General features: G+C 45.4%; 4 protein-coding genes and 1 non-coding gene across 15 annotated transcripts; 2 read left to right on the top strand and 3 right to left on the bottom strand.

Annotated features, from left to right (window-relative positions):
• The first annotated feature begins 13,641 nt into the window (after positions 1-13,641).
• On the top strand, positions 13,642-17,727 carry LOC103647653 (organic cation/carnitine transporter 7). Of its 2 annotated transcripts, none has more exons than XM_008672154.3 (6): positions 13,642-13,775; positions 14,838-15,106; positions 15,387-15,624; positions 16,367-16,907; positions 16,997-17,199; positions 17,299-17,727. In XM_008672154.3, exons 1-6 carry the CDS (start codon positions 13,668-13,670, stop codon positions 17,524-17,526), a joined length of 1,587 nt encoding a protein of 528 aa, XP_008670376.2. In that variant the 5' UTR covers positions 13,642-13,667; the 3' UTR covers positions 17,527-17,727. The 2 variants fall into 2 exon arrangements, with proteins under 2 accessions (XP_008670376.2, XP_008670377.1); XM_008672155.4 differs by having other exon boundaries at positions 13,724-14,007; positions 17,299-17,726.
• Positions 17,728-17,834: 107 nt separating this feature from the next.
• On the bottom strand, positions 17,835-17,907 carry TRNAE-CUC (transfer RNA glutamic acid (anticodon CUC)). Its single transcript has one exon. It is a non-coding gene; the product is annotated as a tRNA-Glu (tRNA).
• Positions 17,908-17,951: 44 nt separating this feature from the next.
• On the top strand, positions 17,952-22,517 carry LOC100381414 (uncharacterized). 9 transcript variants are annotated; one of them, XM_008670017.4, is made up of 16 exons: positions 17,952-18,348; positions 18,439-18,577; positions 18,716-18,787; positions 18,869-18,934; positions 19,028-19,099; positions 19,218-19,289; positions 19,456-19,527; positions 19,619-19,684; positions 19,967-20,032; positions 20,116-20,375; positions 20,444-20,697; positions 20,978-21,243; positions 21,369-21,489; positions 21,567-21,703; positions 21,835-21,991; positions 22,095-22,517. In XM_008670017.4, the coding sequence occupies exons 1-16, from the start codon at positions 18,246-18,248 to the stop codon at positions 22,227-22,229; spliced, it is 2,058 nt and encodes a 685-aa protein (XP_008668239.1). In that variant the 5' UTR covers positions 17,952-18,245; the 3' UTR covers positions 22,230-22,517. The 9 variants fall into 9 exon arrangements, with proteins under 9 accessions (XP_008668239.1, XP_020403415.1, XP_035820768.1 ...); XM_020547826.2 differs by having other exon boundaries at positions 17,990-18,348; positions 18,864-18,934; XM_035964875.1 differs by having other exon boundaries at positions 17,998-18,348; positions 18,864-18,934; positions 20,116-20,333; positions 22,095-22,484.
• A 3,420-nt stretch (positions 22,518-25,937) lies between these two features.
• Positions 25,938-36,653, bottom strand: LOC100275447 (uncharacterized). The gene is made up of 2 exons (NM_001405983.1): positions 36,379-36,653; positions 25,938-26,297 (listed from the first exon to the last, which is right to left on the bottom strand). The coding sequence occupies exons 1-2, from the start codon at positions 36,550-36,552 to the stop codon at positions 26,226-26,228; spliced, it is 246 nt and encodes an 81-aa protein (NP_001392912.1). The 5' UTR covers positions 36,553-36,653; the 3' UTR covers positions 25,938-26,225.
• A 1,211-nt stretch (positions 36,654-37,864) lies between these two features.
• On the bottom strand, positions 37,865-48,003 carry LOC100276279 (uncharacterized). Of its 2 annotated transcripts, XM_020547589.3 has the most exons (4): positions 41,496-41,629; positions 39,391-39,950; positions 38,932-39,162; positions 37,865-38,291 (listed from the first exon to the last, which is right to left on the bottom strand). In XM_020547589.3, exons 2-4 carry the CDS (start codon positions 39,403-39,405, stop codon positions 38,178-38,180), a joined length of 360 nt encoding a protein of 119 aa, XP_020403178.1. In that variant the 5' UTR covers positions 39,406-39,950; positions 41,496-41,629; the 3' UTR covers positions 37,865-38,177.
• Positions 48,004-70,708: the final 22,705 nt, after the last annotated feature.

A 70,708-nucleotide genomic window follows, 5' to 3' on the forward strand; every position in this document is an offset into this window, starting at 1 on the left:
TCGAGGGCCGAACCTCGGTAAAACAAATCACCCGTGTCCATTGTGTTTATTGCTTGTGATTTGTTTGTTTTCCCTTGCTCTAAGTTTTCTTGCACCATTATTTGCTAATATCATCTGGTGTTGCTTCAAGTTAAATTCCCATTTAGTGAAGCAACACGTTGCAAGAAAGAATTTGTCCTAGTGCTCTTCTCACCTAAGGGTTCTTGCTTTGTTATTCTATAACTTATTAGTTGCATTGATTTATCTCTCCCGCATTATTTAGCAATACCATTTTCAAGCAAGAACTTAGTTTCGATTCTCCGATATTTGTATATCTTGTTCTAACCACTAATCAAGGGATCTAGTTGGGGGATAAAGTTTTAATTTTCAGGTTCCGCCTATTCACCCCCCCCCCCTCTAGGCGACTTTCAGCGACGAATTCGTATTACTGGCCCAATCCGTTTGCTTATTTGGGCTGGGGGCACCACAAGTTTTTGCCTCTTGACAGGCTGATCAGACAGACATGGCCAAAGAGGATGCAATTTGAAACGGTCTCTGTGAATTAAAGTTCTATCAAGTGTTTATATTATCTGATCGCAAGAGCCTATGACTTGCATCGAGCTGAGTCCTTACTTCGGGAACAAAATAACCTATGAGGTCAATTGTTTCTGAAGTTTTCACTGGTGCTTTTGGTTCGCCAAGCTCCACCAAAAGACAGGGGGCATATGTTGAGCACCAAAAGTGGCGGACAGTGCGGCCCTTGGGCCCAGACAGTCCGCGTGCCCCGCGATTAGATTAACTCGGGTGATTATCCTTATCTCGTGCGTGGTTATTCATCTAATCACGTGAGAGTTGTTGGCTATCTCCTAGGATTAGGTCCAGACCTCCTCCCCTATAAATATAAAGGGGTACGACCGATTGAGAACCCCGAACACATTCCAATCGAACCAATTTCTTTATTTACCTTTCCTACCCTAAGAGTAGATGTAGCGTAGCTCTAGTTGTAGCCTTTCGCATATCCACCTCCACCCCTATTCGACTCTACGTCGTCTAGATCCGTCCTGGGGTGGCCTGCTGACGATAGGACGACCCTATGATGTCACACCCGGTTTTGAAGGTAAACCGAATGCGAACCATGTACGTGCCAGGATCAGAAATTCACGTACACAGCGATTACATAAATGACTCATCATAGCACAATGCTTCGAATAACAATAAAAAGAATGTAATAATATTACAGACTAGAGCCATTTACATAATATAAATCAAAGTACACAGAATCGAAACGTAGCCAACGTAAACAAACCCACCACAGGCAGCTGACTGGGGGAGGTCGCTAGCCTAAACCACGAACTCGCCGAAGTCCTGGCATTCCTGGGGATCCGCCTCGACGCCTTCTTCTTTACCTGAGCATAGATTGCACCAAAGGCAACCTGGTGTTTTGTGAAAGCAAGGGTGAGTACACATCAACGTACTCAGCAAATGTCCTGTTTGGCTGAAGTGGACTAGCTTTATGTGGGGTTAAGGTCAAAGCAGATTGCTTTTAGTTGATCAGGTATTTATTATTAGTGGAAGCCAAGTTTTATCATATAACCTACCCGTGAACCATTTCCTCATTGAGGAAACCCCATTATCATCATCGAACCGAAATAATAAAAAGAACCATTGTATCTCGAACCATCTGTATCTCTAATCAAAGAGGATCCCAAGGCCGCTCATAACCGTGAGCACGGCTGATATATCAGTTTCTAACCCTCTGCAGAGGTCGCACACTTTACCCATGAGCCGTGATTCCCGTTTTGCCCGGGGATCATGACTCCCCATTGATCACTTCCTAGGTGGTCCGGCAGGGTATCACTACGTAGCTTTTACAAAGATTCCCTAGAGGTCATAGCCGCCCGTTAGGTTTCTCCAGTTTGATAAACACAGTACCTCTCCCCGAAGGGGGGGTGACTAACAAAAGCAAAACGAAAGAACCTCGGCACCCAGCCTCGGCAGAGCAAGCACTGTGCCTGGACCCCATTGACGGCACGACGGCGAAGCAACTACACCTCTAGTTCCTCTAATTAATTAGCTAAGGGCACCCCATTCCACCCTCATGGTTGCACTGTTATCCCGGGTGGTCTCTCAACGAACAGGTCCTTACGGAGAGGCACTCGAGAAACCGCTCGAGTCCCCTTAAATGCCATAAGTATATCATCATATCCAGAATAAAACCATAGTATCATCATTGTATCTCATCATGTTCATTGATTAAAGTAAAGCGCTAGCATGTGGCTAACCATAGTAACCCAAAAGGTAAATCAAGGACAAGGTAAATAGAAAGCTAGTAAATCCTTAGGTTTCAATTAAGTAATGCGGGACAGTGAATTATAAGGTAAATGGGACATAATGGGACTGAGGACACTTGCCTTCACCAAACAGATGCTCAGGGTCTTCAACTTTGTAGAACTCGAAGAGCTTGATCACTTGGTCGCTGAAGCTTGACACTCGATTCCTCGAAGCTCGGAAATGGATCGCAATCTATTCGCAACGCACAGCGAATACAAACAGACACAAACAAACACATATACATATACATGAGAACATTACACCATTCAGATAAAAACATAATAAAACATGCAAAATGAAATAGAGGACGTTACTACGGTCACGCGAGGAAAATGAAACATCGAACTCGAAGCTACGGTCGAGAAGATATCGCGTTTACGCTAAACAAATATTAACTATAACGTTTTAATTCGACCTGATTATATTAATCGATATTTATTTAAAATGAAATTAGAGCTATCTAACCATTTTAATTAGCTGACCACACTAATAATTCTTAGTTAAATAAGTAATTTAAATAACATCAGCGACTCTAAGTGGGACGAATTAGCGGAGCGAGACGAAACTCGTAACGCATGAAACAGCACGACCGCACGCGACCTAGCGCGCACCACGCGCGGCAAGCGCAGACAACGTGACGACGGCGAACTCATCATGACAGCGTGCAAACGACGCGCGATACTGTACGAAGCAGCGCGCGGCCGGCACGCGATACAATGCGCACGACAACGCGCGAGTCAACGTGACTACGTGCGTGAACAACGCGATGTCGCGCAAACGGCGCTGCGCGAGAACAACAAATGGATAATTATTTAAAAGTATTTAAGCCAGTATTAATCAAGTTAATTAACATTTATATTCATAACAGTACGAGTTAAAACTATAGACTGTTCTAGTTGCACTGTTATCTTAAGTAGCAAACGACTAAACAATAATTGACTAATTAGCGCGAGCGACAATAGCGGAGATAATTAAATAACGCGCTGACAGCGCACGAGACCAACGCGATCGACAAGAGACGACATCCGTTGCGACATGTTTATACTAACAAGTATTAATTCGAAAACATTCGAGCAGGCGTAATTATATTAACAAGTATCTATAAAGTGAATCAAAATATACGTCAGTTTTGATTAGATTGCTATTTTTAGTAACTGTCGGATAAATAAATAATCGATTAATTAGCTAAGACGCGTATCACGATGAAATAATGCTACCAACACGATGGCGACGAGGTTATGAAGTTAACGCGACTAAAGCGAGTTGAAACAGATTTATAACGCAAAAGGTATTAAGTAAATAATGATTCACAGATTACAAGAGACATGACACACGAGAACTGTTAAACATATTTTTAAACTAGACGAGTACTGAATCAAAATATTTGAGTTGATATTAATCATATTAACACATTTTTATAAAAGCGTGGCTTAAAACTATAAATTAGTTTTAATTAAAATACTATTTTAGTAACCAACGGACAAACAAATGATTAATTAATTAAAACATGCTAAACGACGTGTATACAATGTTATTATAAAGCTAATACCACGTGAATAGGTTGAAATAGAATTATAATGTGGAAGCTCATGCTTAATTAATAATTTCAGATCTCATACGACGTGGCACAACGCGATTGATCGGGGCTATAATACACGAAAAGCCACTATAGAAGCCGTTCTGTCCTCTCCACTCACGTACTTAAGATTCCTTTGTTATTTTTTAATGCACGCAAGTATCACGGACGGATCGAATGCTTGCGTCTTCCTCGGCAACAACCGCACGGGTCGTTCACCACACGGTGGCGCACTGCATACGCACGGTTGGGAAGGGAGCAGGACGCTAGTCAGGTGGGACTCGTCGGCCAGGAGGCAGCTCCGGCGGCTCGCATACACAGAATGCATCAAGGGGCTAGAGAACGGTTGGGCGCAGAGCTTACCAGAGCTTTGGTGTTGGCGTGCTGCAGTTGGTGTTTCGGTGCAGAGCGGATGTGACGACGCTACGGTGAGGTGGTGGTGATGCTGTGAGCTCCGTGGCGGCGTGGAGTACTCCGGTGGCCTAGCAGCGATGGGACATGGAGGGCAGCGGGGTTAGACGAGACAAGAGGAGGAAGGCGGGGTGGAGAGAGGCAAGATAGGGAGTTCCCGTGCAAAGGGGGGGTTAAGTGACATACTGCCAGCCCATGATCATGGCGGCGGTTGCCGAGTTATGGGTGCATGAGCGTCACGAGCGAGAGCGGTAGTTTTCCATGGGGGTGATGACAGGCGGGGTCCACAAGGTATGGTGGAAACGAGCGTGCGGGGCTGGCCGGTGGTGCATTGCGCTTGGAGCTGAGGGCGAGCCCACGACCAGGGGCATGGTCGAGCGGTTGCGTCCCATGCGCACGCGTGCGGCAGAGTGGGAGGCGTGGCTTGGGAGCTGAGCGGAGGGAGAACGGCGCGCCGGCGGCTGGGTGAGGCTGCGGCGTGCGCGCGACGCGGTAGGAAGAGCGCGCGCTAGGGCAACGCTAGGGAGCTGGGCCGCGGGAGAGGTCGAGTGGGCCGCGGGGTGCGGGCCACGAAGCCGAGCTGGGCTAAGGGGAGGATTTTCCCTTTTGTTTTTCTTCCTTTTATTCTTCTATTCGAATTTAAATATAGTTTTTAAATCAAATATTCAAATATATTTAATGAGTTTGAATGGGTGCACAAACACAATAATTCAACATAAAAATGTCTCGGCATGTTATGCAGCAATCAAAGACTTCTTTTTTGTTTCATTTTACTAGGCTTATTGATATAAAAAACAAATACGTCTCCATTTTTAGAAAAAAGGGAAGGAAAGCAGAAAAATGAGAGAGAGTAACACCTGAATTTGGTGGATATTAGAAAAGAAATTTTATACCCCCAAATTCCGGGTGTTACAAATCTAACCCCCTTAACAGAATCTCGCCCTCGAGATTCAAGAAGAGGCTAGCAAGAAAATGAGATTGGTTCATCGGTTGACCACGACTTCCTTGAGTTGACTTTGACTCTGCAAGCTTAACTTGGGGACTGGTTTGCTTTGACTTTCAGATGCTTGAGACCGATCGATGCAATTCTTGAGGATCTCTTGGACCTGTGGATTAGGACCCACACACGCTTCCGCTACGCCACTTTGACCTTGCTGGCTGATGTTGATCGCATTGTCTTCATTGGGGTTAGCGGCTAACCCCCTTAATAGGAGCGTTGCTATGCACTTGGTGAAGATGCTGCCGACTCTGATCTTGACTGATTTGGAGGAGTTGGAGGTTGCCAAATGGACAGGTGCAAGAGGAAAGAATAGCGAGAAAAGGTAGGTATAAACGGATTAGAGAGAGTAGGATGAGAACCCAACTACTTAACTCTATGGCACTCATCTAGTAAACAAATTCCATTGTGGCCCAAGGGCCACAACACACCAACACTCATCACGAAGGAGCAAATCAGTCATGACACAAAGACAAATAGCACAAGCATACAACAACAAACATCTCGTTGTTATATGTAACTTTTAATTAAATGGTGGTCTTTCTTTACCAAGGGGAAACTATTATAAGGTCATAGAAAGGCAAGGGGAATAATAAGACGTGTAGGATAGGGGCATGAGCATAATAAAGGATGGAGCTAAAGCAAGGATTGGAACCGACAGGGAGAGAATGCAACCAAAGTCAGGGTAGGTAAAACACAATTCTCAAATCGAGATGGGAAAGATGATAAGTCAAAAGGTAGGCATAATATAAGCATCATGGAAAGATCTAGATATTACAAAGGTAAGGGTGATATCGAGCAAAAGCTAAGACTTGCAACGCGACAGAGGAAAAGGGAACAGACAAGAGCGAGATGGGTAAGACATCACTCTTGGAATGAAATGGGAGAGGCGGCTTTAAAATGCATGTGAGCATCAAGGTAAAGATCGAGGGATGACAAGGGTTAAGATGATAATCGTGAAAAGCATGACCAAGGATAGAGTTAAGGCAAGACTCGCGAAGTGGTGAAGTGGAGAGAATAATCAAGGGTAAGATAGATATGGTTCCAACAGAAGGGTTGAAGTAAAAATTCATTACCTAAGGAAGTTACAAGGAAACAACGAGATCACCAAGGATATGAAAAATAAAATGACTGCTCATGGATCATTAAGAAACAAGGGTGGTCAAGGGCATGTTAACTGAAATGTCTTAAACAGACATTAGGGTATAAAGACAAGCGAATATAAAAAGGATAAGAGTATGCAATATTCCAAAGATACGGGCATACCAAGACAAAGAGAATATAAATTGCCGAAGGATAACGACTTAACAATAGAATAGGGAAGGGTCTCAAAAGACACGAAGGTCATGGATATATAAACTGAAATGTTTAAATAGGCAGCAGAGTTTTTATTAGAGGTAGGTATTGAAACAAGAGTGTTAAAGAATCCAGGGATACGAGCATGTCAATACCAAGGGAATAGAGATTGCCAAATGGTAGCAATTTAGTAATGGAAGAGAAAAGAATCCCAAAAGACAAGAAGTTTAGGGTCAGTGGGCATCTACAAAGATGTCGCAAGCACAAGAGTGAGATCAGATCTAATAGAATGAATAGGTGAAGCATAGACAATATTAGAATAAAATACATTTGGCAAGGTGATATATAGAAGCATAACATAGAATTAATCGAAGTGATATTTTGAAGCAGAATCAAGGATGGGGTGAAGTAATAATCAATGAGTCCTTAAAACGACCAATTCTACTCTAGGCTAGTGGTCCTACAGTCAGCACGGCTTTGATACCACTTATGTCACACCCGGTTTTGAAGGTAAACCGAATGCGAACCATGTACGTGCCAGGATCAGAAATTCACGTACACAGCGATTACATAAATGACTCATCATAGCACAATGCTTCGAATAACAATAAAAAGTATGTAATAATATTACAGACTAGAGCCATTTATATAATATAAATCAAAGTACACAGAATTGAAACGTAGCCAACGTAAACAAACCCACCACAGGCAGCTGACTGGGGGAGGTCGCTAGCCTAAACCACGAACTCGCCGAAGTCCTGGCATTCCTGGGGATCCGCCTCGACGCCTTCTTCTTTACCTGAGCATAGATTGCACCAAAGGCAACCTGGTGTTTTGTGAAAGCAAGGGTGAGTACACATCAACGTACTCAGCAAATGTCCTGTTTGGCTGAAGTGGACTAGCTTTATGTGGGGTTAAGGTCAAAGCAGATTGCTTTTAGTTGATCAGGTATTTATTATTAGTGGAAGCCAAGTTTTATCATATAACCTACCCGTGAACCATTTCCTCATTGAGGAAACCCCATTATCATCATCGAACCGAAATAATAAAAAGAACCATTGTATCTCGAACCATCTGTATCTCTAATCAAAGAGGATCCCAAGGCCGCTCATAACCGTGAGCACGGCTGATATATCAGTTTCTAACCCTCTGCAGAGGTCGCACACTTTACCCATGAGCCGTGATTCCCGTTTTGCCCGGGGATCATGACTCCCCATTGATCACTTCCTAGGTGGTCCGGCAGGGTATCACTACGTAGCTTTTACAAAGATTCCCTAGAGGTCATAGCCGCCCGTTAGGTTTCTCCAGTTTGATAAACACAGTACCTCTCCCCGAAGGGGGGGTGACTAACAAAAGCAAAACGAAAGAACCTCGGCACCCAGCCTCGGCAGAGCAAGCACTGTGCCTGGACCCCATTGACGGCACGACGGCGAAGCAACTACACCTCTAGTTCCTCTAATTAATTAGCTAAGGGCACCCCATTCCACCCTCATGGTTGCACTGTTATCCCGGGTGGTCTCTCAACGAACAGGTCCTTACGGAGAGGCACTCGAGAAACCGCTCGAGTCCCCTTAAATGCCATAAGTATATCATCATATCCAGAATAAAACCATAGTATCATCATTGTATCTCATCATGTTCATTGATTAAAGTAAAGCGCTAGCATGTGGCTAACCATAGTAACCCAAAAGGTAAATCAAGGACAAGGTAAATAGAAAGCTAGTAAATCCTTAGGTTTCAATTAAGTAATGCGGGACAGTGAATTATAAGGTAAATGGGACATAATGGGACTGAGGACACTTGCCTTCACCAAACAGATGCTCAGGGTCTTCAACTTTGTAGAACTCGAAGAGCTTGATCACTTGGTCGCTGAAGCTTGACACTCGATTCCTCGAAGCTCGGAAATGGATCGCAATCTATTCGCAACGCACAGCGAATACAAACAGACACAAACAAACACATATACATATACATGAGAACATTACACCATTCAGATAAAAACATAATAAAACATGCAAAATGAAATAGAGGACGTTACTACGGTCACGCGAGGAAAATGAAACATCGAACTCGAAGCTACGGTCGAGAAGATATCGCGTTTACGCTAAACAAATATTAACTATAACGTTTTAATTCGACCTGATTATATTAATCGATATTTATTTAAAATGAAATTAGAGCTATCTAACCATTTTAATTAGCTGACCACACTAATAATTCTTAGTTAAATAAGTAATTTAAATAACATCAGCGACTCTAAGTGGGACGAATTAGCGGAGCGAGACGAAACTCGTAACGCATGAAACAGCACGACCGCACGCGACCTAGCGCGCACCACGCGCGGCAAGCGCAGACAACGTGACGACGGCGAACTCATCACGACAGCGTGCAAACGACGCGCGATACTGTACGAAGCAGCGCGCGGCCGGCACGCGATACAATGCGCACGACAACGCGCGAGTCAACGTGACTACGTGCGTGAACAACGCGATGTCGCGCAAACGGCGCTGCGCGAGAACAACAAATGGATAATTATTTAAAAGTATTTAAGCCAGTATTAATCAAGTTAATTAACATTTATATTCATAACAGTACGAGTTAAAACTATAGACTGTTCTAGTTGCACTGTTATCTTAAGTAGCAAACGACTAAACAATAATTGACTAATTAGCGCGAGCGACAATAGCGGAGATAATTAAATAACGCGCTGACAGCGCACGAGACCAACGCGATCGACAAGAGACGACATCCGTTGCGACATGTTTATACTAACAAGTATTAATTCGAAAACATTCGAGCAGGCGTAATTATATTAACAAGTATCTATAAAGTGAATCAAAATATACGTCAGTTTTGATTAGATTGCTATTTTTAGTAACTGTCGGATAAATAAATAATCGATTAATTAGCTAAGACGCGTATCACGATGAAATAATGCTACCAACACGATGGCGACGAGGTTATGAAGTTAACGCGACTAAAGCGAGTTGAAACAGATTTATAACGCAAAAGGTATTAAGTAAATAATGATTCACAGATTACAAGAGACATGACACACGAGAACTGTTAAACATATTTTTAAACTAGACGAGTACTGAATCAAAATATTTGAGTTGATATTAATCATATTAACACATTTTTATAAAAGCGTGGCTTAAAACTATAAATTAGTTTTAATTAAAATACTATTTTAGTAACCAACGGACAAACAAATGATTAATTAATTAAAACATGCTAAACGACGTGTATACAATGTTATTATAAAGCTAATACCACGTGAATAGGTTGAAATAGAATTATAATGTGGAAGCTCATGCTTAATTAATAATTTCAGATCTCATACGACGTGGCACAACGCGATTGATCGGGGCTATAATACACGAAAAGCCACTATAGAAGCCGTTCTGTCCTCTCCACTCACGTACTTAAGATTCCTTTGTTATTTTTTAATGCACGCAAGTATCACGGACGGATCGAATGCTTGCGTCTTCCTCGGCAACAACCGCACGGGCCGTTCACCACACGGTGGCGCACTGCATACGCACGGTTGGGAAGGGAGCAGGACGCTAGTCAGGTGGGACTCGTCGGCCAGGAGGCAGCTCCGGCGGCTCGCATACACAGAATGCATCAAGGGGCTAGAGAACGGTTGGGCGCAGAGCTTACCAGAGCTTTGGTGTTGGCGTGCTGCAGTTGGTGTTTCGGTGCAGAGCGGATGTGACGACGCTACGGTGAGGTGGTGGTGATGCTGTGAGCTCCGTGGCGGCGTGGAGTACTCCGGTGGCCTAGCAGCGATGGGACATGGAGGGCAGCGGGGTTAGACGAGACAAGAGGAGGAAGGCGGGGTGGAGAGAGGCAAGATAGGGAGTTCCCGTGCAGAGGGGGGGTTAAGTGACATACTGCCAGCCCATGATCATGGCGGCGGTTGCCGAGTTATGGGTGCATGAGCGTCACGAGCGAGAGCGGTAGTTTTCCATGGGGGTGATGACAGGCGGGGTCCACAAGGTATGGTGGAAACGGGCGTGCGGGGCTGGCCGGTGGTGCATTGCGCTTGGAGCTGAGGGCGAGCCCACGACCAGGGGCATGGTCGAGCGGTTGCGTCCCATGCGCACGCGTGCGGCAGAGTGGGAGGCGTGGCTTGGGAGCTGAGCGGAGGGAGAACGGCGCGCCGGCGGCTGGGTGAGGCTGCGGCGTGCACGCGACGCGGTAGGAAGAGCGCGCGCGGGGGCGGCGCGCAGGGAGCGCGCGCTAGGGCAACGCTAGGGAGCTGGGCCGCGGGAGAGGTCGAGTGGGCCGCGGGGTGCGGGCCACGAAGCCGAGCTGGGCTAAGGGGAGGATTTTCCCTTTTGTTTTTCTTCCTTTTATTCTCCTATTCGAATTTAAATATAGTTTTTAAATCAAATATTCAAATATATTTAATGAGTTTGAATGGGTGCACAAACACAATAATTCAACATAAAAATGTCTCGGCATGTTATGCAGCAATCAAAGACTTCTTTTTTGTTTCATTTTACTAGGCTTATTGATATAAAAAACAAATACGTCTCCATTTTTAGAAAAAAGGGAAGGAAAGCAGAAAAATGAGAGAGAGTAACACCTGAATTTGGTGGATATTAGAAAAGAAATTTTATACCCCCAAATTCCGGGTGTTACATATGATCTTTACCCCTCCCGAGAGGCAAGATGTACTTCAATTAAGATCTCTTCCTCGAATTGATCTCTTAATTTCTAGGCGACTCTACGTCGTCTGGAGACGCCCCGGGTGATCTGCTGACCCGGAGCACTCTAAGGTCTCTCTCCCCAGAGGACGAGATCTAGGTCATACAAGGAGAAGAAGACGACCTTGCGCCATCTCGGACCGTCCGGACTACCGCAGGGAAGGCGCTGCTTCTGCCGTCGGGTTGCGGACCGTCCGACCCAGAGCTTGGACCGTCCGGACTGCGCGCAGGGAAGACGCTGCTTCTGCCGCTAGGTTGCGGACCGTCCGCGCCCCCGCAGCGAGCACTGCCAAGCGACTCGTCACAGACCGCCGCCACTGTTCACCTCGCGAAGCCAAACCTAAGGTGTTGTTCATCACGAGAAGGCCCTAGAGTTCGTTAATGTTTGGTCACAAATAGGTGGTGACCATCATAGATGTGTTACCCTACATTTAGGATAATCACTTTATTTGACTCTATATTCTTATCATTTAAAGGTGTGAAATACTGCCAGACGGTCAATTATAGTGTTTGGTGACAAAAAGACGCACACCAGTCATGAACACGAACACGCACACGCATAAGCATATCTGCATATGCTATCTTGTAGCTACATACACGCATGCAACTTGCCAGTGATACGCCTCGATGGAGAGAGAGACGAGGCCGGTGGCGACTTAGGTTCAGTTGGCGCCACGGAAATGGCGTAGCCGCATGGCACATCTAATTATAATCGAACCGGATACCTGACCGGCGTGCGGCGGCGAGATGCCGCCGTTACCTGAGCCACCCACCCAGGCAACTACGGCCGGGGTTCCAGCGATTTGGTTTGCTTTGCAGCGGCCTTTTGCCCTTGGCCCCTGGTAAGCGTGACGCTCTCCGATCGCGCTCAGCAGTAGTGCTGGGAATATGAGCCGGGTTTTTCGGGTCAGCACGAGCACGACCCAAAAATAAGAGCCCAAAGCACGGTCCGGCACAAAATAATATGGGCCGGACTAGCACGGCCCTAAGGCGGGCTTGGGCCGGGCCTCAATTTCCGTCCCGTCGGGTCCCCGGCACGGCACGCATAGATGGGCCGGGCTTGGGCCGGCACGGCTCAATTAAGCCCAATTTGCTTAATTTCTTGAATTTAGTAAGATATCGACCTTATATTGTTGTTATATTTGAAGTTTACGTGGTCAAATGATGCTAGAATTGTTTAATATCTTTAATTTAGTAAGCTATGAACTTTATATGGTTGTAATATTTTGATTTTATGTGGTCAAATATACGGGCCGGGCTTGGGCCGGCACGGCCCAAAGAAGGCACGACGTGGTTTAGGGTCGGACTGGACCACTGTTTTTACACTTCGGACTGACACGAAACGGTCCAAAAATCTTTTGGGCTTTACTGGACCGAACCCGTTTGACACAAAACATGATGGGTTTAGACCGGGCTGGCCAGTCCGGCCCAATTCCGAGCACTAAGCAGCACTATGATTTTCGTGGCCACCAAGGCCCAGACGGCCAGACGTCACCGTACGTACGTGTCCACTACATCGCGCTGACCTGGCCATCCAATCAGGGATGCGTACGACCCACGTATACATGGCTAGCTACCAATTTTTTTTTTCCGTGGGTGGTTATATTAATTTAAATATATAAGTTTTTGCGAGACAAGTCAATAATGACCAGTACATAGTACCGCTGACGATCTTTCGCTTCCTTGATTACTGATCTCCGGGCGGAAGAAAAAAAAACACAGAACGCACAAGCAGGAGGACTGGAGGACCGACCGGCATGGAACGAATCTATACCATTTAAACTTTATAAAAAACACATCCAAACAAATCAGCTCCATACACATAACCTACATTAAATATATCAAATAAATTATACTCAAACTTAACACATCATTAAAATCATCTTTTATCCCTCATCTCCCCTGTCCCGTGCTGCCGCTGTCACCGTCACATCAACCCCTCTCGCGCCACTGTCGTCACCGTCAATCTCTCTCCTCGCGTCATCGACCTCTTCTATCCGCTCTATGGGATCACAACGTTAACATGTGATATATGATAATGTATTGTAGGAAAAATTATTACAAAGCAGTTATTTTGAACACGTACAAAATCTTAGAAAAAATGAGAGAATATTTGCTAATTCCACGGGTGCAGATCGGTGGAAACTGCATAAAGGTTTTGAGGTTGAGTAAGCCTTTCGCTTGTGTGAGAACGAAGATCTGTTGATGTTGTACCCAACTCAGATCTCACCAAAAAAAAAGATCATAGAGTTTTTTATAAGAAACTCATCCAAAAAAGTCTAATTTAAAAAGTGTCACTTTCCAGATTGGGATAAAAATATAGCCATCCTCAGGTACTACGATGTAAAACGACCAATGTAAAATGAGTGGGCCGCCCCAGTCAGTCAGTCGCTGCCGTCGTCGCGCCGGCCTCGATACGTTCCCGGGAAGTCGGAGGCGCCGCGCTCGTCACGCCGCCGGCTCCGACGAGGTAGACCTCACCTACCAATCCCGCCTCTCTCTCTCTCTCTCTCTCTCTCTCTCTCTCTCTCTCTCTCTCTCTCCCAACATCTCTCTACCCTCTCCTCCACCCCATTCATGCCTCCCGGTCCCTGCTCCCGACCTGCTTCCTAGATTGGCGGGTCCGCTGATCCCATCCACCCCTCCTCGTCCGCTGCGCGGGCTGCAGTTCTCGATTCTGTTCCTCTCTCTCTCTCTCTCTGGTATGTGATTGACTGATTGCTGTAGTTGGTGGGTTATTTTTTTTTCGAGTATATGGTCAACTTAGGCGAGATTGGTTCTAGATTTGGTAATGGGAGTCCACGGTGCAATTCATTCCCCGATTCGGTGATGCGGGTTTCCCTTTTGTCATTTTCTCTTCACTTGTGACTTGTGAGGGGACGTATGTTGTTCGGTTGACTAGTGCTTTGTTCAAGTTGGCACTACGTTTTTTTTATGTTCCGAATGTTTAGGATACCCGGAGGTTGATTTCGTCCACATTGTTACCCTGTTTAGGAGATGAATCTGAACTTTGCGAATCAATCTTCTCCTACGTTGGACTGTTCAAAGGATGCCGGCGCGTTTGCACCACTGATTGGAAATTCTTTGTTAAGCAGTAATCTAACTATCTAAGTACATGGCTGTTACAATCTGGTTGTTTCCCTAATGTGGTTTGCCAACTTCAGTTATTTTATCCAAACTGAGTAGTTATATATGAATGTATACAAAAAGGTAGTTGTTGGTGTGTATAATTTTTTTTACTGTCAGTATATATACTATCCAGATTGCTAGGTTGATATGCAATCAGGATCCTTGTCGCTATGAATATCAGATGCTATTCGTGAGTGAAAGATTGTCATTCGTTCTGTTTACACTATGATGTTTAGCTATTTACCATTGGGCAGGAAATCTGTGGTCTTAGACTCTTAGTTATTTCAGCAAAGCTTAGTCCATATCCCCCATCCCCACATCTGACTTGATGTATTGTCCTGGTGCATGACAGTGATAATGAGATAAATTAATTGTTTTGTTCATTTATGTTTGCTTATTTCAGATGGAGGATGGCGTATCTACTTATACTGTGGATGAGGCACTTGTGTCCATGGGGTTTGGGAAATTCCATGCATTCGTGCTTGCATACTCTGGGATGGCTAAAATCTCTGAAGCAATGGAGATGATGCTTTTGTCATTTGTTGGGCAATCAGTTCAAGCTGAGTGGGGGCTTTCTGCACATGAAGAAAGCCTCATAACAAGTGTTGTCTTTGTGGGGATGCTTGTAGGAGCATATGCTTGGGGCATAGTTTCAGATAACTATGGAAGAAGGCAGGGTCTTCCTCACTTTTTCCATTGGCTATTGGAATTTGATTATGAATGTTCTAACCCTTCAATCTTTTTCGAAACTTTATGGAGTGTTGCACACTGTTCCATGTCTGTAGGAAGCTTAAGCTAGGCATTTACTGTTCCATGGTTAGGTGTTTGGATTCAGTTAATAATGCTTGAAAGTCCTGTTTATTTCCAATTTCTGCATGCTATGCAGTAGTAGCTTACCATTTTCCAAGTAGCCATTTTTTGCTCATTCTAGACCCTTCATATTTATCTACAGGGTTGGGTTCAACTTCACAGCTATTGTTACTGGAGGAGCTGGCCTTCTTAGCGCTTTTGCTCCAAATTACTTATCTTTGATTGTACTGAGATTTATGGTCGGTGTTGGACTGGGTGGTGGGCCAGTTTTAGGTTCTTGGTTCCTAGAGTTCATCCCTGCTCCTAACCGAGGAACATGGATGGTTATGTTCTCAGCATTTTGGACTGTTGGCACAATAATGGAAGCTTCTCTTGCTTGGGTAAGTCTATTTCTTTAGGAAAAGTAATGTCAATGTTTGCCTTACATACAGTACTGGCTGTTTGAGATATTTTTTTACGTGTATGATGCTACAGTACATCCTACAATGGATGTTATATTCTAGTTACCAATAGTGGATGTTACGGTGGATATTTGTCTGCTGAGTGCAGATGTTCCCCTTTTTCTCTAGCACACAGGAGAACTGCATGGGATTATAGTGTAGGTCGGGAGGGGAAAGGGTTAGAGTGCAGAGGGCCCCCCTGATTCAAATAAACAGATGCACCAAAAACAACATTAATTAGGGTTGCCGAGCTACCAGCTAAGGCTTGCAGGTATGTTAGTTCATGTGTGTCAGCTGCACATCACAGCTCTGCATGCTGATGTTCTTCTGCTGTCCTTATTACCGTACTTGTAATTCTAAGACTAGGATATACCATTGAATCCTAAGGACCAGCAAAGCTTCTTCTGTGTTTTTGTAATTTGAGCAAGTTTTGCCAGCACATGCATGGGTCTTCCTGTGCAATCAATTTGGGTCTATTTGCCATGGTATTTTGCTTGTACATAGTTTTGATGAAGTGATTATTGACGTCCATGGTAGTATATGTTGTATATAATATATAATGGGTTAATGGCACCATTTTGGTGTAAGTGGCCAAATGGCATGCATGGTCATTCTAATCCGTGATTATTGCTATTTCCAAAATCTCCATGCAAATTCCTGTACTCATCTGCTCAATTTGCAGGCCGTTATGCCAGCTTTTGGCTGGAGGTGGCTGCTGGCACTCTCATCATTGCCATCGTTTGCCCTGCTACTCTTCTACCCAGTGACACTTGAGTCACCAAGATACCTATGCATGAAGGGTAGAATAGCTGAAGCAGTTCATGTTCTGGAAACAATGTCACGCGTGAACTGTGTTTCTCTCCCCTCTGGCCGACTTGTCTCTGGCCATCGGGTGGAACTTCATGATATCGGGGATTCTTCAGAAACGGCACAGTTGGTGACATCTAATAAGAATAACACTGCTGATCGTGGTAGCAAATCCGAGATTGGAGGCCTCAGTGCCATCTTAAAGCTTCTATCTCCAAACTTAATCAGATCGACTCTTCTACTCTGGACTGTCTTTCTTGGTCATGCCTTTCTGTACTATGGTCTTGTTCTACTCACATCAGAACTAAATCATGGAAATAGGATCTGTGGATCAGAAGAGGGGGCAGAAGTGACAACAACAGCCCACATACATGATGAGAATCTCTACAGAAATGTATTTATAACAAGCTTTGGAGGTATGTGTGTTTCTGCTATCTGGTCAACCAGTCATTTTTCAGAAACAGTGTCCTGGGAATTCTTGATATTTAGGGCAACAATGATGCAGAGGTCCCTGGTCTTCTCCTGTCGGCTGCCATTGTTGACATGATCGGGCGCAAGCTCTCGATGTCTTCCATGCTTTACATCAGTTGCCTGTGCATATCTCCGCTTATGTTCGCCCAGACGGAATCGCTGACGACCATCTTTTTGTTCTGTGCCCGGGTTTGCATCTCTGCAAGCTTCACTGTTCTGCACATCTACGCCCCTGAGGTTTGGTCCCTCCAGTAGCAATGTGTGTCCTTACATACATAAACCTTGCATGAAAACCTCTGAAATTATCGTTGCCTCTTTGTGCCGTGTTCCTTGCAGATATACCCAACTGCTGTTAGGGCCACGGGTGTCGGGTTTGCAAGCTCGATTGCTCGCTTTGGTGGAATCCTGTGCCCTCTCGTGGCCGTCGGCCTGGTGCACGCGTGCCACCAGATGGCAGCTATCCTGATATTCATCACGGTGATGCTGGCTTCAGGCATCGCCGTGTCATACTTCCCCCTGGAAACAAGCGGCCGAAAGCTGAGCGACCACGTCGCCGCCGCGTAAGAGCTGATTAATTGAAGAACTGACTTTTTGAGAGGGATACACCAATACAGAATCAAGGCCCAAGGGGCCATTATTTTTTTTGTTCAGTTGTTGACAAAGGATACAGTGGGAAAGAAAGTGCAAAGGAGGCACTAGATTGTTACGTTATTATACTGTTGCTTCTCAATAGAAATCTACAGATCACTATATGATTTTTGTTCTCTTGTCAATATGGTATTAGTATGAATTCTAAACGCCCTCAAAATTCATTTTTTGTTTCAAAAGTGAAACGTCTTTTTATATATGAATTGGGAAACTAAAAAATGAAATTCCGTTGCCGGGACTCGAACCCGGGTCTTTCGGGTGAGAGCCGAATATCCTGACCAGCTAGACTACAACGGATTCTGTTTATGTTGTGCATAGTAATTTATAAGATTACGTAGAGCTATTCACAGTAATGGCTTAGCGACATTCTCGCTGCTGCAATGGCGACGGTCTCGTTCCATCACTGTCCCCCGTCATTCTCGCTGCTCCAATGGCGACGGTCTCGTTCCATCCCCCGTCTCTTCCTCCTCCGTCTCCTAATTTTGGAAAGGCCATAGTTTCCCATCGCGAGACCTGTATCCCCATGGATCCATGAGAGAAAGGCGGAGGAGATCAGGCGACGTACGCGCGTGGGGGTCTCCTCCTGCACGCTCTCAGCTGAACCGCCCCGTGCTCCCCTGGGCGCGCCGCGCGCAATGGCCCGACGACGGCGCCCCCTACCGCCGCCGCTGCTCGTCTGGTTGGCCGTCCTCTTCTCTGCGGTGGCGCCCGCTGTCGCCAAGACCGACAAGTCTGACGGTGAGGGTTTGCCGGATTCTTTGTGCCCTCTCTGTGTATGTATGCATCGGTCATGGTTCTGACTGAACATCGTGTGTCCTGCAATATCAGTTGCTGCGCTCAATGTGATGTTCAATAGCATGAACAAGCCATCGCAATTGTCCGGTTGGAAATCGAGCGGCGGTGATCCCTGCGATGACGATGACGAGTGGAAAGGGATAGAGTGCAGCGGCTCATCTGTCACAGAAATGTACGCAAATGAAAATGCCTTCAGGATTTCCCTGCTTGTTCAGCATTTAACAGCGCTGTGAAAGCACTTTTTTTTCTTTTAGCTTTCCGTGACATTTTTACCCCAGTTTGTCTCTAACCATCATGTTGCATAGAGCAGTAACTTGTCAGGGCTTGAACTCAGTGGCTCGCTAGGATATCAGCTATCAAGCTTGAAATCAGTAACCAAATTGTGAGTTGCCCCAGAGATTTCCTGCATTGACCATCGTAGTAATGCAACTTAGTTGAATTTTCCTTGTTTTACGTAGTACAGTGATCTCAGCAATAACAATCTCAACGGCGATCTTCCATATCAGCTTCCACCAAACGTGGTTGAATTGTGAGTTTACGGTTCTCATCCACATTCAACTTTTTTGCGTGGGTTCGTGCCTATACGAACACATTCTCTTATATTTTTTTCTTATTGATGCAGAAATCTTTACGGAAACTCTTTAACTGGAGGAGTTCCTTATTCGATATCTCAGATGGGTGATCTGGAAACACTGTAGGAATTCCAATTCGCATTGCACTCTATTTAATTGTTTGCTTTATGTTCCCTTCACATGGCCGTGATTTTTGTTTGCATCAATCCTTATATAATTCGTCATCTGATTAAACTGCAGAAATTTGGGCAAGAACCACCTAAGCGGGCAGTTGACGGATATGTTTTCAGAACTTCCAAAGCTCTCAACATTGTAAGTCAAGCAGCGAATTCCCCAGTTTTTTTTGACTGTCAAGGGGGGGACCCCACCTGAATTCCCCAGTTTTTGGTATCTAACAGGAATTTGTTTTCTATAGTAGTTGCTAGAATGTTATTTCAGTGAGTCTGTCCTGTACGACTAACCTCGATTGTTTCATCAGGGATCTCTCCTTCAACCGCTTCTCAGGCAGCCTGCCCAAGAGTTTTCAGCACCTAAAAGACCTCAAGACGCTGTGAGGGAACTGAAATTTGCACATGGTAGTAATTCATCCATACTTTCTTTCAGATCTACAATCAGTGCCATTCTTTTCAAAATGTATGTAGGAATGTGGAGAGCAACCAATTCAGTGGTCATATAGATGTTCTAGCGAAACTTCCTCTCGAGGATCTGTAAGTATATCTCAAATTAAATACTCACTGCATAAAACTACTCTTTTTCTCAAGTACATTAAAAAGCAAGATTATCCTGACGACTCCATATATGCATTGCGGTGCCTCGGCACAGCAGTACAACATAAATAATTCTGTGAAAAAATGCGAGCTAAAAAATGTGTTGCCAGTTTTAGCCATGTAATGGGTACACTATAGCCTGTTTACTGCACTCAGATAGTGGAAACTACGCTTCGTCTTTCTGAGAACTAAAGCTATAATGGCTTCCCCTTTGTGCTCAAGGAATCTGCAGAACAACAAGTTTACTGGGTGGATCCCTAGTAAACTAAAAGACATCAGCAATCTACAGTAAGTAGTAATTGTAATTCCATCCGCTATGATCCTATTTGTTGCACTTGATGAATTGTAAAAGTCCTTGACGCATTCTGAAGGATTGGAGGGAACCAGTGGTCGTCCGGATCAGCTCCTCCTGGTATGGAGAAGGGCTCTGCACTGGAGGGCTCTTCAGGCGGAGGTGGTCGAAGTGGAGTAAACGGTATCGCCATCGCAGCTGTGGTGATAGCGGTGCTTGTTGCAGCTCTGATTCTCTTGTCTGTGTTGAAGAGGAACCGTTCTTCTTCCTCGTCTCATTACCTCATGGATGAGTCAGGTCACAACCGGTCATTTGCCCCGCTAGTTGATGATGGCAGAAGTAAATTGCTCATAGTGCCTTCTTTTAACATTCATGGTAAAGCGCTCATGCTGCTTTCTTTGCTTCAGCGATCAACATGAAGCCACTGGAGCATTCATCGTCAATTAGCAGTACGACACCGTCTGCAATGCCTATCAAGCCGATTAGTGACAACGAGTTCGAGAACAAACTAAACTATTCGAGGCGGAGCACAGATCCAGTCAACCTTGTTGCTTATTCATCATCAGACCTCCAAGCAGCCACTGGAAGCTTCCATAGTAGCAGGTTACTAGGTCAGGGGACAATCGGTGGTGTTTACAAGGCAAAATATGCTGATGGAACGGTGAGACCTTACCTTGCCTTTTTAAACCCATGCCAAATGAACTTATTTGCTGATAAAGCTTCAGTATTGTTCCTTCTGAATCTATAAAATTTATCATCAATTATTTTTCAGTAGTATAGTACCATATAGTTGAATTGAAGATTATAACTAGTATCAATATGCATCAAATATGTTCTGTAGTAAGATCTTGAGTTGGCGCTTCATACCTTGCATTCCCGTTGTCCTTATTCTCTCTCTCTCTCTCTCACACACACACACACACACACACACACAAACTCAGGTGCTGGCCGTTAAGAAGTTTGATCCATTGAGCTTCTCGGGAAGCAGCGACTTCATGGATCTTGTGAACAGCATTTCCAAGCTGCATCATCCAAACATCTCCGTGCTTGTTGGTTACTGCTCAGAGCCTGGGCACTACATGTTGGTCTATGACTACAACATGAATGGATCCCTCTATGACTTTCTGCACTTGTCCGACGACTACAGCAAGCCGCTGACCTGGGACACCCGCGTAAGGATTGCTGTTGGTACAGCTTGTGCTCTGGAGTAAGTTGACAACTAGTAATATTTATTTAGGCCTAGATAAAAAAAACAATGCATCTTCAAGCACAGAGGAGATAATATGTTTGTAGTTCAAAAGAAAGGGGCATTGACATGTCTGGTTGATTCAGGTACCTACATGACGCGTGTTCACCTCCAGTGATCCACAAGAACATCAAGGCATCCAACGTCTTGCTCGATGCTGACCTCAACCCTCACCTCACTGACTGCGGCCTTGCATACTTCTATGAGGTTTGCAGAATGTCTCTTGAAGAACTTGTTGAGCAAAGCATGAGTGTAAAAAAACTGTAATAACCAACTCTCTGCAGGATCCGAGTCAGAGCCTGGGACCAGGGTACGATCCTCCAGAGTGCACAAGGCCATCAGGTTACGTTATGAAGAGCGATGTCTACTGCTTTGGTGTCGTCATGCTTCAGCTGTTGACCGGCCGGAAGCCCTACGACAGGTAATTAGTTGAAGAAAAAAAAGGAGATAGCGTGCTCCCTTCCACTTTGGACTGCACCTTTGTGAAGCTTGCCTGTGGAATATCGTGTTTGTCAGCCATGCTCAGGAACATGGCTCCTTTTGTGATTTCAGCTCGAAGCCTAGAGCGGAGCAGTCCTTGGTCAAGTTTGTCGGTCCACAGCTTCATGACACCAACGCCTTGGAAGCTCTGGCGGATCCAGGCCTTCGTGGCCTATATCCACCGAAAGCATTGTCCCGTTTCGCCGATGTCCTCTCCCGCTGCGTCCAGGTGAATCGATCGAAATGCCTTTCAGTGATGAATTGTTTCAGGCCCCTGAAACAAACATCAACTCTGAACTGAATTGCTCTGAACTTTCTGGGTGGTGTTGCAGTCGGATCCAGAACTCCGGCCATCCATGTCAGAGGTGGTGCAGTTGCTTCTCCAGTGCGTCCAGCGCACAACCAGCAACAGGAGGCTGGGTGGCCACCGCACCGTCTCGCAGCGAAGCGACGATTCTGATTGGTGATGCTCTGTTTCTGCCTCCATCCTGCTGCTGCGGCCCAGTTGCTGAAACTGTCTCAGAACAGAACCGTAGGTGTGCGGCCCTTGGCATGCCGCTGTACAAAAGAAAATGCTTTATTAGACAATCTGGTTGCTCGAACAGTGTGGCAACAAATAAGTCGGTTGATTTAGGTAAAGGTAAAAGCAGATTGGGTGTTCTAGTGAGTAGTGACATTGTATTTGTACTCATAAACTTAAAAACATATGACCAGCTAATTTTTAAAAATATATAAACCATCTTAGAACAACTCCAGCAGGGCCTCTCAGATCCCTATTCTACTTTTGAGAATGCAAGAGCCAAAAAAAAAAAAAAACCCGACCCTGAATAGTTGGAGGCACTCAAATCTCCTTCTCGAGCCTTTATTTGGTCCGCTCTCTCTTTGCGTGATTGGTCCGCCCGTCCGTGTATGGAGCTGCACTTGCAGAGAATTAAAAGTGGGCTTGTTTGGTTTTCTGGGAACAGGCACGTTTGGTTCCCTTCCGCTGGCAGCCACGACCGCATGAGCCAGGCAGGTGCTAGCAGCCATGTTGTGCGTGTGCGAGGAGGGGAGGTTCTGTTTGGTTCCTCGTTTATTATCAGTTTGGTCTAACAGAGTTGTTGTTTGGTTCCCATGATACATAGGTGTTAGACAGTGTTTGGTTACTAGAGACTAATATTTAGTTCATAGATTTTATTTCATTTTAGTATCTAAATTGTCAAATACGAAAACTACTATATTTAATAATCTAAGAACTAAAATTGAATAAAACGAAGAGGTAAAAGATTAGTTTTTATAAACCAAACATCTCTTTAAAGTGGTGTTAGCCTCTCAAACATATACGGTATGTGTGCATGCTCACGCCATTCCAGTGAGACTACGTAGAAACGGAATAAAATCTTGTATGGGAAGAGATACACTCGACAGCTTCTTTTACACCTGCTAACACCCTGTCCAATCCTAAACCGACGGTACTTATTCCTAACAGCTCTCTAAAATCATGTATTGTCCCCCACAGATCAACATAAGTCTTTTGTGCGCACTTTGTCCTCACTCGCACCTGAGAAAACTCCCCGGTCGATCATCTATCTCAAATTGGTCCAAGCCAAGCACACTTAAATTGGAGGTTCTTTCGAGATAGGCTTCCGAAAAAGAAAATACACCTTATCGGTATAGATACTCAATTAATTTTATTAAGCATTGAGCCAAGATATCACCATCCTAGAGGCCAGGATATCACATCAGCCTGGCTAGAATGCGAGCACATCCAACCAATCATGTGTTGCTTGCATCATATGGGCCTGGTTGTCTCCCATACAACTAACCAAATATGCCCATATAGATTCAGTTCATACAAAAAGGACCTAGAGCTAGACCCACGAGAGACGTCTGCCTTGTGTGTACGCGTGCGAGACACATTCACGACAGAAAGCTGACTCCTCTGTCGTAGAGCGCACCAGTGCCTACCACCGGACTGTCCAGTGTACCGTAGAGAGCAGTAGCTTTTCTCCAACGGTTATATTTGAGTTGAGGACTATATATACTTCACCCAACCGGGCATTTGAAGGTGTGGGAGCCCAAACAACATACCAACACATATTATAGACTATCCCAAGTGCTCAAACACCCAAATGCTTAATAGAATCACTCGCTGATTAGTGTAGGTGCTTTGCGAAGTGTTTAGGTTAGTTAGACTGCTTATGCGCTTGCTCTAGGTGAATTCTAGTTAGTTGAGTGAGTATAGAAAAAACCCACAAAATCCCTCGACTCTTGTGTGAGCCATTGTAATTGTATCAAGTGGGGCGAGAGTCTTGCGAGACCGTGACAACCGAGTTTGTGTCACGACCACCACCGTGTACTGGAGGGAACGAGGCTCGTGACGTTTCGACTAGAAGTTCGATAGTAGAGACGGCGGGGAGCGTCCGAGAGAAGCCAAAACTGGAGCACCACTTGTGCGTGGAGAAGGCCCACGACTCTGTACGGAGTTACTCGTCCGTGGTGCTTGGCCCTCGCGTGGGCTAACCCTTTGCGTAGGAGCACTAACGAGGATTAGTCGGGACCTTGCGTGGTTCCGGATACCCGGTTAAAATACTAGCCTCATCCACGAGAGTTTGCTTTCTCTACTAGCTCTTTACCTTCCGCATTTATATTAAGTACTTAAGTTTTCAATCTATCTTTTCTAGTTAGAATATTTAGGATTGGAACTTAGATTTTGCAGTAGAGATAGCAGCATATAGTCTAAACCTAGTTTGCACATTTTAGATTGTTTACCTGGATAGGTTTTTGTCTAGGGATTTATTTGTGGCCTAATTTAGAAAGAAGTTTTAGAAGTCCTAATTCACCACCCTCTCAGGCGTCATCGTTTCCTACATGACCAACTGCCCCCAACAGGGAAGCACGCACATTAAATGTCACCTGCTCTCCCATGAACCTCGCTGAAGACCATGTCGAGCACTTTTTCTACCGCTCTGACTCGACACACTTGGAAAACGTCTCATTCGCAGTATAGCCTAGGGCTCGAACGCATGCCCATGCTCCCGAGCCCAACCTCGACTCTCTACCCAATCAAAGGAACATGCTACAGGGATCGGGCATACTTCTCCTGACCAAAGATGCCAACAAGGACGAGGGCCATCCCGCCGGCCATGCCGCTACAGGGCTTGGACACACCTCTGACCACAACAATAGCATAACAACCCTTGCACACCTGGGCCTCCTCCGTGCGACTATAAATGGAGGAGGTTGGGGCCTTCTACGAAGGAGACTTCACGGCTCACGACTCACCTCACTCATGATATTGACACTCGCCTCATCATACTCAAAGACTTGGGACTCACTCCCTCTCTCGACTTGTTTGTATGTTCTACTACGAGTACTTAGGTGCAAGATAATATAAGTTTCCCTCCCCGCTGGATGTAGGGTCTTCTCTTGTCCGAACCAGGATAAACCTTATGTGTCTTCTTGTATTAACCATCCAGAACAAGAACACGCAACATAAATTTATTAGTTGGTTAGGACCATCGAGTCAAAAACCCCGACATATACAAACTATATTTATAGGTTAATTAATGAATGTATCTTTTGTCTCAAGCGAAATATATTTTGGGACGGAGGAAGTAACAAACTTATCACTTTGAACTCTTTTTATCGTTTTTAAAATGACTTCAGCTCAGCTACTCTAAGAAAAATTCTGAGCCTCCTTGGATGCTCTTCCATCATATTTGGTTTGATGCCTAACTTATCACAGTTTGTCTAACTTCTTTAGATAAGATTAATTCTTTTGTGTCGCAGTTAGCAGACAACTAAACAGACTCCAAACCTGTCAATTGATCGCCACATCTTAGGCATGCTTCAGGTGTTGTAATGTTTGGCCGTGAACCAAATTAAGTGTCATTGACATCGATGCGTAAGAGAACCTCTGAGATTTTTTTTATATTCTTCCTAACTTACAAAAATAAAGATTTTAGTAAAAAAAAAACTCTCTAATACTCTCTTTAGCTAGATCTTCAAATATAGATATCCTTTATTCTAGATTTATAGAGCGGGAATGGCTTTATAGAATATGCACAAGATATACAAAAGTTGTTGCAGGATATGAAGATAGAGGAATCGTTTTTACCTAAATGACTCTATATATGATAATAAACTTTTGAACGACTGTCTAGGTGTTGCTTAGATCCATATCACCATAGCACTTTTGAAACATAATTTACTAGAAATATAACCAAAACTTATAACATTGTCATTGGTTGTTTCAAATAAGAGAGAAAATAGCAGAGAATCAAATAAGAAAGAAAATAGCAGAGAAATATAACCAAAATTCGTGGACAAGTAAATTCATCAGAGGCTTTTGAATCACCGGTTTCTTATTTGAGTCCAATATTTATTTTATTTCTCATATAACATGATTGAGCCAAAAGAGAAAGAGAATCAAAAGAAGGCAAAAGCAAGGTGTCCGCGCTTCATGCTACTTGGAAGGTCCTTCAGTATTCCTTGCCAAAGTTTTTGCACCACAGTTGAGATGGGATTGGCCGGACTGGGTGATGCGGGCGTTGCTGCATAGAAGTATTATAGTACATTTGTTATGCACTGTGATTTCCACAATCTATTTCAGAAACAAAATGACGAACACATTAAGACTGAACCATATAACACAAACGGCAGTTCCTTATCGTATATACATCCGTAGATGATCTCAGTCAAGCAGGTCTACGTAGATGATCTCAGTCAAGCAGGTCTTCAGTTTAGTATGCATTCATGTCACTAGCCCGCTTTCAATAAAATTATAATGTGAAATTTTCAGATTGTTCTAACGGAGGGAGAACAATCCGGGGATAACAATTGACAGGAAGATAGCCGGCAAAGTCACCGTGGAGGGAGACTAGAGTATTTGGGGGAGTTGGATAGTTCTTCCTTCATTGCTTTTTTCCTCCTTGGTACATCACTTTCCTTTATATAGAGAGATATCCTGGCCACCTAAGGAAGGCCTAATCAAATCATAACAAATAATATCCAAACCTATCCCTAACTGACCCAATCTAATCCTATCTCTAATTGATCAAATTCCTCTAATTGAGCTAATCTAATTAATTTCTTAATCCTTTACTCCTCTAGCAAAGGACCAAGAGTGAGGCGGTTGTGATCAGTCAGGATAACTCAAAGGTCTGGAGTTTTCTAATATGTTCTACTGCTCTATTGAGAAATGGCCAATTAAGTACTTCAGGGTTCCAGTTTCAGGTTCTAAACTTCATGTAGCCACCTGGTTACCTATTGTGGAAAATATGTTCTAGAGGTTGGATGATTATGCCATGTATTTGTTGCCTTTGTCAACAATTAATAAGATGGGACACTGCTAGAAAGAGATTTTTTTTGGCAGGGGGGCAGCTTGAATAAAAAGTACCATTTAATCAAGTGGATCAAGATTACTAAACCCAAATAGAAAGGGGGTCAAAGATTTGAGAAGAATGAATATTAGTCTCCTTTGCAAGTGGTGATGGAAAATGGGAAGGGAATTTGGCAGGAAACTGTACACAATTAAAGAAGCGAGTTGTTTCTCATCTTAAGCAGAATAATAAAAAGGGTTTTTTACATAGGTACCCTTAGTTGTGCACCACTGCTCATTGCTAACCTTAGTTTTTATTCCTCCTCAGTTTTGCCCACGAATCCTTCCCTCCGCTCAGAAACGCACCCGCACTTCGTTTCCGTCTGCGTTGGCGTCCCTGACAGCACGGTCCCACGGCTTTCAACACCTGACGCGTGGGTCCTCATCGAGCCCCATCCCTCAGCGCCCGCCGCCGCCAGCCAGCTCCAATCCGCTCTGCTCTGCCGCCGCCATGTCCAAACCACCCCGCCGCCCACTACTAGTTGGTCTGCTGCCCTGTCTCTAGCCCATCTCGGCACTAGGAAGCCCCAGCCCCGCCATCAGTTCCTCACCGGCACCGGTAGGCCGCTCCACCGCGCTGCGTCGCCGCTAGGGCACACTCGTCGTCGTCAACTCCTCCTCACCGCCTCCATGCGCCCCCGCCGCAGATCGGAGAGTAGCCTACGCATATCGTCTCCCTGTCCAATCCACTGCTGCCTCTCGTCCAGCCCGCCCGAGCTCCCATCGCCGACTCTCGTCCAGCCCGCGCTCCGGCAACCCACTGTCAACCCTGGTCCAGCCCGTGCTCCCTTCGCCGCCCTATCCAAGCCCCTGCTCTACAGAGCGAGCTCCGGCCTGAGAGGGAGCATCGACCGCCAGGCTTCCTCTACAGCGCGAGCTCCCACCGCCGGGCTTCCATTAGCAGCACAAACGCTGCCATTACAGAGGAGGAGCAACTCTCCATGGCGGCAACCGCACTCCTTCAGGCAAGTAGTAGAACTTTTTCCTCTTGTCTGTGTGTGTGTTGGCTACTAATTGTGGTGGATTGTATATGTTGAATAATATGTTGTGGATTGTGTATCAAATTGTATCAATCAAATTTGGTGGACGCTTTGTGTTGGCTACTAATATGTGGTGCATCATATGTTGAATTGGTATGAGTTCTTACCGCCTCATTGTTTTATGAAATAGGATGGATCCCATTATCCCCGATGATGAGGCAAGACACATTGAACCAATAGAAGAAGTTGCTGCACTTGATGATGATGAGAGGCAGTATCCTGAGTTTGTTGACAAGTGGGATATGCTAGAATTTGAGGACTATGATGGAGATATTGTCACAGGGGCTCAATTTGAAGAGACTGATGAAGAGGAGGAGGAGAACATAGCTATGGGGGTGGATGAGCAAGGAGAGGGTGATGATGTACCAAGAATTGATTATGACAGAGATAATCCATCCTTAAAAGAAGGAGTCACATTTGCATCGATGACCTAGTTTAGGAATGCACTTGCTACCTATTGCATCAAAGGTGAGTATGATTATGTAATTGACAAGAGTGAGCCAACTAGAATGAATGTTCATTGCGCATTTGAGGTGTCAGTGGAGGATACATGCTTCCTGTATGCGTAATAATACACTTATCCAGGTCAAAGTGAATCCATCTCCTCACACTTGTCTAAGTGAAAGATAAGAGTCACATAAGGCAGCTAAAAGTAGATGGTGTGCAGATGCAATATTAGAATGGGTGACAGATAAACCATGCATTGGTACAACTGAACTGGTAAAGAAGATTAAAGAGAAGTACAACATTTTGGTGCCTTACATGAGAGTGTATTATGACAAGGAAATGGCTCTTGACAAGATTTATGGCCCATGGAAGTAAAGCTTTAACTTATTATTCACTTTCAAAGCTGAAGTGGAGAAGACGTGCCCAGTTAGTGTTGTTGAGATTGACCATCATACGGTGGATTATAAAGTGAGAGGCAAGATTTTGAACAAAGAATGTTTTAGAAGGGTGTTCGTTTCATTCAAAGCATGTTGGAGTGGGTTCTTAGCTGGTTGCAGGCCTTATCTAGCAGTGGATGCAACAGCTCTTTATGGGAGGTTCAAAGGCCAGTTAGTAGCGGCTTGTGCCATTGATGCACATAATTGGCTCTTTCCAGTGGCTTATGGTGTCCTCGAGGCTGAGTCAACTGAAAGTTGGACATGGTTCCTACAAAATTTGTGTCAGATCATAGGGTTTCCACATGGATTGAGTATACCCACAGACGCTTGCAAGGGTTTAGAAACTGCAGTGGATTATGTGTTTCCTGGAGTAGAGCATAGGGAATGCATGAGGCATTTTGCTTCAAACTTGGGTAAATCATTCAAGGGAAAGTTGATTGATGACAACTTATGGCCAACATCATTGACATATAGCCTTAGAAAACATAACTATCATGTGAATCAACTGTACACAAACTCTAGGTTAAAGATATACATGGAAAGTCATCACAAATATCTATGGGCCAGAAACAAATTTGGTGAAGGGTGCAAGGTTGACTATGTGAACAATAACTTGGCAGAGTCATTCAATGCATGGATAAGAAAAACAAAGGAGTTTCATGTGGTGGAGTTGCTAGATAAGATTCGACAGATGCTTATGGTAAAGTTTGAGTTACGTCAAAGAATTGCACTTGAGAGGTTTGGTGGCCACATGATAATTCCAGCTGTGATGAAGACATTGCATGAAAAGACCCGAGGTTTGAAAATGTCTTTCATCAAGCGCAGACCGCTTGAGGCAGAGGTGACAATTGTGGACAAACAAAAGAGGGAATGGAGATATCCAGTGGACTTATCGAACAGGAAATGCACTTGTAGGCAGTAGCAGATCACCGGGTTGCCATGCACTCATGCCTTGTTTTTCATTACTTCCCTTCGTGGTGTAGCCGGCGAAATTGATCAATATGTACATGAGTACTACTCTATTGCCAAGTTCAAAGCAACATATGCTAATAATGTGCCTTCCATAGAGGCAAAGCATCAGTGGGAGGTTGTGAATCCTAACGCTCCAATCCAGACTAGAGCACCAGGAAGACCAAGAAAAACTAGAATAAGATCAAGTGCCGAGGGCAGTGGACTTGGACCAAGGAAGAGAAAATGCAAAAGGTGTGGAGGATTAGGACATATTGCAAGAATGCAGTAGATCCAGCTTTTGGAGAGGATCAATCACTAGAGCCACAAGTGCCACTAGATACAGCTTTCGGAGAGGATCAGTCACTATTGCCACAAGTGCCACTAGATATAGCTTTTAGAGAGGATCACTAACTAGAGCCACAAGTGTCCTCATCTGCGGCCTCTATGGTGTCATCCTCTGTGGTACACTCCTCTGTTGCCATCCTCTGTTGCAGATTCAAGCAAACCTGACTGACCACAAGTCTGCACATTCAAGTAAAACTGCAGAAGTGAACAAGTATTACAAGCAAATTCATGACTCTGTTGCATTCAAGTGAACAAGTATTACAAGCAAATTCATGACTTTGTTGCATTCAAGCAACAGTAGCAAATTACAAGTCCGGTATTGCATATTGCAGATACATGACTCTGCTGCTTCATGACAGTAGCAAATTCAGGTATTGCAGCTACAAGTCCGCAATGAGCCTTTTCTTGATTTTTGCCTTCTTCGTTGGACTATCTTCAATTCTACCCTCTTTTCCTCTCTTCCTTTTCGAGGGCAGCACCTGAGCAAGGTTGAAGGGCTCTACCATGGCAAGACCAACAGAGGAGGGAATGACAGAGGAGGGCACCAAAGAGGCAGCAGAGGAGGGTACCACAGAGGCAGCAGAGGAGTGTACCACAGAGGATGGCACCATAGAGGCCGCAGAGGAGGGCACTTGTGGCTCTAGTTACTGATCCTCTCCAAAAGCTGTATCTAGTGGCACTTGTGGCAATAGTGACTGATCCTCTCCGAAAGTTGTATCTAGTGGCACTTGTGGCTCTAGTGATTGATCCTCTCCAAAAGCTGGATCTACTGCATTCTTGCAATATGTCCTAATCCTCCACACCTTTTACATTTTCTCTTCCTTGGTCCAAGTCCACTGCCCTCGGCACTTGATCTTATTCTAGTTTTTCTTGGTCTTCCTGGTGCTCTAGTCTGGATTGGAGCGTTGAGAACGAAACCAGGATTCACAACCTCCCACTGATGCTTTGCCTCTATGGAAGGCACATTATCAGCATATGTTGCTTTGAACTTGGCAATAGAGTACTACTCATGTACATATTGATCAATTTCGCTGGCTACACCACGAAGGGAAGTAATGAAAAACAAGACATGAGTGCATGGCAACCCGGTGATCTGCTACTGCCTACAAGTGCATGTCCTGTTCGATAAGTCCACTGGATATCTCCATTCCCTCTTTTGTTTGTCCACAATTGTCACCTCAGCCTCAAGCGGTCTGCGCTTGATGAAAGACATTTTCAAACCTCGGGTCTTTTCATGCAATGTCTTCATCACAGCTGGAATTATCATGTGGCCACCAAACCTCTCAAGTGCAATTCTTTAACGTAACTCAAACTTTACCATAAGCATCTGTCGAATCTTATCTAGCAACTCCACCACATGAAACCCTTTTGTTTTTCTGATCCATGCATTGAATGACTCCGCCAAGTTATTGTTCACATAGTCCACCTTGCACCCTTCACCAAATTTGCTTTTAGCCCATAGATATTTGTGATGACTTTCCATGTATATCTTTAACCTAGAGTTTGTGTACAGTTGATTCACATGATAGTTATGCTTTCTAAGGCTATATGTCAATGATGTTGGCCATAAGTTGTCATCAATCAACTTTCCCTTGAATGATTTACCCAAGTTTGAAGCAAAATGCCTCATGCATTCCCTATGCTCTACTCCAGGAAACACATAATCCACTGCAGTTTCTAAACCCTTGCAAGCATCTGTGGGTATACTCAATCCATGTGTAAACCCTATGATCTGACGCAAATTTTGTAGGAACCATGTCCAACTTTCAGTTGACTCAGCCTCGAGAACACCATAAGCCACTAGAAAGAGCCAATTATGTGCATCAATGGCACAAGCTGCTACTAACTGGCCTCTGAACCTCCCATAAAGAGCTATTGCATCCACTGCTAGATAAGGCCTGCAACCAGCTAAGAACCCACTCCAACATTCTTTGAATGAAACGAACACCATTCTAAAATATTCTTTGTTTAAAATCTTGCCTCTCACTTTATAATCCACTGTATGATGGTCAATCTCAACAACACTTACTGGGCACGTCTTCTCCACTTCAGCTTTGAAAGTGAATAATAAGTTAAAGCTTTCCTTCCATGGGCCATAAATCTTGTCAAGAGTCATTTCCTTGCCATAATACACTCTCATGTAAGGCATGAAAATGTTGTACTTCTCTTTAATCTTCTTTACCAGTTCAGTTGTACCAATGCATGGTTTATCTGTCACTCATTCTAATAATGCATCTGCACACCATCTACTTTTAGCTGCCTTATGTGACCCTTTTCTTTCACTTGGACAAGTGTGAGGAGATGGATTCACTTTGACCTGGATAAGTGTACTATTACGCATACAGGAAGCATGTGTCCTCCACTGACACCTCAAATGCGCAATGAACAGTCATTCTAGTTGGCTCACTCTTGTCAATTACATAATCATACTCACCTTTGATGCAATAGGTAGCAAGTGCATTCCTAAACTCAGTCATCGATGCAAATGTGAGTCCTTTTAAGGATGGATTATCTCTGTCATAATCAATTCTTGGTACATCATCACCCTCTCCTTGCTCATCCACCCCCATAGCTATGTTCTCCTCCTCCTCCTCTTCATCAGTCTCTTCAAATTGAGCCCCTGTGACAATATCTTCATCATAGTCCTCAAATTCTAGCATATCCCACTTGTCAACAAACTCAGGATACTGCCTCTCATCATCATCAGGTGCAACAACTTCTTCTATTGGTTCAATGTGTCTTGCCTCATCATCGGGGATAATGGGATCCATCCTATTTCATAAAACAATGAGGCGGTAAGAACTCATACCAATTCAACATATGATGCACCACATATTAGTAGCCAACACAAAGCGTCCACCAAATTTGATTGATACAATTTGATACACAATCCACCACATATTATCCAACATATACAATCCACCACATATTAGTAGCCAACACACACACGGACAAGAGGAGAAAGTTCTACTACTTGCCTGAAGGAGTGCGGTTGCCGCCGTGGAGAGTTGCTCCTCCTCTGTAATGACAGCGTTTGTGCTGCTAATGGAAGCCCAGCGGTGGGAGCTCGCGCTGTAGAGTAAGCCTGGCGGTCGATGCTCCCTCTCAGGCCGGAGCTCGCTCTGTGGAGCAGGGGCTTGGATAGGGCGGCGAAGGGAGCACCGGGCTGGACCAGAGTCGACAATGGGTTGCCGGAGCGCGGGCTGGACGAGAGTCGGCGATGGGAGCGCGGGCGGGCTGGACGAGAGGCAGTAGTGGATTGGACAGGGCGGCGGTGGATTGGACAGGGCGACGATATGCGTAGGCTACTCTCCGATCTGTGGCGGGGGCGCATGGAGGCGGTGAGGAGTTGACGACGACGAGCGTGCCCTGGCGGCAACGCGGCGCGGTGGAGCGGCCTACCGGTGCCGGTGAGGAACTGATGGCGGGGCTGGGGCTTCCTAGTGCCGAGGAGATGGTGCCGAGATGGGCTAGAGACAGGGCAGCAGACCAACGAGTAGTGGGCGACGGGGTGGTTTGGACATGGCGGCGGCAGAGCGAAGCGGATTGGAGCTGGCTGGCGGCGGCGGGCGCTGAGGGATGGGGCTCGATGGGGACCCACGAGTCAGGTGTTGAAAGTCGTGGGACCGTGCTGTCAGGGACGCCAACGCAGACGGAAACGGCGTGCGGGTGCGTTTCTGAGCGGAGGGAAGGATTCATGGGCAAAACTAAGGAGGAATAAAAACTAAGGTTAGCAATGAGCAGTGGTGCACAACTAAGGGTACCCATGTAAAAACCCTAAAAAAACTATCCTGTGTGGAATGATCTACTGAAGATTAGGCATATATATCTAAAAGGCAGAGCTAGGTAAAGGCAGAGCTACCAGTTTTTGGAAGAATAAATGGTGTGGCCATGTTTCCTTAGCTGAAAAGTTTCCTCAAGTTTATTATTTTTTTCTTGAAAACACAGGAGAACTGCGCCTCTTTATATTTTAAGAAGAAAGGTAACAAGGTATTAAAGAAGACTGAAAACAAACAAGACAAGGCACTCTTTACGGAGGCCAGAAACGTGCATACAAAAAAGGATCCATAAAAACAGGAACCACCACTATATACTCCAAAGACAGCAGCCCTCAAGTTTATGTTATAAGTGAAGAGTAGGATTTCTCAGTTGAAACTTGAAAGTCTGAAAATGAAAAGCTGGCACCTATCCTTTAGAAGGTGGCTATGTGAGGATTTACAAAACCAGCTTAAAAGGTTACAGGGTATTATTGTTCATAGATACAATGTCAATAATGAGAAAGACATAGCTAATTGGGAGTGGGAGAAATCTGGTTATTTATCTGTGAGATCAACTTATAAAGTATAAACACCTCTGCCAGAATGAGTTTGGGTCATTGGGTGCAATTTCAAGTTCGGGAAATCTAAGATCCACCTAAAAGTGAAAGTTTTCATGCGGTTGGCCCTACAAAATACCATTCTCACTAAAGATAACTTGAGTAAGCGTAAATGACAGGGTGATGTGATATGCACATTTTTGCGAAAGGGCCTCTAGCGTAATGGTTAAGGCTTCCGAGTAGCACCTCCAGGTCCTGAGTTCGATTCCCCCGCGGGGGTGAATTTCGGGCTTGGTTTAAAAAATCCCCTCGTTGTGCCCGGCCCGCTCTCGTGGATCGATATCCTACGCGCCACCCTCCGACTGGGCCATTGCAGAGTGGGTAGTTGATCGGACCGTTGGTGATGGCCTGATGGGGGGCAGGGTTCAGGGGTTTTCTCGGCCGAGACCATGTTTCAATCTCTTCTTAATATAATACATGGAGTGCGGTCTTTCCCTCCCCGGCCGAGTTTTTTATGTGATATGTGCATTTTGCACAGAGAAGGGAAGTGTGCAGCATATCCTTTTTTATTGTCTGACAGCTAATACATTTGGAGTCTCATGGCATATGCATTCAGGTCTAACTGTAGACCAAGCAGTTTTGACCAATATTGGATATGGATTGGTAATAGTTTGGCACAGGGTAAATAAGTGTATGCTATGGACAACCTATATGCTTTCCCTAAGAAATGAATTCACATGAAATAACACCCGTCAGCTTAGGTATACAATTGACAACTGGTAACCTCAAATTGCAGCATCTCACTCCATCATCCCATATACTCATTAGCTATCTAGAGAACATGTATAATGGCTATAATAGAATTTCAGTGGTATTTACTTCTAGGTACTATTTGATCCATTAGCATCTGTATGCACCTGTCATTCATGCCTGGCTAATATATGCATGTCCACAAGTTGTCCAGATGGAAACAAGCATACTCATCACAATTTGACCTCAGATCATTTCAGTACAGACAAAGAATAACAGGAGCTTAAAAGAAATCATTGTAGCCACACAACTCCAATAAAGTATTGTGACATCGTATTCTGAAACTGGATTTAAGGATGCAACTGGGTACCCAGTTGTGTTTTGGCGTTCAGCTAATTAATTATATGGTATATCAATTTAGTTCATTAAACCACGTGTCTAAACCTTGTTTTGTGGCTTCTGTTGGGTTTCAACTCTAGCCTACTCCAACTTGTTTGGGACTAAGGCTTTGTCGTTGTTGTTGTTGTCAATTTAGTTTATTTCTTTCCCTAGTTAGGTGGCAGGCCCTTTTAGCTCATTCTAGCAAGTTTTGGGCCGACCCAATGACAGAAAATAAGCGGAACTTGCATTAGGAACTGCTTTCCATGGCAATAATAGATCAAGGATTCAAGGGGCACTTCCAACAGGATCAAAAGCATTGGCAATGTCACCACTTTGGAATTTTACAGCTAAATGAACAGAAAAAGTACCATATTAACGAACTGGTCATTACATCCGCATTCGAATTGTGTGCTGTACCGAATGGGTAAGCGAAGTCTCTCTATAAAGAACACTGAAGTATATATTGAGACGTTTCGCGCAGATCTAATATCTAGGATATATCAAGCATAAGCTCAAATCCTGAAGACCGTGCACGCCAAGGAGAGATCGTAGGGTCAGAGTCTGGGTGATGGGGATACACATGTATACCTCGAGCTCGGCGGACTTCATGGCTATGGGAATGCAGATGAGGAAGACGCCGAACATGGCGATGGCGGTGTTACGGCGCCAGTGGACCGGGCGGCAGTAGGGTCCGCCCGTCATGCTCCATACCTTCTGGCGGAAGTCACCGCCGGCGTGCCCACCGCCATGGTCGCCGCCCATAGCGGTGAGTGCCTGAGTCAGGTTCGGTGCGGCGTTGAGCGCAGGGATTCGTACGGACGGACCGATGTCTCGATGGGGAATTGGTTGTGCACGGGGTGTTTGCACAAGAGACCCTGCTGATTTCAGTAATTATATTCCAACACTACCATTTGGGGAAAAATGAAGTTCTATTGTGTACTTGTACGTAGGGCCGGACGAAATGCTCGTGGCTCGCTAGCTCGCTCGGTTCATGGTCAGCTCGGCTCGGCTCGGATCGTCTCGTTTGAATTTTTTCACGAACTGAGCTGACATCCTAGCTCGGTTCGTTAAAGAGTCAGCTCGCGAGCTAAACGAGCTACCATATTCCAGCAAAACGAAACTATATGCATATGATTTACAGAATAATTGATGAACATGTTATATATGTGTGTGAGGTGTCTATGCTCTATGAATTAAACTAATGATTAATGAACTATGTTTATGTGTTAATTTGGTCTATGCAAATATAATTATGGGTTAAACTGATGAATATATATGTGAATTGTGAATTAATGAGTGATGAATTGTGCTAATTTAGTGTTATATTGACGTGATTTGTGAAACTACGAGTATAATTACTATTTTCTATTGTTAAATTATTTTGACATTTACTAAAAAATAATTATTATGTACATATTATTATTTTTTTTGTTCTGGCTCGCGAGCTAAACGAGCCAACTCGAGCTCGTAAATGAGCCGAGCCGAGCTGACTCTGTGGCTCGTTACCTTAACGAGAACTCAAACGAGCCGAGCTGCCTCGTTATCCACCTCTACTTGTATGGTCATGTCATGCCCTTGTTTGAAAATGCTGGATTCAAAAAGGGAACTCCGTTTTCTTTGTGAACTGAAGCACGTTTTGTATTTCTAAAATGAAGCTTCAACTTTTAAATCGTGACGATTTGCAACATGATAAACATGGGTCTTGGGTCTTAGCACTCGACGTGAATACAAGAAACGAAACAAACCTGTTAGGATTTGAATTTTATATTAAACGTGAATGAAAATATGTTTCCAGCAGAAAAACAGGGATTATACAGATGGTACTGATCAGTGTATAATGCTACCTCAGAAAAAAATGCAGTTTGCGTGTCCAGGGTAGGGTGTTTGATTTTATTTCATTTTAATTCCTAAATTGCCCTAAATTATCAAACACGGATAGTTTTCGTATTCGGCAATTTAGAGACTAAAATAGAATAAAATAGATAGACTATAAAAATAAGCCCCTAGAAACCAAACACCCCTATAATTAATAGCAATAGCATCCCCATCAAGTACTCAACTCAAACATTGCAGCTTTCAGAAAAATGATCGCATTGGTCGCATAAATTATCAACATGAACAAAGTTGTTCCTCTGTTAGAGCAACTTTTTGGGGGTAACAAAACCATAAATTTGAATATGTAACACAAGTGATTTGACCCAAGTAAACCAGGTCGATGAGACTAACCACTGTGGTTCCTACTCCTGTGAGAACTAAAAAAGCACTTCGCCTCTTCCAGAATTACATGTGTGAAATATAATAGTACAATGACAAGAGTCAAAATCACAAGAAAGATAGACCAGATCAACACAAGTATGCGATCCGTTATTACCCCATGTCCCCCCATACTAGAACCTAGGATCACTTGTCGGGATTCTTGCAGCTCCCTGCATAAGATTTGTACGCCGTTTCCGGTAATATACGAACGGGCCACTTACTAGCAACATTCCGGCCATCATTATCTGGAAAACAACATAACTTTATGATTCATGCTTTAAGAAACAAAGATAAATTTGTCTTGGATTCTCATTGACAAATGAAAATTAAAAAAGAAAACAAACCATCAATACGGTGTTACATTTTCAGTGCAGAACGAGCAAGATTGTGCTACAAATAGAAAGAAATGCAACTCATGCTTTGCACTCTTACAGTACGAAACTACATAGGCACACCTTTTGATGCTTCAATTTCACGAGTATTTTGGAATTTATCAAACATCATGCTCAGAACATCAACAAACAGCTCTAGATATATATCACAGCTGCAAAGAAAAGGTAAGGTCTGCTTGCATGTTTAAGGGCAAAATTCAGAGTCCAATTTTAGTCTAATGAAATTACCCCAGAAATGCTTCTCAATTTACTAAGATTTTTCTGCCTTTCACTATTATTTCTCACTATCAAGTCTTTGGTCTCAGTCTGTGTCCAGCTTGCTCGGCAGTGATGGCGGCGACTGCAGCTGCATTTGCCACAGCCATCAGTACCGAGCGCTCCTGGTGCATTAACATTAGAAAAACAAGTAACATTATAGAGTAAATAAAGAATTCATGATATAAGTCCAACAATATCTGTAATATAGAAGAGAAAAGTGTTGCAATTTTAATACCTCAAAACCAAGAACAGATAAATTCTCCTCTCCAACCAACGGCACACAACTTCTGTAAGTAATATAATGCTTTGGACCACCTGATGCGGATTTTGTGCCACCTGATGTGGATGCATCATCCAATATCTTCCTCTGCTTGCTCATGTTTCCTTCTTTTGTAGCATTTTGTGCCTGTACACATTTCAAGGGCAGGCGATAGCCAGTTTCGCTGCAGCTATACTTTTCATCGTTCTGAAAAAATGATATGTTATTGTCAGGCCGGTAGAACCTGTACAATAGGAAACAAATATGATAGCATGAAAATTGCATTTGTTACCATTTAACCAGTTTTATGGCTAATACCAGTTTAAAATACAGTTCCAGCAATTTTTACAGGTCAAGCTGAAAAACTTGTTTGGATGAGTTATAAATCTATTAATTTTACACCTTTATTTGAGTTTTCCAACTAGAAAAAATCACCTCAGTGGACCACATTTATTTGCCGGCCGAAATCAAGCTCACCTCGCTCCTCGTTTCTCGTGATCCTGAATGAGTTGTAAATCTAATAATTTTACACCTGTATTTGAGCTTTTTTACTGGAAAAAATTAATAACTACAGTGGACTACACTAATTCCAGTGACCCGTCTGTTACCTCACACACATTGAGAATGGCCAGAGGCGGCAAGCCTGCCAGCTGTCAACCCGTTAGAGCAGAAAACTCAGCCAGCAGCCATGAGGCCTGCCTTGAGGTAGCGTGCTCAGCCAGTGGGTGCAAGGACCAGGTTGAGGCTCCAGCTCTTCATGACTGCCAGCCCAAGTGGCACTACAGTGAGCCTGAGTCAGCTAACAAGGGTGTCGGCCAAACAAGTCTGCACAATGGCAAGTTCGTTTCGAGGTAATGATCCCAGACATTGATGGCCTTCAGTTCACAGCCATTCCTCAACAGATCTACCAGTGTTGACTGCAAGCTCCCAAAGCCTCTGATCTCCATTGTTTCCCACCACTTCATTTAGCTTATCTGTTTTTCTTTTGTTTTTCCCTGCTTTGCAGCATCAGGTTGAGAAGTGCAAGTATTCCATCACTTACCCAAACAACTAGTGTGAAAAATCAGTGTAACTACAAGCCTATTTTCAGAATATTTATGGGACCATTTTAAGGTCATATTTTTTGCAATGGCAAGCAATTCTGAAACTTATATGACAGAATTGATAAGGTGGAGGGCAAGTCTAAGGGTGAGGGCGAGAGTTGATGGTTAGGAATATGACCAATCTTATAAGATTACATTATGGGTCTATAAGATAAGCTTGTCTTAAGTTGTAATATCTTTTTTGTAAGTAAACAATTTCCACAGGGAAATTATTTTAGCAATCAAATAAGTGAAATATTTGGGCTTTCTGGCATCAGGCGGTAACACACATGTAATCCTTTTTATTTTGTAACAGTGTGTAATCTGTCAGGCCAAGAAAGAGGCAGCATAGAAACTAAGATTCAACCATCAGTTCCGATGCAGAAACTTTGCATTCTATGCACAACTTAAATGACATCAAGAGGCACACTTCAGTGTTGTTTTCAACAAAAAGGTTGGGCACAAAGAAACCTTTGGAGTAATTTGAAACCAATGATGTCCATATCCTTCAATCCATAATACCCCCTTCTTTTCAAACACATACTAAGTACTATATCACACATTTTGCCATACATGTTGTAGCATAAACCAAAAAAATCAGGATATGAAAGTACCAGACAATGTGATTGACAAATTAATGAAATACTAAAGGCTCCTACTTCACCGACCAAGAACTACATTTTGCAATGTCATGAAGACCGTTATATTAGCTTCAAAGACCAGTGGTATACTAATTTTACTAACAAAGCATCACTACCGACACATATTATCCTGTACAGCCAACCCCAACCACCCTGAAAAAAGTTACCCATTAGCAAGTTAACTAAAATCCAGGGCGTGTTAGGAAGGAAAGTATTTCAAAACCATGGTTTTGGAATACTACGGTTTTAAGATGTCATGACACAACTACAATATTTTTTACATCACTCTTAGCAATACATGTTTGGAGACAAAGTATTTTAAACCATGGTATTTGGTATACATGTGCAAGGCTAGTCATTGACAAAAACTTTGGGTTGGAGTGAAGTTTCAAATACTCCAAAAATTACATGGTATTTATAAAACCATGGTATTCAAAACAAAGTTTTTTTACGAGGTAGCCAAACACCTCTTGGCAAAGAATACTATGGGCCTATTTGTGTTGTGGACTCATTCTTCTACAGGAACACCTATGGGCGCAGGCACAAGAAGGGAACCTCCACCAATAAGGCAACCGAGCTAGAGGAGCTGGAAGAATAGGAAAGGAAGCAAGCAATCAGGCAGCCGAATTGGAAGCAATCAGGCGAGTCCTATCTCCAGTATATCAATCAGTAGTTTCCTATTTCTGCTATAGCAGACAGTAGAGTTTCCTATTTCCATTATAGAAAGTAATAAGTTGATTGGGTGTGTTCCCTGCCGCCTATACTATAAAGGCTGGCTGCTAGTTTGTAAGAAGGCATCGAAGAATAATACAGTTACCTCCTAGAGGTGGGCTGTTCTTCGACGGTGGCGCCTTCAGCCGCCGGCGACGACAGACCTCCTCGCTACGTTCTGCGTTCTTGTTCTCAAGCCGCTCTCCTCCTCCACTCTCCCCTGCATACCCCTCGCCTACCACCACGCCGCAGCCATAACAAATTGGTATCGGAGACAAGTGCCCTGACCATGTCCAGCGTCGCGGGCGATCCTGAGCCTGATTCGGTGAAGCTGGACCGCATCAGCGCGCTGCTCACAACCATGAACAACCGCCTGAACGCGCATGACCAGCGCATCGCGCGCACGGAGAAATTTCAGTCCGGTGATGAAGGGGACCACGAGCCGCAGGGTTCGCCTGATCGTCGACGACACGGAGGCACGAAGGAAGGCAGCTTCAGTGGGGGCCGCGGGAATGGCCCTCGACGTCATGACAGCAGTGGCCCACGCGAACCCAACCTCAACTTCTCGCACTACGATGGTGAGTCGGATCCGCTCCCATGGTTGAACAAGTGTGAAGGCTTTTTTCGCGGCTACCGCACGCTGCAGGAGGATAAGGTGTGGATGGCCTCTCTCCATCTCGACGGCACGGCGGCACAATGGTACTACCAGTTGGAGCGTGATCTCGGCATCATCACATGGCCGCGCTTTGTCGAATTCACCAACATGCGCTTCGGCCCGCCCATCCGCTCCAACGCGCTTGGGGAGTTGAAGGAGCTCCACCGTACCGGCACGGTGGAGGAATACCAGCGCCAGTTCTTGGCTCTCCTGTGCCGCTGCGACAACCTGACCCGGCAGCACCAAATCGACTTGTTCACTGCCGGGTTGGGTCAGCCCTTGTCATCCGACGTCGAGATGCAACATCCGGCGAACCTTCAGACAGCCATGAGTCTGGCCCGGGCCTTCGAGCGTCGTTCCGCCGAGGCGGCTCGCGCCATCTACCCGTCCACGCCGCGCCAGCCTTCCCGTCCTCGTCCACCGTCAACGACACCAGCACCGACGACGGAGGAACCACAGCGACCCCGCGTTCGTCGGCTGTCGGCTGAGGAGATCGCCGACAAACGTGCCAAGGGGCAATGTTATTTTTGCCCAGAGAAATTCTCCCGGGATCACAAGTGTGCGGCGCGGGGCGGCGTGTTCTGTCTGTCCCTGGACGACGCTGCGCCAGAGGACGACGACATCACGGAGGAAGTCTGCATCTCGCTGAACGCGTTGACGGGGGTCCCTGCTGGTGACACCATCCGTCTTCGCGTCAAGATCCAAGGGGAAGAGCTGACGGCACTGGTGGACTCCGACTCCACCCACTCCTTCATCAACCAGGGCGTCGCCCACCGACTCGGCCTCGCCATCACCCATCGGCCGGGTCTGGTGGTCACTGTTGCTAATGGACAGCAGCTGCACAGTCCGGGCATCTGTGCAGCAATGCCATTGGCCATCCAGGACCAGACGTTCTCCATCGACTGCTATGCCTTAGCTCTCGAGGGCTTCGACGTCGTCCTCGGTGTCCACTGGCTCAAGACGCTGGGACCCATTACATGGGACTTCACGGCGCGATCCATGGCTTTCTGGCACCATGATCGTGCCGTCATGTGGCGTGGGATCGGTGGTGAGGAAGTTAGCCTTGCTGCTCTGACGGCGACCAGAGACCTCATGAATTCATTACTGCAAGATTTTACTGACCTGTTTGCAGAACCGCGTGGACTGCCGCCCGCGCGACGCCATGACCATCACATTCATTTGTTGCCGGGTACGGCTCCTATTGCAGTCCGACCGTACCGATACCCGCAGCTTTTGAAAGATGAGATTGAGCGCCAATGTCAGGAAATGCTGGCACAGGGGATTATTCGGGAAACCACATCCCCTTTCTCCTCCCCTGTTCTCCTTGTGAAGAAGCATGATGGTACTTGGCGATTTTGTGTGGATTTTCGGGCCTTAAATGACAAGACGGTCAAGAACAAATTTCCTATCCCAGTGGTCGACGAGCTCCTTGATGAGCTGTCGGGCGCTTGTTTCTTCACCAAGATTGATCTCCGCAGCGGGTACCACCAGGTCCGGATGCATCCAGAGGACATTGCCAAGACCGCGTTTCGCACGCATCATGGCCATTTTGAGTTCCTCGTCATGCCTTTCGGCTTGACGAACGCGCCAGCAACATTTCAAGCTCTCATGAATACCATCCTCAAGCCATTTCTCCGCCGGTTCGTTCTAGTCTTTTTTGATGATATACTCATCTATAGTTCTTCTTGGGAGACACATGTGCAGCAGGTCAGGATGGTTTTTCAGTTGTTACGCGCCAACTGCCTCTTCATCAAGCAGTCTAAATGTTTCTTCGGCGAACCAACGGTGGCCTACCTGGGCCATATTATCTCCAAGGAGGGCGTGGCCATGGACCCATCCAAGGTGGCGGCTGTGGAGGCATGGCCACAACCGCGGACTGCACGGGCGCTGCGGGGTTTTCTTGGCCTCACCGGGTACTACCGCAAGTTTATTGCGGGGTACGGTGCGGTGGCCGAGCCCTTAACTGCTCTCCTCAAGGGGGCGGCTTTCTCCTGGACTTCCCAAGCGACATCGGCCTTCCAAGCCCTGAAGAAGGCGCTAGTGTCTGCTCCACTGCTCCGACTACCAGACTTCTCCAAGCGCTTCTACGTCGACTGCGATGCTTCGGGCTCCGGCTTTGGCGCGGTGCTGCACCAGGGAGAGGGCGCCGTGGCTTACTTCAGTCGCGCCGTGGCCCCTCACCACGCCAAGTTGCCCGCATATGAAAGAGAGCTGATCGGCTTAGTCAAAGCCGTTCGCAATTGGAGGCCATACTTGTGGGGAAGGTCATTCACAGTCCGCACTGATCATCGCAGCTTGAAGTACATATTGGACCAACGTCTGACCACTATTCCACAGCACACTTGGGTCACGAAGCTATTTGGTTATGATCTGGATGTGGTGTACCGCCCAGGGAAGCAAAATGCAGCAGCAGATGCCTTATCTCGTCGGGATGAGGAGGCCTTCAGTATTCATGCCCTATCGACAACATCCTTTGCAGTTTTTGATGCAATTCGTCAAGAACTCCTTGCTGATCCAAGAGCACAAGAAATTCGGGCCCAGTTAGCCAGTGGCACTGCACCAGCAGGGTGGACGGAGGTGGATGGACTGCTGTTATTTCAGGGCAAAGCATATGTTCCAGATTCATCTCCCCTATGGCCACAGCTACTGGAGAATGCACATACAGCAGGACATGAGGGTATTCAGAAGACACTCTATCGTCTTCGGTTATCCTTCTTCAACTCTCATAGCAGCCGTTTGGTCAGAGAGTATGTCAAAGGTTGTGGAGTTTGTCAGCGCAATAAAACTGAGCACTTGCACCCAGCTGGACTGCTGCAGCCCCTGCCAGTTCCCTCTTCTGTTTGGAGTGATATTGCTATGGACTTCGTTGAGGGCTTTCCCAAAGTTGGTGGGAAATCAGTTATTTTGACTGTGGTGGACCGGTTTTCCAAATATGCTCATTTCATCCCACTCAGCCATCCATATTCAGCCACCGTTGTTGCCAAAGCCTTCTTTGATGAGATTGTTCGGCTACATGGGTTCCCATGTTCTATTGTTAGTGACCGGGACCCGGTTTTTACTAGCACTTTTTGGACTGAATTATTCCGTTTAGCAGGGGTGACATTGCTTCTCAGTTCAGCTTTTCACCCACAAACGGATGGGCAGTCGGAGGTCACTAATCGCATTATCACTATGTATCTTCGTTGCTTAGCAGGCGATCGACCCCGTTCTTGGCTACAGTGGTTACCGTGGGCAGAATTTTGCTACAATTCTTCCTTCCAAACAGCTATTGGTGTTTCTCCTTTCCAGGTGGTTTATGGCCGGCCTCCACCAACCTTGCTGCAATTTGAACAGGGGGCGGCAAAGGTGGCAGCAGTAGAAGCCCAACTCAGAGATAGAGATGAATTCCTTGCTGAAATCCGTGATCGGTTATTGTTGGCTCAGGAGGTAATGCGTGCTCAGCATGATAAGAAGCACCGGGAGGTTGTCTTTGCAGTAGGAGACTGGGTTTGGCTCCGTTTGCATCACCGCACAGCCGTGGGTATCACTCCAGCTCGTGCCACCAAGCTGGGCCCTAAGTACTTTGGACCTTATGAAGTGCTAGAGCAGATTGGATCAGTAGCTTATCGTCTTCGTTTACCAGCAGCAGCTCGCATCCATAATGTGTTTCATGTGGCTCTTCTTAAGCCTTTCGTGGGTACCCCTCCGGTGGGTGATCCAGTGCAGTTGCCATCGCTTGTGCATGGAAGAGTGGTTCCTAAACCCTTGAAGATCATTCGTGCTCGTCTCAACCATGGAGTATGGGAATTGTTGGTACATTGGGACGGACAGACAGCTGTTGATGCTTCTTGGATTTCACTAGAAGAATTCAAGAAAGAATATCCGGTGTTTCAGCTCGAGGACGAGCTGTTCCAGGGGGAGGGGGGAAGTGTTGTGGACTCATTCTTCTACAGGAACACCTATGGGCGCAGGCACAAGAAGGGAACCTCCACCAATAAGGCAACCGAGCTAGAGGAGCTGGAAGAATAGGAAAGGAAGCAAGCAATCAGGCAGCCGAATTGGAAGCAATCAGGCGAGTCCTATCTCCAGTATATCAATCAGTAGTTTCCTATTTCTGCTATAGCAGACAGTAGAGTTTCCTATTTCCATTATAGAAAGTAATAAGTTGATTGGGTGTGTTCCCTGCCGCCTATACTATAAAGGCTGGCTGCTAGTTTGTAAGAAGGCATCGAAGAATAATACAGTTACCTCCTAGAGGTGGGCTGTTCTTCGACGGTGGCGCCTTCAGCCGCCGGCGACGACAGACCTCCTCGCTACGTTCTGCGTTCTTGTTCTCAAGCCGCTCTCCTCCTCCACTCTCCCCTGCATACCCCTCGCCTACCACCACGCCGCAGCCATAACAATTTGGTAGCATGGTTATTTCATAGTTTCGATGCAATAATGCGGTATTGTAGGATACTACAGTATTTTAGGCCTATATGTGTTTGGTTGGTCCTTCTAAAACATTGTTTTCAATACTGTGGTTTAGATAAAACTGTAGTATTTTTAAAGTATTGGATACTGCACTCCCCACCAAAGTTTTCCTCCGTCTGTGCCGCCCGCGCGCCCCCCTCCCCCTGCCCCGTTGGCTACGCCAGAGGCCCGCCTGTTGCCTGCCGCCAAGTCACAAGCCTGAACCGCATGTGCCAGTCCTCAGAGCACCCTGCATGGCTGCATGCACCAGAGGCCCCCTAGAAAAATAGAGATGATGGCAAGAACGAAGCAAGGTATACTATCGAATCAAACGATCACTAGTTTTAAGATATACTATGGTTTTAGTGCAGTAAAGAAAAACTATAGTATTTATGTAATAGACATCTGTAAACCATGGTTTTAAAAAACTGAAGTACCAAACAGGGTCTATGGTGTTCTCCAATACCATGGTTTTACTTCAAAACTCCAAAAATACTTTGCTTCCAAACATCCCCTTAGCGTGGCTATCATTCTGTAAATCATTCAGGCCTTGTTCGGTTATTCCAATTCCATGTGGATTGGAGTGTATTGAAATTATTTGGAATGGATTTTGACTTACTATGGATTTAAACCGACCAAATACCACCCAATCAACATGGGTTAAGGGTGAAACGAACAAGCCCTCGGTGAGTAATGAAACTAGCTAAATATCACCAGATAATTCTTGTTGCTCCATGCTACTCAACTTCATGAATGCTACCTCATTATCAATCATATCAAAACAATGAACATGAATAGGGTGAGATTCTCTGCAACTAAATTTTACCCAAACTTGAACGTGATATTAACCACTGATATAAAGCAAATTTACTAGGTAACTGAATCTAGGTGATAAAAGATAGAACGCAGAAAGCAGGGCTCATATTTTGCAGTGAACTTTAACCAAGATCTGAACTTTTCATGATAAACTTTCACTACTCTAACCCAGTAACACGAATCACATAAGCTAGTACATCAGAAAAGCAGAAAATAAGGAAAACACACGATCCCTAGGCTCTATAGAAAGAAGCGACCTAACACGATCTTCTTTTGTCACCTACCAAGATCGGGTTTTTTTTTCTCCACGCGAAACCCCAATCTAATGCGTTCCCATAATCACAGATAAAGAGAGAATCGCCAACCTTCTCAGAATACTGGCAGGGAACGCAGGGACCGGAGAGCGTGCAGTGGTAGGAAGCGTTCCCCTGCGCCTCCACGAAGCCGAGCAGCGACCTCCGTGCTCCATTGGACGTCGATGCGGCTGCGGCCGCCGCCACAGCAGCGATCGCCGGAGGAATCCAGCATAAGGCGGCTACGGTGACGAGAAGTAGCAGCAGAAGCCGCCACCGCCAGGAGGTCGGCGCTGTTGCCTTGTTCGCCATGGCTTCCGCGGTTGCTTTCTCGCCGACCTCCCTTGGTGCGGTGGCGTCGCGGTGGCAAGGGGAGGTTGGACGCGCCCGTTAGTTTAAACGGGCACGTAGAAACTAACAGGCTCGAACCCGCATACCCGATTTCATAGTAATCGTGTATTCGTGTACTCGTGTAGTCGTGTCCTCTGTCTATCGCAGGCCAAACTAAAGCGCCATCACCGTCGGCAATGTTCGGCCGCCTATTCCACCACCGCCGCCACTTCTCCACCTCGTCCGCATCCAACTCCACCCCGACCTTCTACTCTTACGGAACCATCCCATTCTCCCTCCTCTCGTGGGGCCGTGGCGCGTCCGGACAGCTCGGCGGCGGCAAGGAGGAGCACCATCTCTACTCGAGAAATTTGTAATTTTACCACTTTCAGTTTTAACAAAAGAGTATATATCTAGTGTACATGGTGCACATATTAAATATCATTATCCATCTCAAATCTAAGGTCTCTGGTTGATTATTGTAATTTACAAATAACACATTCCACCACTACACATCACCATGTTAAAGGGTGTCCTTAGCAAAATATACCAAGCGACTAGAGACATGAGATCTAAGATGAGTGATGATGATTTAATATGTGTACCATATACACTAAACATCCATGTGCACCAGATATGTTTTCTTTAACGAAACAATGGAAAAATTGTGAATGGATCTCTACTCATCCCCCGTTGACCAAATAACCACCTCGAATTAGAACCACGCCTCGCGCCCACCCCCGGACGCCTTCTCTCTGCTGGGGAGACGTCCGGAGTGGAGGTTGGGATCTCCTGCGGGCTCTTCGACTCCGCTCTACTTGTCGAAGGAGGCGCCTCAGTGTGGGGCAAGGGCGATGGAGGCCGTATCGGCCTGAGTGATGAGTCATCCGCCTTCGACCTCTGCCCTAATCCCAACCTCAGTTATCTCCGCCTCCTCGCGCTCGGTGGCATCCACTCTGCCGCGCTGACCACCTCCGGTGACGTCTTCCCCTGGTGAGGAAACTGCCACATTGCTGATTTCGAGATTGCTATTGAAAAGTTTAGTGTGTATACTTCATGTAATTAGATAGCGAATCAAGTAGCTTCCTAATACTCCACGAGTGAATTTTGTGACAAATGGATTGCATTTTGATGCATGTGGCTGATACATCACTCAATTTACTGTAGTCTGGAGGGGTTATGATGGATTTGGAGCTCTGAAGCACTGTATACCATTGAGAGCTTTTGCCAAGGCAAGTGAATGGCCTTTGGGAATGGAAGATAACACACATTTCTACTAGTGGGGCGCATACTGCAGCAATCACCGACTCAGGTCGGTCTGATTCACTCATTGTAAACTATAGTTTGAATCATCTGATACCGTCCTGTTGGTGTTGGCGCCGATCTTGTCGCCAATCACTGGGGGTGTACCGCCTGGCGGTGCCCTCTGCAGCGGCACGGACGGTCCACGACCCGACAGCAGGAGTGGTGCCTTCCCTGCGTCGCGTTGGACGGTCCGCGCTTTGGGTCGAACGGTCCACAATGGCGCATGGTCTTCTTCTTCGCTACGACCTAGATCTCGCCCTTGGGGGAGAGATCTTAGGGTGATCTGGGTCGGCAGGTCACCCGTGGCGTCCCCAGACGACGTAGAGTCGCCTAAAAATTAAGAGATCAAGTCGAGGAAGAGATCTCTTGGATTGACAACCAGATCTTGCCCCTCGGGAGAGGTAAGATCCTGAGGTCGTCTTGGGGTTGGTAGGCCACCTAAGACGAATCTAGACAACATAGAGTCAAATAGAGGATCGAGGTGGATATGTGAAAAGCTACAACTAGGACTACGCTACATCTACCCCTAGGACATGAATGGTAAAGAAAGTAAATTGGTTCGATTAGAATGTGTTCGGAGGTTCTCAATTGGTCGTATCCCTTCATATATATATAGGGGGTCTGGAACCGTTCCTAAGCGATAGCCAACAGATCCCACATGATTAGATGGATAACCACAGACGAGATAAGGATAATCGCTCGAGTCAATCTGATCGCGGGGGTGCAGACCGTTCGAGTCTAGGGTCGGGTCGTCCGCCACTTTTGGTGTTCAACACATGCCCCCCTACCTTTTGGTGGAGCTCGACGAACCAAAAGCACCAACACACTTTGGAAACAATAGATCTCATGAATCATTTTGTTCTCGAAGGACTCAGCTCGATGCAAGTCATCAACACTCGTGACCAGATAATACAAATATTTGATAGAACTTTGATGCACAGAGGTCGTTTCTTATTGCATCCTCTTCGGCCATGTCTGCCTGATCAACATGTCAATAGGAAAAAACTTGTGGTGCCCCCAGCCCGAATAAGCAAACAGATTAGGCATATAAATACGGATTCATCGTTGTACCACCCCACACTTGAGTAGGAGTAGGACAACACATCGACGATGACCAAATTGGAAAGCATCATGACATCCCTGGAGGAGGATGACCAGGCGATCTTGGTTGCACCACTTTTTGGGTCGGTTTAGTCGGCCTTTGCTTTCGCACAAATCGTCTTTTCGACTTTGTTTGTTTTATTGGCCGGTTGTGTGGAACGGCCTTGTTTTCATATATTTAGCAAGCAGTTGATCAAAGTACGGCCGACTCTATGTAGCCGGCCAAACGTCTTGGAAGTGTTTTGCTTCCTAGTGCCTATTTTAAGACGTTGTGGTCTGACAGTCTGAGGTCGATGCTTCTTCTGGTCGTCTGCGAACCGTCCAGCCTCATAGCCGAACTGTCTGCACCTGTCACGGACTGTCCGGCTTTAGTCTCCGGACCGTCTAGCGTACGCATGACATGTGACCATGATCGGGTGTCTGATCATGCTTGCCCCTCGACGTCTCCGGTCTTTCTTTTGTTCGGAGCCTTCCGAGTAACCACTTTGCATGACATATTTGTCGTGCGAGGATCACCAATGATGATATTTTTACATTTGCCTTTATCGGCCGCACATGGCCAAACCAAGATTTTTTTGCTCATCGGCACTAATGTGGTGATAGGGACCAATGGCCTGTCAATCTTCACCTCGTGAAATCTCAACCGGCCTTCATTTATAGCTGATTGTATTTGTCGACGGAAGGCAACACAATCATTGGTGTTATGAAGAAAGGAGTCATGCCATTTACAATACACACACCCTTTTAATTCTTCAACTGAAGGAATTGTATGTGACAATTTAATGTTATTGTGCTTAAATAACTCATCAAATATTTTACCATACTTAGCAACATTAAATGTGAACTTAACTTTCCCCTTTTGCGCTTAGTGCGGGTGAGAGCGAGCAGAAGATTTGGCTTTAGCAGGCCAAACAAGCTCAACAACATGTAACCTTTTCAACTCATGGGGTTTAGGTGGCCGGCTATCTTTGTGTCGGCCTTCTGTACTAGACCGATCATAGGTGGCTTCCGGTGCTTCGGACGGTCCAACCTGTGCAATCGGACAGTCCGCGAGCGGACCGGACGTTCCGGTAATGTTTTCGGACTGTTCGGTCACGTCGGGCAATGCCTGTGACCCTTGTGATGGGCTATGTGTGACTCTAGACTGTCCGGCGTAGAGTGTCTGACAGAGGGTTAGATGGTCCTAGATCGTGTGCAGACAGTTCGGGTGTGCTCAGAGTCGACCTACCGTTTAGTGAAGATGGCGGTGATGGTTGTCCTGGATATGAGTCCACCGACATACCAAAATATGGCTGGGGAAACCCATTTGTTGCCGATGTGTTTGGCGTAATTGTTTCGGTGCCCAATTCATGTGATAAAAAATTAAGCATGTGAGTTTTTTTTCTAATGCATGCATCATCTTCTCTATATCCTCTGTGATATTTTTAATTCGATTATCAAAAGAAATTTTGATAGATTGAATATCATAGGCTGACTTGGCATCACGTACCGTGGGGAGCCGCTGCAGCACGGTTTATATGTAATCGACGTTTATTTCCCTCTCCCGGACGATCTTCTGGTGGCGATCTACCCTGAAGTGCGAGAGGTACCACTTCTCCGCCACCTTGAGCACCTAATCTTGTTGTCGCTGGATCTGGGCGCCAATCACTAGGGGTGTACCATCTGGCTGTGCCCTCTGCGGCGGCGCGGACGGTCTACGACCCGACCGCAGGAGCGGCGCCTTCCCTACGTCGCTCCGGACGGTCCGCGCTCTGGGCCGGACGGTCCGCGATAGTGCAGGGTCTTCTTCCTCGTGGCGACCTAGATCTCACCCTTGGGGGAGAGATCTTAGGATGATCCGGGTCGACAGGTCACCGGGGCGTCCTCAAACGACATAGAGTCGCCTAGGAATTAAGAGATCAAGTCAAGAAAGAGATCTCTTGGATTGACAACCAGATCTTTCCCCCCGGGAGAGGTAAGATCCTGAGGTCGTCTTGGGGCCGGTAGACCATCCAAGACGGATCTAGACGACGTAGAGTCGAATAGGGGTGGATGTGGATATCTGGAAAGCTACAATTAGGACTATGCTACATCTACCCCTAGAGCAGGAATGGTAAAGAAAAGTAAATTTGTTTGATTAGAATGTGTTCGGGGTTCTCAATCGGTCGTACCCCTTCATATATATATAGGGGAGGTCTGGACCCGTTCCTAGGCGATTGACAACAGATCCCACGTGATTAGATGGATAACCACACACGAGATAAGGATAATCGCCCGAGTCAATCTGATCGTGAGGGTGCAGATTGTCCGGGTCCAAGGGCCGAACCGTCTGCCACTTTTGGAGTTCAACATGTCCTTTGCAATTAGATGGTGGTAATATCACTAGTCATTCCATTATGTTCTTTACTGCAAACCTGATAGTTGTGGTTTGCTAACAGATGAACCTTACACTTGGGGTCATGATGAAGGTGATGGTAGACTGGGGCTTGTGAGTGGAGGTGGTCCATGTGAAGCTGACTCCCTCAGTGTTCCTTCCAAGGTGAATGTGTTGCCTGTTCTAGTTGTTGTTGTAGCTTGTGGTGGCTTCTTCACAATGGTTCTTACTTCAGATGGACAGTTATGGAGTTGGGGAGGTTACACTCTAACCAAACATCATCCAACAACTCATATTGTCATAGACATTACTGGTAGATAGTTGTTTTCTCCAGATATCATAACAGTAAATAGCCAGTGTTTGTTAGTATATCCAAACCCTTCATTTCATTATCAGACATATATTAAATGACCTTGCTATTGTCTCCAAAGTGCAGTTTAGCTGCTTCAATCCAGGTGAATAGAATCTTTGTCATGCTTGTTTATGCTTTCAGTTGGTCACCCTACTAAATTGACACTTTTAATTATCAAAGCCAATATGAGCATTGGCAAAACATTCCTGAACTGATGTGCATCTATTCCTTCTCCAATTGTCTTGATGCTAGAATCTGCACCTTTGTATCCTGTTTTGCTTTCAAGCTTTATGGCAAAGGAATGTGTCCCTTCACTTTTCTGGATTTACTGTGGGATAGTTAATTATATTTAAGTTCTGGTTGCACCTTTCATTTAATTACTTATCAGCTTCAGTTTTTCTTCATGGTTGTTATCAATTTACTGATGTGCTGAATATTTGTGTTTCGTGTATCATTTCCAGCAAATTCAAACTTCGTACTGGGTAGAGGAAGCAATTTCAGTGATTGGTCTGTCAGAAGTTCAGACACTCCCAGTCAAGGTGAATTTCTTCAGAGACGATGATCAAGATTTGGGCCCTTCTATATGCCGGACACCGAACACATTGACAAGGCACTGATGGGTGTTGAGTTTGTGATCCAAATTCTGAAGAAGGCGGCCAGTTGGCCTCGCTGCGCTCCGGCCCGAGTTTGTGATCCAAATTCTGAAGAAGGCGGCCAAGTTGGCCTCGCTGCGCTCTGGCCCGCGGCCCAGGGACGCCTGGGGGGGTGCGGGGGGCGGAGTCCCTCGCGGTACGGATCATTTTAGGGTTTCACCTCTATAAATATCTTTGTAAGGCGCAGGAGATAACTATCTCAATTGTAAATCTCTTGCGATCTGTAACCACCCGAAAATAGTGAGAAGTTGCTGGCCGGCGCCCGTGGTTTTTTCCCCTTCGCTTTAGAGGGGTTTTCCACGTTAAATCCATGTCTTCTCTGTGATTGATCCTCTTTATGTGGTATTCATTTATAACAAGTGGTATCAGAGGTTTGGTTGTTTGGTGATCGGTGTGCTAGGGTTTCCTGCCAGCGCACGGATGTCGACGACAATGAAGTACGATCTTCCGCTGCTGGATCTCGACACGCGTTTCTCGCTGTGGCAGGTGAAGATGTGGGCGGTTCTTCTAGTGCTTGTTTATGTTTTGGTAAATCTGGAGATGGTCTGGTTGGCTATGTTGATTCAGATTATGGTGGTGATTTAGACAGGAGGAGATCTCTTTCAGGTTATGCCTTTACTGTTGGAGATTGTGCTGTGAGTTGGAAAGCTCGTTTATAGGATACTGTTGCTTTGTCTACCACAGAAGCTGAATATATGGCAATTGCAGAAGTTACTAAGGAAGCCTTATGGTTAAAAGGTATATATTCAGAGCTATGTGGAATTAAGTCTTGCATTACCATCTATTGTGATAGCCAGAGTGCTATTCATCTCACCAAAGATCAGATGATTACTGAGAAATCCAAACATGTCGATATTCGTTATCACTTCGTTCGTGATATCATTGAAAAAGGGTTGGTGAAGGTATGCAAGATCAGTACTGATAATAATCCAGCTGATATGATGACGAAGCATGTTTTTGTTACTAAGTTTGAGCTATGCTCAAACTTAGTTGGTATTATAAATTAGCCCTTAGTGGCTGTTGGCGCCGACAAGATGATGATGCATTTGTTTAAGGTGGAGTTTGCTATTATGATGCTACAAGGATTTTGTCTCAAGGTGGAGTTTGTTGAGTTTGTGATCCAAATTCTGAAGAAGGCGGCCAAGTTGGCCTCGCTGCGCTCTGGCCCGCGGCCCAGGGACGCCTGGGGGGTGCGGGGGGCGGAGTCCCTCGCGGTACGGATCGTTTTAGGGTTTCACCTCTATAAATATCTTTGTAAGCCGCAGGAGATAACTATCTCAATTATAAATCTCCTGCGATCTGTAACCACCCGAAAATAGTGAGAAGTTGCTGGCCGGCGCCCGTGGTTTTTTCCCCTTCGCTTTAGAGGGGTTTTCCACGTTAAATCCGTGTCTTCTCTGTGATTGATCCTCTTTGTGTGGTATTCATTTATAACAAGTGGTATCAGAGGTTTGGTTGTTTGGTGATAGGTGTGCTAGGGTTTCCTGCCGGCGCACGGATGTCGACGACAATGAAGTACGATCTTCCGCTGCTGGATCTCGACACGCGTTTCTCGCTGTGGCAGGTGAAGATGCGGGCGATTCTCTCGCAATCTGATCGCGACCTAGATGATGCCCTAGATGGATTTGGCAACAAGGATGCCAGGACGTGGACTGATGAGGAGAGGCGCAAGGATCGTAAGGCGCTCGCACATATTCACCTTCATCTGTTTAACAATATCCTGCAGGAGGTTCTAGCTAGCGGAGAAAACCGCCGCTGCTCTCTGGTTGAAGCTGGAGTCGATCTGTATGTCAAAGGATCTGACCAGCAAGATGCATGTCAAAATAAAGTTGTTCTTCCACAAGTTGCATGAAGGAGGCTCCGTTCTGACGCACATATCGGTGTTTCAGGAGATCGTGGCCGATCTGACGTCTATGGAGGTAAAGTTTGATGATGAAGACCTAGCTCTTCTTCTCCTGTGTTCCCTCCCTGCATCGTTTAGCAATTTTCGAGATACCATCCTATACAGTCGTGATACTCTAACTGTGGCTGAAGTGTATGAAGCTTTGACTGCGAAAGAAAAGATGAGACAGATGGTTAACTCAGAAGATGCTGCTGGCTCGAGTGGAGAAGCTTTGTATGTCCATGGCCGCACTGATCAGAAAAAAGTCCAACTCAGGTGGCAAAGGAAAGGAAAAGAACCAGAGGGGTCGCTCCAAGTCAAGGGGGCCATCCAATGAATTATTTTGCAAATACTGCAAGAAGACGAACCATGTAATTGAGAACTGTTACAAACTGCAGAACAAGGAGAAGAGGAACAAGGAGAAGGGTAAGACTGGAGGTACTGTCTCTGTTGCATCCGAAAATAATTCTGATAATGGTGATGTTCTTATTGCCTTTGCTGGATATGCTACTGATGATGCCCAATGGATCCTCGATTCTGCTTGCTCGTATCATGTTTGCACTAAAAAATCTCTGTTTGGTACCTATGAAGCTGTGCAGAACGGAGGTACTCTTCGGATGGGTGATAATTCCCCTTGCACTGTTGTTGGCATGGGCACCGTGCAGATCAAGATGTTCGATGGGATTGTACGCACATTGACTGAAGTGCGGCATGTTCCATCCATGTCCAGGAACCTCATCTCTCCGAGTACTCTGGACACAAAGGGCTACAAGTATACCGCCGGTGACGGTGTCATAAAGGTAACAGGAGGCTCTCTTGTGGTTATTAAAGGTGATTTGAAAGCTGAAAACTTATATGTGCTTCGAGGTAGTTCTGGCTCTGCTAATGCTGTTGTTGCATCTGATTCTGAGACTACTAAAATTTGGCATATGCGCCTTGGCCATATGAGTGCACCTGGTTTGGCAGAATTGAGCAAGAGAGGCCTTCTTGATGGTTGCCATGCTGATACTCTTGATTTCTGTGAGCACTGTGTTTTCGGTAAGCATAAAAGGGTAAAATTCAGTTCTGCTGTTCATAATACCGAAAATATTCTTGATTATGTTCATGCTAATTTGTGGGGGCCGTCACGTATACCTTCTCATGGTGGTGCTCGTTACATGTTGACTATCATTGATGATAATTCACGCAGAGTTTGGCCTTATTTTCTTAAGCAAAAATCAGATGCCTTTGAGTCTCTCAAGGTTTGGAAGACTATGGTTGAGAAGCAGACTGAGAGGAAGCTGAAAGTTCTGAGAAATGACAATGGTATGGAGTTTTGTTCTAGTGATTTTAACTCTTTCTGCAGGAAGGAGGGCATTGTGAGGCACCACACTATACCATATACGCCTCAGCAGAACGGTGTGGTAGAGCGTATGAACAGAACAATAATCTCCAAGGCTCGGTGTATGTTGTCCAACTCAGGTTTGAGCCGAAAGTTTTGGGCTGAGGCCGCTTCCACTGCTTGTCATTTGATCAATTGTTCACCATCCACTGCTATCGATAAGAAAACTCCAATTGAGGTTTGGTCTGGTTCCCCCTATGATTATTCTCAGTTGAGAGTGTTTGGTTGTACTTGAAAGGGAAATGTGCCCTTGGGCCATTTCTAAGTATTTTGGTGATTGAGTGCCAACGCAAGTGCTTTTGTGTTGATCTATGCAATGTGGTGGACAAAGTGCAAATCATGTCAAAAGGTATGTTTCTAGACTTAGTACATTGTTTTATGGACTAATGTATTGTGTCTAAGTGCTGGAAACAGGAAAGATTGAATTGGAAATGAGATGGCTCTGTTCAGCCAAAGTCAGCTCGGTCTGGGTGCACCGGACTGTCCGGTGGTGCACCGGACAGTGTCCGGTGTGCCAGGCTGGCTCAGGCAAACTTGCCGCTCTCGGGAAGGAATTAACGGCGTACGGCTATAATTCACCGGACTGTCCGGTGTGCACCGGACCGTCCGGTGAGCCAACGGTCGGCCGAGCCAACGGTCGGCTACGCGATCTGCGCGAGACACGTGGCCGAGCCAACGGTCGGGAGGGGGCACCGGACTGTCCGGTGTGCACCGGACAGCGGACAGTGTCCGGTGTGCACCGGACAGTGTCCGGTGTGCACCGGACAGTGTCCGGTGTGCACCGGACAGTGTCCGGTGCGCCATCGGCTCCAAGGCTGCCAACGGTCGGCTTCGCCAAAGAAGGAAAGAAATCCACACCTGACAGTGTCCGGTGGTGCACCGGACTGTCCGGTGCGCCAGGCGACAGAAGGCAAGAATTGCCTTCCCTGATTGCTCTCAACGGCTCCTAGCTGCCTTGAGGCTATAAAAGGGACCCCTAGGCGCATGGAGGAGTACACCAAGCATTCCTTGAGCACTCTTGATCACTCACACTCCATTCTTGTGCACTTGTTCGACATTCTAGTGATTTGAGCTCCGTTCTAGTGTGCTAGTCTTTTGAGCTTAAGTCTGGGTCTTGTGTGTGCGTATTTGCTGTGATCTTTGTGTCTTGTGTGAGTTGCTAATTCCTCCCTTACTCCGTGCTTCTTTGTGAACATCTTTGTAAGGGCGAGAGACTCCAAGTTGTGGAGATTCCTCGCGAACGGGACATAGAAAAGAAAAGCAAACACCGTGGTATTCAAGTGGGTCTTTGGACCGCTTGAGAGGGGTTGATTGCAACCTTCGTCCGTTGGGATGCCAAAATGTGGAAGTAGGCAAGTGTTGTACTTGGCCGAACCACGGGATAAACCACTGTGTCTACCTGTGTTGATTCTCTTGTGGTTATTGTGTTTCGCTAAGACTCTTCTCTAGCCACTTGACAATACTGTGCTAACGCTTATCCAAGTTTTTGTGGCATTAAGTTCAAGTTTTACAGGATCACCTATTCACCCCCCCTCTAGGTGCTCTCAATTGGTATCGGAGCCATTCTCTTCAAGAAAGGGACTAACCGCCCGAAGAGATGGATCCTAAGGGGAAGGGAATCGTGATCAATGATAAGGAGAAGGAGTCCTTCATCACGAGCCGAAGGATGACAAGCCTACCGACTCGGGCTCGGGCCACAAACGAAAGGATGGGAAGAAGAAGAAGACAAGGCGTATCAAGGAGATCATCTACTACGATGACAGCGACGAGTCCACTTCTTCCCAAAAGGACAACGACGACAACGGCTACGAGAGAAGAAAATCGGTTAATTCGAACTTTTCTTTTGACTACTCTCGTATTCCGCAAAGTACAAATACTCATTTGCTCTCCATTCCACTTGGCAAACCTCCTCACTTTGATGGAGAGGACTACGGATTTTGGAGCCACAAAATGCGTAGTCACCTGTTCTCTCTCCATCCGAGCATATGGGAGATTTTGGAAAGTGGAATGAAATTTGATAGCTCGGATAGTCCTATGTTTATCAATGAACAGATTCATAGAAATGCATAAGCTACTACTGTGTTGTTAGCCTCTTTGTGCAGGGACGAGTATCATAAGGTGAGCGGCTTGGACAATGCCAAGCAGATCTGGGACACCCTCAGGATCTCACATGAGGGGAACGACGTCACCTTACTCACCAAAATGGAGTTGGTGGAGGGCGAGCTTGGAAGATTCGCAATGATCAGGGGAGAGGAGCCAACCCAAACATACAACCGGCTCAAGACCCTCATCAACAAGATAAGGAGCTACGGAAGCACACGATGGACGGACCACGACGTCGTTCGTCTAATGCTAAGGTCCTTTACTGTACTTGATCCACATTTGGTGAACAATATCCGTGAAAATCCTAGGTACACCAAGATGTCGCCCGAAGAAGTTCTTGGAAAATTTGTAAGCGGGCGAATGATGATCAAGGAGGCGAGATATGTCGACGACGCGTTGAACGGTCCAATCCATGAGCCTCAACCCATTGCTCTCAAGGCAACAAGGAGGAAGGAGGCGCTACCTAGCAAGGTGGCGCAAGTTGAGGCGGCCGGGCTCAATGATGAAGAAATGGCCCTCATCATCAAGCGATTCAAGACGGCGCTAAAGGGTCGCAAGGGGCAGCCAAGCAAGACCAAGACAAAGGGGAAGCGCTCATGCTTCAAATGTGGTAAGGTTGGTCACTTTATTGCTAATTGCCCCGACAATGATAGTGACCAGGAACAAGGGAACAAGAGGGAGAAGAAGAAGAACTATAAGAAGGCAAAAGGCGAGGCACATCTTGGCAAGGAGTGGGACTCGGATTGTTCGTCGTCCGACTCCGACAACGAAGGACTCGCCGCCACTGCCTTCAACAAGTCATCCCTCTTCCCCAACGAGCATCACACTTGCCTCATGGCAAGGGAAAAGAAGGTAAGCGCTCGTAACACTAGTACTTATGCTTCTTCAAGTGAGGATGAGTCTAGTGATGATGATGAAATAGATTATTCATGTTTATTCAAGGGTCTAGATAGAACCAAGGTGGATAAAATAAATGAATTGATTGATGCTTTGAATGATAAGAATAGATTGCTAGAAAAGCAAGAGGATCTCTTATATGATGAACATGATAAGTTTGTAGAAGCTCAAAAATCCCTTGCTTTAGAAATAAAGAGGAATGAAATGCTTTCTTGTGAATTGTCTACATGCCATGACTCTATTTCTAGTTTGAAAAGCATAAACGATGACTTGAATGCTAAGTTAGAAATAGCTAATACATCAACATCTTGTGTAGAACATGTTATGGTTTGCACTAGGTGTAAAGATTTTAATGTTGATGCTTGTAGTGAACACCTAGTTTCAATTTCTAAATTGAATGATGAAGTGGCTAGTCTTAATGCCCAACTTAAGACTAGCAAAAGTGAATTTGATAAGTTAAAATTTGCAAGGGATGCCTACACGATTGGTAGACACCCCTCAATTAAGGATGGACTTGGTTTCAAGAGGGAAGCCAAGAACTTAACAAGCCATAAGGCTCCCATCCCCGCCAAGGAGAAAGGGAAGACCCCTATGGCTAGTAGTGCTAAAAAGAACCATGCTTTTATGTATCATGATAGGAGACATGCTAGAAATGCAAATAGAAGTTATGATGCTTTTGATTCACATGTTTATGATTCATATGCCATGTTTGCTTCTAGTTCTTCCTGTATGCATGGTAGAAATGTGCCTAGGAGAAATAGTGTTCCTAGGAAAATTAATGAACCTTCTACCATATATCATGCTTTAAATGCTTCCTTTGCCATTTGTAGAAAGGATAGGAAGATAGTTGCTAGAAAATTAGGGGCAAAATGCAAGGGAGACAAAACTTGCATTTGGGTCCCTAAGACAATTGTGACTAACCTTGTAGGACCCAACAAGAGTTGGGTACCTAAGACCCAAGCCTAAATTTGCCTTGCAGGTTTATGCATCCGGGGGATCAAGCTGGATTATCGACAACGGATGCACAAACCATATGACAGGGGAGAAGAAGATGTTCACCTCCTACGTCAAAAACAAGGATTCTCAAGATTCAATAATATTCGGTGATGGGAATCAAGGCAAGGTAAAAGGGTTAGGTAAAATTGATATTTCATCAGAGCACTCTATATCTAATGTGTTTTTAGTTGAGTCTCTTGGATATAATTTGTTATCTGTTAGTCAATTATGCAATATGGGATATAATTGTCTATTCACAAATGTAGATGTGTCTGTCTTTAGAAGAAGCGATGGTTCATTAGCTTTTAAGGGTGTATTAGACGGTAAACTTTACTTAGTTGATTTTGCAAAAGAGGAGGCCGGTCTAGATGCATGCTTAATTGCTAAGACTAGCATGAGCTGGCTGTGGCATCGCCGCTTAGCACATGTGGGGATGAAGAACCTTCACAAGCTTATAAAGGGAGAACACGTGATAGGTTTAACTAATGTGAAATTCGAAAAAGATAGACCTTGTGCAGCTTGTCAAGCAGGCAAACAGGTGGGAAGCTCTCATCACACCAAAAATGTGATGACCACATCAAGACCTTTGGAGATGCTTCACATGGACCTCTTCGGACCCGTCGCCTATCTAAGTATAGGAGGAAGTAAGTATGGTCTTGTTATAGTTGATGACTTTTCCCGCTTCACTTGGGTATTCTTTTTGCAGGATAAATCTGAAACTCAAGGGACCCTTAAGCGCTTCCTAAGGAGAGCTCAAAACGAGTTTGAACTCAAAGTGAAAAAGATAAGGAGCGACAATGGGTACGAGTTCAAGAACCTTCAAGTGGAGGAGTACCTTGAGGAGGAAGGGATCAAGCACGAGTTCTCCGCTCCCTACACACCACAGCAAAATGGTGTGGTAGAGAGGAAGAACAGGACGCTTATAGACATGGCGAGGACGATGCTTGGAGAGTTCAAGACCCCCGAGCGCTTTTGGTCGGAAGCCGTGAACACGACTTGCCACGCCATCAACAGGGTCTACCTTCATCGCCTCCTCAAGAAGACGTCGTATGAGCTACTAATCCTTAACAAACCCAATGTTTCGTATTTTCGAGTTTTTGGGAGTAAATGCTACATTCTAGTGAAGAAGGGTAGGAATTCCAAATTTGCTCCCAAAGCCGTAGAAGGGTTTTTGTTAGGTTATGACTCAAATACAAAGGCGTATAGAGTCTTCAACAAATCATCGGGTTTGGTTGAAGTCTCTAGCGACGTTGTATTTGATGAGACTAATGGCTCTCCAAGAGAGCAAGTTGTTGATTTTGATGATGTAGATGAAGAAAAAGTTCCAACGACCGCAATACGCACCATGACAATTGGAGATGTGCGGCCACAAGAACAAGATGAACAAGATCAACCTTCTTCCTCAACAATGGTGCAACCCCCAACTCAAGATGATGAACAGGAGGCGTGTGATTAAGGGGGAGCACAAGATGATCATGTGATGGAGGAAGAAGCACAACCGGCACCTCCAACCCAAGTTCGAGCAATGATTCAAAGGGATCATCCCGTCGACCAAATTTTGGGTGATATTAGCAAGGGAGTAACTACTCGATCTCGATTAGTTAATTTTTGTGAGCATTACTCCTTTGTCTCTTCTATTGAGCCTTTCAGGGTAGAAGAGGCCTTGCTAGATCCGGACTGGGTGTTGGCCATGCAGGAGGAGCTCAACAACTTCAAAAGAAATGAAGTTTGGACACTGGTGCCTCGTCCTAAGCAAAATGTTGTGGGAACCAAGTGGGTGTTCCGCAACAAACAAGACGAGCACGGGGTGGTGACAAGGAACAAGGCACGACTTGTGGCAAAAGGTTATGCCCAAGTCGCAGGTTTGGACTTTGAGGAGACTTTTGCTCCTGTGGCTAGGCTAGAGTCCATTCGTATCTTGCTAGCATATGTTGCTCACCATTCCTTCAGGTTGTTCCAAATGGATGTGAAGAGCGCTTTCCTCAACGGGCCAATCAAGGAGGAGGTGTACGTGGAGCAACCCCCTGGCTTCGAGGATGAACGGTACCCCGACCACGTGTGTAAGCTCTCTAAGGCGCTCTATGGACTTAAGCAAGCCCCAAGAGCATGGTATGAATGCCTTAGAGACTTTTTAATTGCTAATGCTTTCAAGGTCGGGAAAGCCGATCCAACTCTTTTTACTAAGACTTGTGATGGTGATCTTTTTGTGTGCCAAATTTATGTTGATGACATAATATTTGGTTCTACTAACCAAAAGTCTTGTGAAGAGTTTAGCAGGGTGATGACTCAGAAATTCGAGATGTCGATGATGGGCGAGTTAAGCTACTTCCTTGGGTTCCAAGTGAGGCAACTCAAGGATGGAACCTTCATCTCCCAAACAAAGTACACACAAGATTTGATCAAGAGGTTTGGGATGAAGGACGCCAAGCCCGCGAAGACTCCGATGGGAACCGACGGACACACCGACCTCAACAAAGGAGGTAAGTTCGTTGATCAAAAAGCATATTGGTCTATGATAGGGTCTTTACTTTATTTATGTGCTAGTAGACCGGATATTATGCTTAGCGTATGCATGTGTGCTAGATTTCAATCCGATCCTAAGAAGTGTCACTTAGTGGCTGTGAAGCGAATTCTTAGATATTTAGTCGCTACGCCTTATTTCGGGATCTGGTATCCAAAGGGGTCTACCTTTGACTTGATTGGATATTCAGACTCCGACTATGCTGGATGTAAGGTTGATAGGAAGAGTACATCGGGGACGTGCCAATTCTTAGGAAGGTCCCTGGTGTCATGGAGTTCTAAGAAACAAACTTCCGTTGCCCTATCCACCGCTGAGGCCGAGTACGTTGCCGCAGGACAGTGTTGTGCACAACTACTTTGGATGAGGCAAACCCTCAGGGACTTTGGCTACAATCTGAGCAAAGTCTCACTCCTATGTGATAATGAGAGTGCTATCCGCATGGCGGATAATCCTGTTGAACACAGCCGCACAAAGCACATAGACATCCGGCATCACTTTTTGAGAGACCACCAACAAAAGGGAGATATCGAAGTGTTTCATGTTAGCTCCGAGAACCAGCTAGCCGATATCTTTACCAAGCCTTTAGATGAGCATACCTTTTGCAAGTTGCGTAGTGAGCTAAATGTCTTAGATTCACGGAACTTGGATTGATTTATAGCATACATGTGTTTATGCCTTTGATCATGTTTCTTATGCATTTTGTTGCTTATTTATGGTGCTCAAGTTGTACAAGCACTCCCCGGACCTCACAAGTCCGTTGCAAAGTGATGCACATATTTAGGGGGAGATGTACTACAACTTGACCCTTTGAGACTAACTGTGTGCTTGAGTTTGCTTGATTTAGTCTCAAAGGTGGGTTGAAAGGGAAAAGGTGGACTTGGACAATGCAAGACTTCCACTGCACTCCGATTAAAGAGTAAATTTTTCCGAGTTCATCTTTGTACTCTTATTGCCTTTTTTAGTTGAAGATTTTTGGTGAGGCAATGGGGTTATGGGGTTAAGGGGCCAAGATTGATCCCGTTTTGGTGCTTGATGCCAAAGGGGGAGAAAATAAAGGCCAAAGCAGTAAATGGATCAGCTACCACTTGAGAAATTTTGAAAATAGTAGAATAGAGCTTTTGGTTTGTCAAAACTCTTTTATTGTCCCTTTTGTCAAAAGTTGGCCTCTTGTGGGGAGAAGTGTTGATTATAAAAAAGGGGGGAGTTTTTTTGAAATCCTTGATCAATTTCTTTTGGAATACCTTCGTTATGTCTCTAAAAGGGAATTTGACTTAGAGATAGGAAATTGAGTTTGATTTGCAAAAAACAAACCAAGTGGTGGCAAAGAGTGATCCATATATGCCAAATATGAATCAAAACTATATTGAGTTTTCATTTGCATTGATATTGCACTTGTTCTAGTTGCTTTATGTTGTGTTGGCATAAATCACCAAAAAGGGGGAGATTGAAAGGGAAATGTGCCCTTGGGCCATTTCTAAGTATTTTGGTGATTGAGTGCCAACGCAAGTGCTTTTGTGTTGATCTATGCAATGTGGTGGACAAAGTGCAAATCATGTCAAAAGGTATGTTTCCAGACTTAGTACATTGTTTTATGGACTAATGTATTGTGTCTAAGTGCTGGAAACAGGAAAGATTGAATTGGAAATGAGATGGCTCTGTTCAGCCAAAGTCAGCTCGGTCTGGGTGCACCGGACTGTCCGGTGGTGCACCGGACAGTGTCCGGTGTGCCAGGCTGGCTCAGGCGAACTTGCCGCTCTCGGGAAGGAATTAACGGCGTACGACTATAATTCACCGGACTGTTCGGTGTGCACCGGACTGTCCGGTGAGCCAACAGTCGGCTACGCGATCTGCGCGAGACACGTGGCCGAGCCAACGGTCGGGAGGGGGCACCGGACTGTCCGGTGTGCACCGGACAGTGTCCGGTGCGCCATTGGCTCCAAGGCTGCCAACGGTCGGCTTCGCCAAAGAAGGAAAGAAATCCGCACCGGACAGTGTCCGGTGGTGCACCGGACTGTCCGGTGCGCTAGGCGACAGAAGGCAAGAATTGCCTTCCCTGATTGCTCTCAACGGCTCCTAGCTGCCTTGAGGCTATAAAAGGGACCCCTAGGCGCATGGAGGAGTACACCAAGCATGCCTTGAGCACTCTTGATCACTCACACTCCATTCTTGCGCACTTGTTCGACATTCTAGTGATTTGAGCTCCGTTCTAGTGTGCTAGTCTTTTGAGCTTAAGTCTGGGTCTTGTGTGTGCGTATTTGCTGTGATCTTTGTGTCTTGTGTGAGTTGCTAATTCCTCCCTTACTCTGTGCTTCTTTGTGAACATCTTTGTAAGGGCGAGAGACTCCGAGTTGTGGAGATTCCTCGCGAACGGGACATAGAAAAGAAAAGCAAACATCGTGGTATTCAAGTGGGTCTTTGGACCGCTTGAGAGGGGTTGATTGCAACCTTCGTCCGTTGGGACGCCACAACGTGGAAGTAGGCAAGTGTTGTACTTGGCCGAACCACGGGATAAACCACTGTGTCTACCTGTGTTGATTCTCTTGTGGTTATTGTGTTTCGCTAAGACTCTTCTCTAGCCACTTGGCAATACTGTGCTAACGCTTAACCAAGTTTTTGTGGCATTAAGTTCAAGTTTTACAGGATCACCTATTCACCCCCCTCTAGGTGCTCTCAGTACTGCATATGCACATGTTGATAATGGTAAACTTGAGCCTAGAGCAATTAAGTGTGTTTTCTTGGGTTATGGATCTGGTGTTAAAGCATATAAGTTGTGGAATCCTGATACACAGAAGGCATTTTTTAGTAGAAACGTTGTGTTCAATGAATCTGCTATGTTCCCTTCGGTTGTATCTACCAGTGCTACTAACCAGAATTCTGAGTCTATCAGTGTGCAGGTGGAGCACGGGGGGGGGGGGATGTTGATGATCATGCTCCACCATCTGCTGAACCTGCTGAAAATTCTGTTTCTGAAAATTCATCACCTGCTGTGGAGTCTCATCCCTAGTCTCTTGCTGAAGGCCGAGCTAGGAGGCAGATAGTTCGACCCCAAAGACTGATTCAAGAGTGCAATGTTGCTTTTGCTTTGGCTGTTGCTGAAGAAGTTGATAATGTTCAGGAACCATTGAATTATTCAGAAGCTATATTGTCTACTGATAGTGAAAAGTGGATGGGTGCTATGCATGAAGAAATGGAGTCTCTTGATAAGAATGGCACTTGGGAACTAGCTCGGCTGCCTTCTGGTAAAAAGGCAATTAAGTGCAAATGAATTTTCAAAAGAAAAGAAGGTATGACTCCAAATGAGCCTCCGCGCTTTAAAGCAAGGCTAGTTGCAAAAGGTTTTAGTCAGATTCCAGGAATTGATTACTCTGATGTCTATTCTCCTGTTGTCAAGCATAGTTCAATTCGTACCTTTCTTAGTCTTGTTTCTGTACATGACTATGAGCTTGAACAGTTAGATGTGAAAACTGCTTTCTTACATGGTGATTTGAAGGAGGACATTTATATGGACCAGCCAGAGGGGTTCATTATTCCTGGAAAAGAAGACTATGTGTCAGGATCTGGGTGCTGCAAAGAAAATCCTTGGCATAGAAATAGTCAGGGATAGGAAGTCTGGACTGCTGTACTTGAGCCAGAAGAATTATATTGAGAAGGTCCTTTGTCGTTTCAACATGCAAAATACTAAACCTGTGAGTACTCCGTTGGCTCCTCATTTTAAACTGTCTGCTAAATAGTGTGCTGCAACTGATGCTGAGCTAGAATATATGTCAAAAGTTCCATACTCTAGTGCCGTTGGGTCACTCATGTATGCTATGGTTTGTTCTCGTCCTGATTTGTCTCATGCTATGAGCGTTGTTGCTAGATACATGTCTAATCCTGGTAAAGAGCATTGGAAAGCTGTTCAGTGGATTTTCAGATATCTACGTGGTTCTTCTAGTGCTTGTTTATGTTTTGGTAAATCTGGAGATGGTCTGGTTGGCTATGTTGATTCATATTATGGTGGTGATTTAGACAGGAGGAGATCTCTTTCAGGTTATGTCTTTACTGTTGGAGATTGTGCTGTGAGTTGGAAAGCTCGTTTACAGGATACTGTTGCTTTGTCTACCACGGAAGCTGAATATATGGCAATTGCAGAAGTTACTAAGGAAGCCTTATGGTTGAAAGGTATATATTCAGAGCTATGTGGAATTAAGTCTTGTATTACCATCTATTATGATAGCCAGAGTGCTATTCATCTCACCAAAGATCAGATGATTACTGAGAAATCCAAACATATTGATATTCGTTATCACTTCGTTCGTGATATCATTGAAAAAGGGTTGGTGAAGGTATGCAAGATCAGTACTAATAATAATCCAGCTGATATGATGACGAAGCATGTTTCTGTTGCTAAGTTTGAGCTATGCTCAAACTTAGTTGGTATTATAAATTAGCCCTTAGTGGCTGTTGGCACCGACAAGATGATGATGCATTTGTTTAAGGTGGAGTTTGCTATTATTATGCTACAAGGATTTTGTCTCAAGGTGGAGTTTGTTGAGTTTGTGATCCAAATTCTAAAGAAGGCGGCCCAGGGACGCCTGGGGGGTGCAGGGGGCGGAGTCCCCCGCGGTACGGATCGTTTTAGGGTTTCACATCTATAAATATCTTTGTAAGCCGCAGGAGATAACTATCTCGATTGTAAATCTCCTGTGATCTGTAACCACCCGAAAATAGTGAGAAGTTGCTGGCCGACGCCCGTGGTTTTTCCCCTTCGCTTTAGAGGGGTTTTCCACGTTAAATCTGTGTCTTCTCTGTGATTGATCCTCTTTGTGTGGTATTCATTTATAACAATGGGGATTGCAGGTGAAGCTATAGAAGAAATACAGGATGAGATGGACAATCTGCAAGCGGAAGCAAGGAGCAATGCCGCAGCACGTCTGGTGGCTGTCTAATTCCTTGCCAGCCTGTGCGGGTGTATTTTGGTTTTAGATGATGTAACTGTAACTCAGTTTTAGTCCCTTTTGCAATCTGCTGCGCTGAACTGCTGGTTGTGGGTTTTATTTTGGTTGAGATGTTGTACTGCATCTTAGTTACAACTTCAATTGCGAACAACTCCGGATATGTTGCGCTGCTGCTAGTTTTCAGCCTTGTTGCAGACTACTATTCCAAGGCAATGATGGCCCTTATTAATTTAACAATTGTTAATTGTGTGCTGCTACCAGTCTAGGGTTCATCCATGAATTATGTCAGATTTTAGCATCCTCTCTTAGAATGTTAGGGGGCTAAATCAGCAGGCACGCCGCGATGCGGTGCGTGAATTGATCTCTGCCATGACCTGCCACCTTGTCTATTTGCAAGAGACTAAATTTTCAACAATCGATAGGTTCACAACAGATGCTCTAGGAGGGCCAAAGCTCATCATTTTCAGATTCAAGCCTGCTGAAGGAAATAGTGGAACCCAGGGAGGCATCCTTTTGCTTTGGGATAGTGACGTCTTAGACCTGTCTAATGTAATTGTTGGGGAGTTCCACTTATCTGCAAGTGTGACACTTAAGGATCGCCGAGCCTCCTTCTCCCTAACAGTCGTCTATGGGCCAACCTGTAGAAGTCGCAAGCCTGCCTACCTTAGAGAGATGAACGATCAGAGACCTCCTTTGTCTTCCCCATACCTGATCCTCGGGGATTTCAATTGCACATACAAAGCTAGTGACAAAAATAATTCTAGAATAAATCATCGCCTTATGTAGTTGTTCAGACAAGCTCTCGATAATTGCGACCTAAAGGATATTCCTCTGCAAAATAGGAAATTCACTTGGAGCAATGAGAGGCGACACCCCACTTTGGTCAGGCTTGATAGGTTCTTTTGCAATCCAGAGTGGGAGGAGTTTTTCGATAACTATGGGCTACACTCTCTTTCATCTTCAGTCTCTGACCACTACCCGCTGCTTCTATCTAATAATGCTAGGCCGAGGCGTCCGCGCTCCTTCAAATTTGAGAATTTTTGGACAGTTTTACCGGGTTTCAAGCAGGTGGTGGAGCACGATTGGTCGAAGCCGACCCAACATCATGAACCTTTCCATAGGTTGTATTATAAACTCTAGAGCACAGCCCGGGCGCTCAGGGGATGGAGCTCCAGGCTTGTTCCTGACTCTAGGCTGTTCATGCATATGGCCATGGAAGTTCTCCTTAGGCTAGGCCTAGCACAAGAAAATAGGCGGTTGTCGGACTTCGAGTCAAGTCTCCAAAGCAGACTGAAGATGCGTATCCTTGGCTATGCTGTTATTGAAAGGGCACGAAAAAGCATAATTCCCGTATGTTAAGCCTTAGATTCGGTGATGCCAACACCAAATTCTTTCACCGAAAAGCTAGCTCCAGGAGGCGAAAAAATTTCATTCAACGACTAAAGGTCGGCAATAGATGGGCCCTCTCTCATGAAGACAAGGCCCAGGAGATCCAAAACTTCTTCCAGAATGCGATGAAACAACCACCGCCTAGGAATGCTGACCTTGACTGGGAGATTATTTCTAATAGGCGACATAACCTCTCCAGTTTAGACGCGCCTTTTTCAGAGGATGAAATTAAAGCAAGTATCGATCTTCTGCCTGGCGATAAGGCACCGGGACCCGACGGCTTCACCGGCTCTTTCCTCAAATCTTGTTGGGCCACTATAAAATACGATTTCATGGCAACGGTGAATGCTTTCTACAACCTTCGTTGTTGCAACCTTCATCTAATAAATTCGGCCAGCATTATCCTAATTCCTAAAAAAGATGGGGCGAAAAAAATTGGGGACTTCAGGCCGATAAGCCTAATTCATTCCTTTATTAAGATTATTACCAAAGCACTTGCTCTTCGGTTGGCTCCGAGAATGAATGAGATTATCTCGCCTTTTCAAAGCGCCTTTATTAAATCACGAAGCATCCATGAGAACTTCCTTGCTGTGAGAAGCACGATCAGGCGTTTCCAGCGTAACAACTCACCAACTCTATTCATCAAGCTGGACATTGCAAAGGCATTTGACTCTGTGCGATGGGACTACTTGATATCCTTACTCGGCAGCTTAGGTTTTCCTGTGAGGTGGATTGACTGGATTGATACAATCCTTTATACTTTATCCTCAAGAGTAATCGTTAATGGGGTGCCTAATCCTCCTATACGCCATGGCAGATGCCTCGGGCAGGGCGACCCTCTCTCCCCCTTCTTTTTGTATTGGCGATCGACCCGTTGCAAAAAATCTTGAAGATTGTTGCAGAGTCTGGAGCTTTGAGCAAGCT

The sequence above is a fragment of the Zea mays genome, chromosome 2, assembly GCF_902167145.1.
Source record: "Zea mays cultivar B73 chromosome 2, Zm-B73-REFERENCE-NAM-5.0, whole genome shotgun sequence".
NCBI lineage: Eukaryota > Viridiplantae > Streptophyta > Magnoliopsida > Poales > Poaceae > Zea > Zea mays.

Excerpts from the sequence above, each read along its gene's own strand:
- LOC103647653 (XM_008672154.3), top strand. The coding sequence starts at position 13,668 with ATGAGTGGGCCGCCCCAGTCAGTCAGTCGCTGCCGTCGTCGCGCCGGC. Across the intron at positions 16,908-16,996 it reads ATTTATAACAAGCTTTGGAG|AGGTCCCTGGTCTTCTCCTG; the intron begins GTATGTGTGTTT and ends ACAATGATGCAG. Across the intron at positions 17,200-17,298 it reads TGCACATCTACGCCCCTGAG|ATATACCCAACTGCTGTTAG; the intron begins GTTTGGTCCCTC and ends TGTTCCTTGCAG.
- LOC100275447 (NM_001405983.1), bottom strand. The coding sequence starts at position 36,552 with ATGGGCGGCGACCATGGCGGTGGGCACGCCGGCGGTGACTTCCGCCAG. Across the intron at positions 26,298-36,378 it reads TGAAGTCCGCCGAGCTCGAG|CAACGCCCGCATCACCCAGT; the intron begins GTATACATGTGT and ends ACTTCTATGCAG.
- LOC100381414 (XM_008670017.4), top strand. The coding sequence starts at position 18,246 with ATGGCCCGACGACGGCGCCCCCTACCGCCGCCGCTGCTCGTCTGGTTG. Across the intron at positions 19,100-19,217 it reads ATGGGTGATCTGGAAACACT|AAATTTGGGCAAGAACCACC; the intron begins GTAGGAATTCCA and ends ATTAAACTGCAG. Across the intron at positions 19,528-19,618 it reads CTAAAAGACCTCAAGACGCT|GAATGTGGAGAGCAACCAAT; the intron begins GTGAGGGAACTG and ends AAATGTATGTAG.
- LOC100276279 (XM_020547589.3), bottom strand. Across the intron at positions 38,292-38,931 it reads TATCTGTTCTTGGTTTTGAG|ATAATGATGGCCGGAATGTT; the intron begins GTATTAAAATTG and ends GTTGTTTTCCAG.